Source organism: Amphibalanus amphitrite, unplaced genomic scaffold (genome assembly GCF_019059575.1).
Source record: "Amphibalanus amphitrite isolate SeventyFive unplaced genomic scaffold, NRLGWU_Aamphi_draft 000254F_arrow, whole genome shotgun sequence".
Lineage (NCBI taxonomy): Eukaryota > Metazoa > Arthropoda > Thecostraca > Balanomorpha > Balanidae > Amphibalanus > Amphibalanus amphitrite.
Window position 1 is genome coordinate 417,680 of NW_024881749.1, and position 71,499 is coordinate 489,178.

Genomic DNA, 71,499 nt, shown 5'->3' on the forward strand with positions numbered 1-71,499 from the left:
ATTGGGGAAAATATTTAGCAGCAATGCATTGCAAGCCAAAATCATAACATTTACTAGTGAATCAAACTGATCGAGTACCATTCAGGTATCTGTAGGTAACACCGCTCACACCGGCAAACCAGACTGTATAGGTCTCTACAGGATGCTCACATAAAGCTCCTCTTCGCTGCTACTCCTCCCAGTTAGAGTTCTGCACGGCTGCAATTTTCCACAGCCTAGCCGCCCCGCAGCCGTGGCTTCACAGCCACAGCCGCCCACAGCCGTGGCAAACTGTGGGCAGCCAGCCGTCAGCCGGCCGTGGATACTTTCAATGAAATGCAACCAAATAGTATATAATAAGTTGTTTTTAGTTGAAACATATAGCCAAAAGCACATTGCAATGGGCTATAGATTCTCAAGCTCATGAAGCATCATAGGTTAAGTGGTTGTGTATCTGGCTTTAGGCCGAAGGCCTGAAGCCTGATGCGCAACGCATGCCTACACAAGCCCTTGCAAGGGGTTAAGAAAGATGGGTAGGTAGGTACCTACATCAACAGAAAACATAAACAACAAACCAGAATAGAAGCACTAGCAGTGTAGACACCTAATGTCAAATCCTGAAGCATGGTTGTGGGACATAACAACAGACCCTGATTGTGATGCTTTTCATTATCAATGTTAGGTATGGAAAATGAAACTGAAGCTGATGGACTGTCAAACAGTGATTGTCTAGTCAAAACTCTTGCTTCTTTCTTACCTTGCATATTTTCTGGGGTGTGATATGCCAGGCTTGAAGCAGCCTTCTGAGCAAGTCTCAAACTAATTTGATATGCAAGGCATCAAAACACTAGTGAGCATCCAAGAAAGAAAAACATTCATCTATTTTGATTTTTCCAAATAATGATCTTCGCTCAAATCCCCAAGGACGTGCGAGCCACAATTGCCTCTTTCAATTAAAAATTTTACTTGAGTTTTTAATGACGTCAATAGCAAAGAAGTGGCGATATATTGTTTTGTGTCACTATTAGGAGCCATGAAAACTATAATTAATACATAATAATGCTATACAGTTAAAAAATTGCTCTCAGACAAAGATAAAGTATCAAATTTTTACATTTTTAGAAGAAGACGTCATTTTATTAGTAAAGTCAACAGCTCGCGTAAGAAATATTGTGTTCAGGGTTTTCACCGTCTTGTGAATTACGTGTTCAGGGTTTTCACCATCATGTGAATTAACCGTAAGTAAGGTTCATGCTCACTTATAATCTAATTCCATTGGCTTCGTTGATCAGCATTTTATGTTAGCGGTCACTCGCACACCAGCTAGAACATAAAGCGCCAGTTTTATATTATGTAATTGGACTTGCCGAAAATCCAGAAATACATCTAAGAGTTATTTTAGATGATATTTTATGAAGCCTTTACCTGCCTTTACCTAGGCGTGATTTCCTTTTCTATTACCTGAAAGAATTATTGAACGCTCGTCTTCAATAGCTGTAAGGTGCTCTCCTAATGACCAGGTGAGATTGATTTGAGAGGGATGTGACAATGCAACATGTTGCATTTTCTGAAGCTGTCAAGCTCTTGATGATGAAGGAACAATTGGTACCTAGGTATAATTAGTATTCTGTACCAGAGTGCAAACTCCCCTACAGCAAATGGTAAAACCATTACAGGTTTTCAAAGGCTTCACCACTTTCAATGTTGCTGGGCATCCTTTGCATGATTTTTACAGGCCAGACTGCTTATCAGAATGTAAGATTAAGGATTTAAGATTTTATATTTGAGTACTTAAGATTGAGCTTGAAATCTCACAGCCGTAGCCACAGCCGTAGCCGTGTTCTTGGAGATATTTGCAGCCGCCCCGGCCCACAGCCGTGGGGCTGCAGCCAGCCGCGGCTGCAGCCGGCCGGTGCAGACCTCTACTCCCAGTAATGGGCTCCTCTCCGGGAGCTTCTCTCGGCCGCCGCACCCGCTCCTCTCCGCGAGCTCCCCTCGGCCGTGGGCTCCTCTCGACGGGCAGCCCGCGCGGCCGGAGCGCTGCAGGCAGTATCAGAGCGTCCATCTGAAGCCGGTGATTTGGCACCGGCCGAGGTACTGGGGAGGTCCTGCGGCGCGGCGCGGCGCTGCCCCCCGGCCCGCGCTCTGTCCGACCGTCGCCGGCGGCCGCCGCCCGAGATACGAGCTCGTATTTCGCGCTGCCGACAGGCCCGCGGGCGGCAACTGGAGCAGCTCGCTGCGGCGGCGGCCGGCCGGATGGCGTGCAGGAGGCGCGGGCGGCGGCCGCAGAGACCGCTCGCCGCGGGAGACCGCTCCGTATCGGACCTATCGGCGCCCATCGCGGCACGACCGACCGGTGGACCCGAGCAGGCGCCGAGGAACCGTGTACGACATCGGTCAGAGTGCTGAGGTGGAGGTACCGAACCGGGAGGGGCAGGAGATGGAGCTTGGGGAGTGCCAGATATGGACCTTGGGGAGGGCCAGAGAGGGAGCCCGAGGAAAGCCAGAGAGGGAGCCCGGGAGGGCCACAAAGGGGAGCACGGGCTTGGTCAGAGGGAGGGAGGGGGAATGCCGAAGCCCGGCCTCGGAGATTAGATAGGGATGTCTTCATTTGAACGAAACGTTCCGCTGTTCAACTTGCCCGTTGAAACGCGCGGCACCATGGCACGGAAAGGGCGACCAAATCATGTGTCCCTATTACAACAATTTCCCTTATTGTCTGTTTTTCAAAGGCCGTGTAGGGTGTGTGTGATCAGTCTATGCTGGCTTGACTTTATGTACAGTTGGACCAAATCTTCATCCTGATGAAGCAATCAGAAAATTTGCATGCGGATTCCCCGTACTCTTCGCTGTTGCTATAACCAATTGCAAAGCGTGCAGTGTGGTGTGAACAGCAAAAGTTAGTCCAATCACTCCATCAATTACCTATAACTAGTGTCACCGACGAAATGAACTGCCCTGTTGTTCTTCTCTTTCGTTTTACATTTGACAGCCACGCGTGATCTATCGCAGTACTGGTCATGCCCCGTGAGCCTGGACCAGCTCTTGTGTTAGTTTCTCGTCTCAAGTTCTAATTGCCTACAATTTGTCACTCGCGCTATCGCTTCACACTTGACGGCTGTTCGTGCTCGCCGCCGCCGTATCGTATAACCGAACGTGCCGCGCGAGCCTGCTCTGGCTCTTCTCACAGGTTTCTCGTTTCATATTCTAATTGCTTTTAGATGTACGACTGATTGTTCTTTGTGCCCGCGGCGGCTCCTCGAGTCGCTGCGGGCAGTCTCCACTTGAACGCCACCGGGTACAGTCCTCGGTGGCGGTGCGCGGCTCCGCCGGCGCCCCGATGTGCGCCGGTGTAGTGAACCCGTGACGGAATCGTGCGCGATTCCGACGGCACCCCCAGCGGGTTGCCAACGTGAACAGTGACGGAGTCGTGCCACCGAGCACGATTCCGAGGGCACCCCCGTTCGTGTGCCCAGTGAACGCCACTGAGCCCAGCTCAGTGGCAGTGCGCGAATTCGCCGGCGCCCCGACGAGCGCCGGCGTATTGCAGTGCAGTGAACGGCTCTGACGGCGCCCCGTCCGCGGCGGCGCCGATGTGTCATCTGAACTCTGAACAGTGAACTTCATCGACAGTGCTCACTGTGTTTTTCTCTGGTCCACCTGTCTACTCTGCGCTCCTCATTTCACCCTCGTCTACCGTTCGTCATCATCTATCGTCCGGATTTCTTCAATACATTCTTCAAAATTCATCGAAGTTTTTCCTCCGCTACAATAAATGTCCCGGCCCCCATCAGAGGCACGACAAGGTCGGCGACATTTAATGGTCCTCCGGGCCGGATTCTGGCCAGAAGAAAACAGAAGCGGAGGAAACTTCATCGAAAATGGAAAAACAAGAACAGAAAAAGAAAACGTAGAGTGAAGGCGCTATCGGCGTAGGTCAGAAAATGAAAGAAACAGAAGAAATCATGGAGACTTCGACGCTGCAGCGGCCGCGCCCTGACTCGCGGTGGAGTCACGGCTCAGCCCGCCGCGCGGCGTCTCAGGTGAGCTGCAGTGAGTCTGTCTCCCGCGCCGCTGCTGAAGCTCGCCTCACAGCGCGCAAGAAAGCTCTGTATGTGAAACAGTTGGAGAGACGACTGGAGATGAAGCGCCGACATGATGAGTTGAAGAGGCAGACGCTACAAGGGTTATGGCGTCTGGAGAGGGAGCTGAGAAGACTGGATGATGAAATAAGAATACAGCGCGGACTACAGCAAATCACAGAGGTGAGCTGCAGTTCGTCTGTCTCCCGCGCCGCTGCTGAGGCTCGGCTCACAGCGCATATGAAAGCTATGACTGTGAAGCAGTTGGAGAAACGACTGGAGATAGAGAATCAAGAAGCGGAGTTGAAGCGTCAAGAAGATGAAATGAGAAGACAAATTGAACTACAAATCGCCAAAGACGAAGCGGAACAAGTTGCGCTGGAGGCACAATGGCGACAGCAGATGAATGATCGTCGAAACGCCGGCAGAAGGGACGACTTCATGAAAGCTGAACGGGAGGGACAGCGAACGGTAGTGACGAGACTCCCGCAACCTCTGCTATCACCCCACCGCCCTCTCCAAGCTAGCCCCGTCCCAGCTAGCCCTCAGATAAGCAGACCATCTTGGATCGACGAGTTACCCAAAGATAAGATACCGGCGTCAGAAAGTGTCCAGAAGTTGAAAGTTACGGACAGCCAGAAAGTGACAACCAGATGGATCTCCATCGCTACTGCCCAGGTACTTGGCATCTCATTCGACAACCAGCTACCCGCTGGGCCAGACCTGCTGAACTCGGAAAAAGAACTCGCTAGCAACAAGAACCTGAAAGAGGTGACTCAAGAATCCTGCTCGAAAGAAGGACGCCTCCGAAAACTGAACCCAGGTGAAACAGCTGAGGCAGCAAATTCCCTGCAGCATCCCTCAGCCAGAAAACCGAGTGAAGACCCTGAAATCCAGGTGATCTCCGACGCTGCTGCTCAGGTGCTTGGCACCTCGTGCAACAATCGACCACTCGCTGAGTCAGACATGCGGAAAGGTCAAACTGACGTCCCGCAACGATTCCGTGAAAGGGCTGTGGCCTCCGTAGCGGATATCCAGGAGACGGGTGATCAGAAACAGTTCATCCGACAAGAAAGAACGGCTCAAAACTGCCTCCCGCCGGACCTGAACGCCGGACAAGAATCAGACCAGAACGAGAAGGAAGAAACCGTCTTCAAAACCGAATCGTGGCTGGCGTCCGCTGACCATGTGCCGCAGAAAACAGTCACCGATCATGATGCAGATGCAGAAGTCAAACTGAAGACAGAGACCACGAAAGCGCGACACAGCAGTGTCTGTATGGACGACGTCCATCAACCAGAACGAACCGTGTCAGAGGCCGCCAGAGCAGTAAGAAGAGATTGTCCCGATCTGCTCACAAAGGAAGACTTCCGGCACGAAAACCAGATGAACAACACGAGTGAAGTGCAAAGCAGCACACCATATGTGAGACAAGCACACCCCGATGCGGACTACGATGACACCTATCTCCCTGCCGAAGGAGCTCTGGGTGCTGTCTGGGACGAAGAGCGAGACTCGCCGAGTGCCCAGTTCCGAGACAGTAAGAAGCAGACGACCAGACGAGGAGCGCTCAGGAGAACTGCGGTTATCTTCGACCCCGTGAGGATCGCCGCTCCGTATCGGATCACGGTGCAGATCCTCAAGGAGAAACTCTGGATGCTACGACACATCCGGAGCCGATGGAAGAAAGAAAAAAATCCCAAAACCTGGCACATCGAAAGGACTCTGGTCCCTGGTTCGAGAACAGAGCTCCTGCCAGGACCGGACAGACGAGTGCGCGCTGTACGACTCGTCACTGCGAATGGAGCGACCCACACACGGCCGGTCACGTGGTCGCTGTCCTAGAAGAAGCAGCTCAGCTGTAGTGAACGGGTTTGTCGCCACATCATTCCCACATCCTGACAGCTGTACTTCGACCGTACTCCCACTGACCCACTGAGCCTGGCCTATAGACCATTTCTGAAACTTCATCTCGCCCTCCGTCCCGTGGAGCAGACACCAAACTCGCCGAGATTTATGTCTTTTCCCGTGTCCCCCTCTAGCCCGGCTCGCCACATGGACCGCTTTCCCCTCCCCCGTCCGCGCAGCCGGCCATTAGGCACGAGTGACATCTGGAGGTGGGGGAGCTCAGCTGAGTGGCGCGTGCCGCGCTGCCGGTTGACACTGACCTTGAGTACCGAGGGAAACTGAGGCGACGAAGGACCCTGCTGACCTACTGAGAGCAGCGACCGATCAGCTGACTGCTGGAAGGACAGCACATCAGCTATTCTGGAGAACGACAACCGAAACCGGCAACAGCCGTGTGAACACTCGCGTTGCGTTTCTGGTGTAGCCGAACACTGCGCACCGGAGACTGGCGTCAGAAGTGACAAAGTGACGCGACCAGTGGACTAATGTGCAGATGACCAGGGACGAGGTCTAGCGCAATGAACGATTGTGAAGGTGCCGAAAGTGTTTGCATTCGTTATGATTTAGTACTAAGTGATATAGGTAGTGTACCATAAATCTGTATAGGTGCTTGTGTAGTTTAGGAAGAACTCGCGAGAACCTGCGTAGCGAAGTCGTGAATCTCGTGGATGTACAGAATGTTCCGTCGGTGTTCAGTGGTTGTGTGATCTCCCGTCTTAAGTCGATCACAGGGGAGGAGTGTGTCACCGACGAAATGAACTGCCCTGTTGTTCTTCTCTTTCGTTTTACATTTGACAGCCACGCGTGATCTATCGCAGTACTGGTCATGCCCCGTGAGCCTGGACCAGCTCTTGTGTTAGTTTCTCGTCTCAAGTTCTAATTGCCTACAATTTGTCACTCGCGCTATCGCTTCACACTTGACGGCTGTTCGTGCTCGCCGCCGCCGTATCGTATAACCGAACGTGCCGCGCGAGCCTGCTCTGGCTCTTCTCACAGGTTTCTCGTTTCATATTCTAATTGCTTTTAGATGTACGACTGATTGTTCTTTGTGCCCGCGGCGGCTCCTCGAGTCGCTGCGGGCAGTCTCCACTTGAACGCCACCGGGTACAGTCCTCGGTGGCGGTGCGCGGCTCCGCCGGCGCCCCGATGTGCGCCGGTGTAGTGAACCCGTGACGGAATCGTGCGCGATTCCGACGGCACCCCCAGCGGGTTGCCAACGTGAACAGTGACGGAGTCGTGCCACCGAGCACGATTCCGAGGGCACCCCCGTTCGTGTGCCCAGTGAACGCCACTGAGCCCAGCTCAGTGGCAGTGCGCGAATTCGCCGGCGCCCCGACGAGCGCCGGCGTATTGCAGTGCAGTGAACGGCTCTGACGGCGCCCCGTCCGCGGCGGCGCCGATGTGTCATCTGAACTCTGAACAGTGAACTTCATCGACAGTGCTCACTGTGTTTTTCTCTGGTCCACCTGTCTACTCTGCGCTCCTCATTTCACCCTCGTCTACCGTTCGTCATCATCTATCGTCCGGATTTCTTCAATACATTCTTCAAAATTCATCGAAGTTTTTCCTCCGCTACAATAAATGTCCCGGCCCCCATCAGAGGCACGACAAGGTCGGCGACAACTAGCATAACTAAAATTCCACTTACCTATATGTAGGTAATTGAAGCGTCAAAGAAGCCAAAACGCCTCAATTATCAGCCCGGTTATTACACAAATCACGCGGAGCTCATTCTGTGCCCAGCGTCCGGTCGTGCACACTACCATCTCCAGCGGGAAATGGGCTTTCCCAGGGGGTGGCGACCCTGAGAGACCCGGCTGTAAGCCGAGCTGAGGGCGGGACGGCGCGTTATGAATGAATTCATGGTTTCTCACCCGCGCCCAGTCTCTCCCATTTCCTTCATCGCTCTCTGCCAACCCCAGGCCAAAGCGGCCCGGCTCAAATTTCTCCCCACCACTCCCGTAGCTGTCATATGCATGCCAACACCCGCTTACCGGCTATTGAAATTTCATTTCTGGCGCCGACACTTCCATTGGCTGTTGTATGAACCGGGGCGTCTCTGGTGACGCGTTTTTGCCCCCGTTACATCGTGGGTGCCGCGGCCGACATTTCATTAGAACCAGAGCAAAAAAGACGAGAAATTGCGCCGCGGCGCAGGAAGCGTCCCATTACGGTCCAAATTGCGCGGCTACCGTCGGCGCGCGGGCGAGATACGCGCCAGGTGGTCCCGGGATGAGCTGAGAGCGCCACTTGAGACCGTCATCGCGGGCGCTGCTGCTGTCGTCATCTTCTGCTGAGTCTTCATTGCGCCGACAGGTGGCGATTGAAGGGCTGGAGACGGGGATTGGGAAGGAGTGCCGATTTAAACTTGATGAGCTCAATAAGCACAACCGGAATAACTTCGGGGGAGATCCAACTTGATTACATCGTTGACTTCGAGTAGTGGTTGCTGATTACGAGTCATTCACCAAAATCACACAAAGGGCAAGCAGTGAGTCTTTGATGACTCGTCCATGGACGGGTGTAAAAAATGGCAAAAAGCCATCACATTTCTTGAAAAAAAAATACCATTCACTTTCGCGGTTACCAGCCATCACACCCGTCGTCCACACGGCAACTGACCGTACCGCGCCAGCATTTGGCACTGCCTCATGTCGCGGTCGGACGGGTGGACACATGTCTCACGACCGTGGTCAGCCCTCCATCACCGATCATTGCCTGTCCACAGCCTCCGTGCCGTGGCAGCACAATGGTCTGCAGTGGGTGTCGGACCGATGGGCCTCGAACAGACACGGTGACGCGTGTGAGGGGACACCCTGCCTGACTGCACGTCCCCTCCCCCTGTCAGCTCCGCGCCGGTGACCGCTCCTCTGTCACCTTATCGGCAATGCAGGCTGGTGTGGTGAGGAAGGCCTTCGAATAACGACGAGGTGGTCACTGGTAGCTAGCTATCAGTGCGCCGACCGCGCGAAGGTCGAGGAAAACGGACAAAGGCACTGTAGTAGAACAAATTCAAGAAACAAAGAGGCTTGATTGAAGAATCACAAGCAAGCTTTGTTCGAAATATATCGAGTCTCTGTTGGTGAAACGCCACGCTCCACAGTCCACTATAGTAATGTTGCTGACGGTATGCCAGATTTTTTCCAACTTCTACTGAATGCAATATTTGTACTTCGCTTGAATAAGTTCCGACGTTGTTTTTGCTATAACAGTATGGCAGACACTGGAATCCGCAGCATATACCCACCAGCATTTATGTCTTGTGAGCATGTCACGCACCGTGTATACTTTATTTCCTGTGCTTAGGTAAGTTAGAGCTTTCGTAATGCCAAAATATCTAGGAATGCTATCGCCTAAATGCACAATGCACATTCATGTCGACCAGGTGCGAACTCCTGGATACAGGAAAAAAAGGGAGAGAGGCGTGGATGCATCGTAAATACGACACGACATGAACTAGTGATAAATCGTCTGGCCATTTCCGCATACTTGGCATTGTTCTGGCTTCAGCGCAACTGCAAATGCGGATATGCGCACGTGACTATGGTCAAAGTTAACTACGATGCAATAGCCGTTTTCACGACGGCCATTTGGTACACATTTGGTGCACATTTGGTGCAGATTAGGTGCAGATTTGGTCAAATTAGGTTCAGTGTATCTCTTAGAAGCTATCAGCTAGGGCTGCACTAATTGCTTATATGCCTCCTTTGTCATATTATCAGAGAGTATCATCGATTAAAAAATAAATTCATAAAATGAAGATATTTGCTGTAAAAGAGAGTAGGTGCAGATTTGGTCAAATTAAGTGCATTCGCCGGATAGCCCGTCGTAAAAACGGCTAATGTCACGTAAACAGGGGATGAGACAAAAAGCTACGTTTATGGCAAATTTACTGATGTGGACCAGATTAGTTTTCTTTGCATTCTTGATTCTGCATACCTGCAAGATAATTTCGTTAAAATGGTCGACGCAAAGGAAGCGCAAGAACGCGTTTCAGCCACGATTACAAATGTGATTCTGATTTAGGAGGCACTTAGCATACATACATAACTGTTCAGCGCCAGTGCCATTAGCGCACCTCCACTCATCCAATCACACCCGAGATGCTCTGCAGCCGACTTATAGAGCGCCGCCGCCGGCGGTTCTGCCGGCAACCATTCGTCCAGTCATGCCGAACTCGTTACTCTAGCTAACGACGTCACACGCAATCAGCTGATGACACCGCTCGAGCGGCAGCGGTGTGAGTTTAGCGTGAGTTGGGTGTGAGTCGTCTCGGAGAGCTGTCGGCTGCAGTTGCCCCATCCCCCGGCAAACGAATGGCTTCCTCTGCCGCTGCTCCAGAGTCGGCGAGCTCCATTTCTCAATGGAGGATGTTACGACATGTCGCCAAATTAGTCCGTTATGAAACGTGCGATCTTGTTTTAATATTTCGCAGTCTGGTGACGTGATTTATCATCGGAGGGTGGCGCGGTTCAGCTTTCACTGTTTTCGCCAAGACCGGAAAATACGGACATGGAAGTGGCCGCGAGCGTCGCGAACAATGCCGACGACCTTGTGTTAGTGTCATAGGGCGCCATTATTGTCACGAGAGCGCCATTATTGTCGTGGTTTGTCAGCTCTAAACACGGCAATTGAGCCAGAAGAAGCAGAAACGAATTGTTTACGGCTGTTCAGACGATTCGGCGGTGGTCGGGCAGGGCAGTGGGAAGGAGATCTCGACGACGATTTGGGCAATCGTCGTACAGTGTGTGACCTCGGAGACTTGGAGAAATGGAGAGCGGAGAGAAATTGGTCAGGTCACCTCGTGGGAAAACAGCCGCATAAAAACAGAGCTAGGACAATGACTGAGAGGCCGCAGCCGCCGCTGCTCCGGTTGACAGATACACGGCTGAGTGATATTAATAGCCCGGGCATAAGTTACGTGTACAAATTTCATGCTGCGGCATGGCCGAATTAGGCTGGAACATTCGTCATAAAGCACGTCTCCCGACAAAATTTGTGCAGTGAACTAGAGCATAGAGATTTTAATATTTGTTTATTATCGTGAACGGCACACATAGCATGAGAGCTGCAAAATAAGTTATAACACTATGTGATGCATTTGTCAGATTCATTTCATTCAGGTGTTCCAACTTCGTCTGACCTCACGGATCCCTCTGACAGTCTTGATCCCCTAAGATCTGCTAAACGATACGGTCTGTCTTTAATATCTCTCAGCGATGACCGTCCCTTAGTAACTGTCGTCCGCACCCGGTCTCAGTTGTAGTTTGTTGGCGCCCCAGCGCTAGCTCGGCACACGGTCCCAGAGCTGGTTTGGTGCCGGACCATCCATGGTTATACGTTGTCCTCACTCGGGCCTCGGTCACAGAAAATGTGGAACAGGTTCCAATGGGTGATCGGTATCCCGTCTCAGGCTGTTTTCCGACTGCGCCGTTGTTGACCAACCGTGCCCATTCATCCGCCAGGTCACCCGAGACCCGGCTGAGGTGACCGTCTATTTATCACCTGCCACCAAGCCCAGAGTCTGTGTCTAACTGCCTCCCGTCACCAGCGGTCGTTCTCTGTGGGTTCACTTTGTCAGGACCGTCACCAATGCTCCCTGACACCCAAAAACTGTCCGCCGTCTAAACACCATCCCTTCGCCCGAGCGTCGTTTGGACGTTCTCTCCGCGGTCAAAGGACTCGCGGGAGAGATTCCCTTTCGTCCGGCCGCTGTTCCCCGGCCACTATCCTCCGATTACGGCCGCTGTCCGGCGTGCAACAGCGGCTGTGAGAGCCATTGATGTCGCTGTGTCCGGCGGCGGATGCAGCTGCTCTGCATTCCTGGACCACCCGTGACCCGGCGGCGGGCAGGACGGAGCTTTCACATTGGCAGCCGGAGCGGCAAGGAGCGCGCCATGGAGGCGCAGAATGAGCGCGTTTCGATATCTCCGGTGCGCCAACACATGACGACCAGTGTATGCAGTTGTGCTGCTTGTCTATCTGTCTGTCTGTCTGTCTGTCTGTCTGTCTGTCTGTCTGTCTGTCTGCGCCCGTCTGACTGTATTTCTGTTGGGTGTCTGTCTGTCTGTCTGTCTGTCTGTCTGTCTGTCTGTCTGTCTGTCTGTCTGTCTGTCTGATATCGTCTACTTACATACCTGCCTGGTCTACGCATATTGTCAACCACCCCGTCCCCGCTTACGATATTATTAATTGTCCCACCTCCTGCAGTCCCACTCAAACCGCAATCTCTGCGGCGCATTCCACCTGCAGGTTTATTAGTTTCCACATGTTTCGTTACGTGTGTCCGTTCTTTGTATCACTGAGCTGAGCGGAGGGGTGCACTCCGGGCTCCCGCGCCGAGTCCGGGAGGATCGCTAATCCCTCCCTTCCCCACGGAACCAGCGGCGTTATGTCCACCTCACTGCTAATCACAGACAATAGGCCGCTGTTTGTTCCGCCGGTTAATCCGCGGCCCTATCGAGTGTGAGCTGAAAGGCAGGAGGAGAGGGGATGGCTCCATGTGGGTCATCAGACCCGGCCCGGGTCGCATCTGATCACAGGTCAGGTCACCGATTGCGCCGGCTGGATTGCAGAGCTGATGGAAGGTCTTCGAGCTCATATGATTCAGAATTAAGCACAGTAGGTTAAAAGCTACTGGAATGGCTCACTTAAGCCGGGTTACTATTCGGCTGTTACCCGTGATAGTAGCTATACTCTGACTGTGCCACTGATTCAACTCTCACGAAACGTTGGCTCATTAAGGTTATGCCACCGAGCAATGCCAATTGGCCGCATCAAACGCCCGAGAAATTAGAGACATCCTGCAGATAAATGTGACAGCGTTGGTAGGCAAGCTAATAAAGCTGGAATCGAAATAGATAAACAAATAAGCTTTAATTGCACCTCGTGTCGCCATCCTTGTTCTGGTTCCCTCCTTGAAAGCCCATATTTCCGGTAAGCACACGCAGTTTCGCAGAATGACTCCAAAGAAAGTGCTCCAGCTGCACAACATTACTGCAGCTGCATCCTGAGCCGCCTTTCTAATGGCGGGCAGCGGCGGCGACACTGTCCAGGTCACACCGTGACGCCGGCGGGGTCACGGGCCGCGCCCCGTGACGGCAGCAGCGTCACAACGTCACACGGGGGCGCCTGTCGTGACCCACGCGAGCCGGCGGCGGGCGGCGCTAACACCGGGTCGCGGTGACCTTACGACGGACTGGGCGGGCGCACGCAATCTGGGACAAGTGGTCTATTTGCTGCATGCGCCGTCATTTGACATGGCAGGCCAGCCGGTGGTGCAATCTCTCGCATGTTGTCTGCACGGACGGGGTTGTGCTTTCGCGCTCTGAGGCGCCGGGAGCACCGCCAGAGACAAGGTAGGGTCAGCACGAGGCACCCCACGAGGCAGGGTCAGCATGAGAGGGTGAGGTGGGGTCAGGATGGGAGTGGGTGAGCTGGGGTCGGGGTGGGACTGGGTGAGGTGGGGTCAGGATGGGAGTGGGTGAGCTGGGGTCGGGATGGGACTGGTTGAGGTGGGGTCAGGATGGGTCTGGGTGAGGTGGGGTCAGGATGGGTCTGGGTGAGGTGGGGTCAAGATGGGTCTGGGTGAGGTGGGGTCAAGATGGGTCTGGGTGAGGTGGGGTCAAGATGGGTCTGGGTGAGGTGGGGTCAAGATGGGACTGGGTGAGGTGGGGTCAAGATGGGACTGAGTGAGATGGGGTCTAAGTGGGAATTGGTGGGTTGGGGCCGGGATGACTGATCAGGATGGGAGGAAATTATTTATTATTTAATCGCTGAGCGCATAGATCACTATATATCGTGGTGTATGCTAAACGTTATTTGTTATCAACATGATGAAATTTCACTGTCCTCTCGACATCAAATGTTGCTTTGATCGAATGTCGCTGCATTGATCAGCGTCAGCGTGCATTGGTGCACGCATGAAGACATGAAAACATTCAGCCTTTGCAAATCATTTCTACACAGCTATAGAGACGCTGTTCGAAACTAGCAATTATCATCTATGTTATGAGGTGTGATGGAAAGTTATACGTCTCAAGCATGCATGCATACCTTGAATGGCAGAAGCCAGAAGATCTTCAGCCGCTTACGCCGTGACTCATTCATAGCTCCTCGCCTGTGTTCGAATCTGCATCTGATTCTGTATGCCGAACACGAGTCTTGATGAGCCGATCAGTTGCGTCACCGTATGATTACGGAGCGAGCGAAGCGAGCGTAGTCTTTCCTTAGATTAACGGAAATTTCTGAGTATGAGCGGCCGGCCGGCCGGCCTGCCGGCCGTGGTCACGCTTTTGCGAGGCTTATATCTCAGCAACCACTTGACCGATTTACACGCGGTAATTTTTGTAGGGTAGCTTTATTCCTTCTACCAAGTATTGGACTATTCCTGATGCATGTGGGTGACCCCTTATGCACGTGCCACGTGCAAAACGAAGAGATGTCCGTTTTGTAATTGTTGCAATATCTCGGTAACTACTTGGCCGATTGCGCTGAAAGTTGGCATGTAGGTAGGCACCCACTAGGCACTGAATATCCATGTGCCAGAATTGGGGCGCCGCTGCACGTGCGCACGTGCAGGGGTCGTTTCCAGATCTCGAGAACGGCTCGACCGATTGCGCTCAAATTTGGTACACAGTTAGGGACCGGTTAGTAGGGTGCCGCGCACAAGTCAGTTGGGACCCACTCTGCACGTGCGCACGTGCAGGGTGCCGCTTCCAGATCTCGAGAACGGCTGGGCCGATTGTGCCCAAATTTGGCACATCGCTAGAGACCGGTTAGTAGGGTGCCGTGCACAAGTCAGTTGGAGGTAACCCTCGCAATTTCGCACGTGCAAGGCCCACCCTGTCGCTCGCTCCGTTAGTCGCCCCAAAAGGCGTTATACTGGTTTAATACAGACTCGGTTGATTTACTCGTGATCGCTCTCAGAAACGAAATTGTAGCCTTCGCTGGCTGCGGAACACCAATTCATTCCGGCAGGCGATCCAATAGACGGCGCTCTGCCGCACACAATAACCACATACAGAATGTGTCAATTCACTCGTGAAACTGTACATCCAATAAAGTCGCCTGTCACCACTGCTCTGGTCGCCACAGAGCCGGTGTTCAGCGCCGCCCTGGGAGTCTGATCGCCCGACCATCTGGCGCTGCCGGCGCCGATTCGTTCCGCGTCCGTCGAGCGCCGACACGGGCAGCAAAGACAGCGCCGGACGCCGCGGATTCCGCGCATTATGGCGATTTAATTGGCGTGCCGTCCGCCTCTCTCTTAAAGCGGCGATTTATGGCGAGCGGCGGCCGAGATAGAAGCTTCATTAGTCCGCTGATACCATCAATAACATTGGCCTGACAGCCGGCGGGATTCTCTGAGCCGACTGGGATCGGTGGCTGCGGAGCGGAGTTCTCCCTCCGACTGCTGCGTACGAGGACCTCCTCTGACCTGAGAGTCCATAACCGGGAGGGTCCATGGACAGTTCTGTCATGGTGTCCACCGGAGTCATGGAACGGGACATACGCCTCATTGGGCTGCAACAGCTGAGATGACACAAGGAACTGACTTGGCACCATAGGCGGCGGAACGGGGAGGGCACCGGGGCACCGTGCCCCCCTTTGATTTTTGCATTTTAACATTAGCCCTATGGGCGTTGCATGGAAAGAATGGGACCAAAAGTCGGCAGTGCCCCCCCCCCCCTCCCTTAATTGAAGGTGTTCCGCCGCTACTGCTTTGCACAACATTTTGAGTTGAGGACTGTATCGGAGCTCATAATACAGCGTCCAGCGGCCTCCACAATCCAATGTCAAGCTGCCTCATTTCTGGGACTGCGCCTGGGGTTGGGGCTCGAAAATGCGGAGGCTTAGAGGAGATCAGAATCACGTCAGATATCCCCATCTCGAGAGGATGGTGACGAAATCCACTCGATGGTGGTCACCACTCGGCGGCGGTGCTCTGCCAACCGCCCCCGCCCCCGCCCCCGCACAGTGATCGGCGGCGGGCGGCCGGCGGGCGGCGGGGGCGGGCGGCGCACCCCTCCCTCCCTGACAAATGGGCCCAGTCCGCCGGGGGAGGGGCAGGCCGCCGGGGGAGGCAGAAAGGGAGAGCGATCACTACCAAAGTCAGCAGATCGCCACTGCGGGGGCGGAATCGGGGCCGGACGCTATGGAAATGTCAGATTCGCCAACCGATGCCCCGATTCCGGACAAAGCCACTTAGGTCTGCTCTGGCTGATCGGATCAGAGCGAGACGCAAACACCACTGGACTGGGAATTCAGCGAGATGGGGCGAGGCGCTCGGACAATCAATTGCGTTGATACCGCATCTGTGGAAAGGGAGTGTAAGTGGAATGCTAACAGCAGCCGAGTGCAGTTGTTTAGTCTGCCCACTCCGTCCAGTGTCCATATCAGCTCTCTCCGCTTCATCTTTATTCTTCATCGTGTCGCGAGTTTCACCATGATTTTATAGAGATTATTACGGAGCGAGCGAAGCGAGCGTAGTCTTTCCTTAGATTAACGGAAATTTCTGAGTATGAGCGGCCGGCCGGCCGGCCGGCCGGCCGGCCGTGGTCACGCTTCTGCGAGGCTTATATCTCAGCAACCACTTGACCGATTTACATGCGGTAAATTTTGTAGGGTAGCTTCATTCCTTCTACCAAGTATTGGACTATTCCCGATGCATGTGGGTGACCCCTTATGCACGTGCCACGTGCAAAACGAAGAGGTGTCCGTTTTGTAATTGTTGCAATATCTCGGTAACTACTTGGCCGATTGCGCTGAAAGTTGGCATGTAGGTAGGCACCCACTAGGCACTGCATATCCATGTGCCAGAGTTGGGGTGCTGCTGCACGTGCGCACGTGCAGGGGTCGTTTCCAGATCTCGAGAACGGCTCGACCGATTGCGCTCAAATTTGGTACACAGTTAGGGACCAGTTAGTAGGGTGCCGTGCACAAGTCATTTGGGACCCATTTTGCACGTGCGCACGTGCAGGGTGCCGCTTCCAGATCTCGAGAACGGCTGGGCCAATTGTGCCCAAATTTGGCACATCGCTAGAGCGGTTAGTAGGGTGCCGTGCACAAGTCAGTTGGAGGTACGGGACCCGCATTGCTTCTGTACACACTAGTATTTCAGCGTATTCTTTGCCTGTGGCACCGTTGGAGGCGAATTGGGAAATGATTGTATCAGCAGGGCAGGTTAACTGAAACCGAAATCGAAGCACATGGCGCTGTCCCTTCCGTCCCACTAGCACATAGGCGCTCGAGTAAGGAGTCATGACTTTTTTTCCAATGAAGCTCCCACATCACCACGGCAGTCCTGGGTTATATGTAGAAGTATTTCTATTATCGTAGTGGTGCTTTTTTCAAAACCAACTTCTAATTTTTCCCACGAAGCAGAATCGCCCAATCCAGCACAAAATCCCAATGCACTGAATTGATCCATCCCAATCAAATCGGGTCTTATTTCATTCATAATAGGCATCTGCCTCTCCCTCTTGTGACATGATCTCCTTGGCCGTTATCACCCGTGAGTCGTGCATCATCCGAGTTCGGTCCGTATAAATCACGGTACGGCCCACGGGACGTGGTAGCACCGGTTCTGTGCTGGTACGGGGTGTGAGAGAGGGTGAGGGTGTGATGCATCGTCTGGGAATTCATCCCTGTGGGGCTTGGTCCTTAGAAAGAGGTGGGGGAGAGCGAGTGAGAGAGAGGGAGGGAGAGAGAGAGAGAGAGAGAGAGAGGGAGGGAGAGAGAGAGAGAGGAGAGAGAGAGAGAGAGAGAGAGAGAGAGAGAGAGAGAGAGAGAGAGAGAGAGAGAGAGAGAGAGAGAGAGAGAGAGAGAGAGAGAGAGAGAGAGAGAGAGAGATTGGCAGGAGAGGAAGTGGACTGGTACGCAAGTCGGCGCGAGAGGAACTCGCTCAAACAGCAGACTTATGTGACTAAACTCAGGTATTTACACCAGTGGGATCCTGTTTGAAGACACTTTTGTTGTCCCTCGCATCCCATGTAGGTATGGAGTTTCAATGAAAACTTTTTGAACGATCTAAGCCACCGCGTTTGAAAATGACTTGAGAATATAAGGAGACTGTATTGTGTATATTTATATGACTTATAAAAAACGTAGGTACTTCAGATGTCTTTAACCCGCGCCCCGTTGGGCTCTGCCGAGCAACGCGCCCCGTTGGGGGGGGGGGGCATTTTGCCCCCCCCCCCTAAGATCTCAAGAACCACGCAACGTAGCGACAAGCGGCAAACGGTGTTGGATAGCCCTATCAGGGAACTACCTTGTGACCCAATTTTATTGACCTAGGTCAAACCGATGACGTCACAGGTCAGGTCAAAGGTCCAATTTTCACCGTTTACAGGCATTTCAAGAAATGCGTTGTAAAATCGAGTAAAATGCATTTCATTGAAAATCATCGATGGGGAAATGTTCTTCAAACACATATTTTGCTAGTTGAGGTCACTGATACCAGGTCAGGTCACTGAGGTCAGGTCACTGGGGGGTCACAATATGAAAGTGTCGTGTGATACATGTTTTATGGTCCATTTTACATGACAAATGCGATTATGTGGGTCAGGCAGCCTTTGGGGCCAGCTTAGGTCACGTTTTGGTCAAGGTCAGGTCAAGGTCAGGTCAAGGTCAGGTCAAAAAAGGTCAAATTTCAAAGTTGATATTTTTGCATGAAATGGGTATCGAATCGATGCAGCTCGTCACGGGGAGTTCAATGGTGGTCTTTGTTTTGCCGTACGAGGTCTAGAATCGCTAAAAAAATGAGTTCAAAAATTTGACGTCATCATTTTTGAACAGTTTTTTTTCGCTATAACTTGGCCAAAAAACGAGATATCGATCTGAAATTTTGTATGTATATAGAAGAGCGCAGGGGCTATCACATATACTCCGTTTTTTTCGAAATTCGGAAAAAGTTTGGATTTTTTAAGTTTTTCTAAAAAATCAATTTTTTGAAATTTTTTGGGTCAAAAACCCAAAATTTTGAAAATCCGAGATAGCAGTTTTGTAGCGCCGCTTTTTGTCTATTAGACCATATAAAGAACTTTGAAATTGCTTGATAACTGTAGATTTGGTGAGCGTTTCAAGATTGCATGTTTTTTGCTCATTTTTGCTCGAACATGACCTCAGGTTGACCTCAATAACTCCTGACCTAAGCTGACCTAAGACTTGAAATTTGGTGTGAAGGTGTCAAATTGATGCCCGGAAAGGTACTGAAAATTTGGCGGCGCTGCGCGCCGCCGTTTTCTTGCTATTCAGGAAAAACCACAGAGGGGGGGCCAAAATGCCCCCCCCCAACGGGGCGAGGGTTAAACAACGCTTTGTGCACAGTCCAAAGTCGACACGATCGAGCGCCATCGGCCGAGCCATGGCTCGAAGTGGCCGCCGCGCCGTGGAGAGTCGCGCCTTCTCTCCCCGGCCAAAATAAAGGCGAACTAGCCACTGACTAGACACAGTGAAAGCCGCAGACAAATGCGGCCTCCAGCTGACGGAGGCGCCGCGAACGAGCCGTAGCGCTACCGACCGAGTCCGAAATGAGCCGCCTGATGAGGCCTCTCCGGCGCGGTTATAACTCGCCTCATTTGAAACCAGTCTGGTTACCAAACCAGGTCATTGACCAATGACCAATGGCCATTTACAAATGCCACATGCAATAGCCTTTTGTAAAATTAATCGATTGATCAGTGTTGCTTTATTTTGAAACATGGAGGCTCCTGCTGGCTAACAGACTAATAACCACAAATCGACTTATCGAGCGCGACCAACCTAATGCACCACATTTGACCATAGGTCATTAGGTCATTAATTCGGCCAATTTTATGTCGGTTCCCCGAGTCACGTTATCGATCAATAAACCACCGTCTCCGGAGCTCTCCCGTCGTCGTCTCCGGCGGCAGGCAGAGCTCCATTCTGGCACTCATCTAACATGAGTGAGCCGACCTAGCCACTCGGCACTCGGCACCGGCACTCGGCCGCGCTCGGAGTGCTCTAATTACCCTGCCGGAGGCGCCACCTGGCGTCCGGCACCGACTGCTCCGGCGCCGGCGGCGGGCGTTCGAGCGCTGCCCGCTCATCTGCATGCTCCGGCCGCTCGGGCGCACGTGAGACGGGCTGCGTGGCCCGCCGGCGGTCCGTGCATACGCCACCGGGCCGGGCCGCGGCGGTGCAGAGTGGTTCGGCGCGGACAGACACGTGTAGCACCAGTGTCGGCCGGCGGGACGAGCGCCGATGATGCGTCTATCAGAGATTGACACCGCGATTAGAGCTGTGATGTGGCGGGGGACAACGAACGGGGAATGCAAATGCGGCTGAGGAGATGCTGCGCGAAATGGTGCAGAAATGGGAGGTTTGTGTCGAACATCGTGTACAGAAAGCTACATCTGTGTTGTTTTTGGCAGGGTGGCATAGAAGATCCAGGACATTGAATAATGTAGGTGCTTGCAAACACAACACGGTTGATGGCGGAGCCTCCCATAACTCATTTTACTCGTCAAAGAAAAAGTTGTAGGTATATCGATTGCTACTTGGAAATCCCTTCCCGACGTGAGTATAATTTACTGAATAATATTTAGAGCCAGTGAATAGGCATAGGTAAGTTAGTGGTCAGAATGCAGGCCAATGCTTCTCGGCATTAGACATATTCCCGAAAGCTTGATACCGTACGAATACATACATTGCGGCTTGCATTCTAACCACTAATCCGTCTTCACTCTTCGATCTTTTGAAATGGATTACTTTTACTAATAACTGACAACCGTATCCATACCAACGTTCTTTCTTTCGGGATGGCTGTCCAGTTATGGGTCATAAGGTAGCCGGCATCCGACCATGGTAGGGGAAGTTGGGGCAATGCCGGAGTTGGGGCAAAGCCGAAATTCGAGATATTTCGAAAACCGTAAGACATGGATGTCACCTGTCAGTGATGCTCTGAAGCTTAAGTGACTACAATTATCGCATGTTTGTTACGAGTCGTCATCCGGAATACTTCGACTGTGAGGGCGCCAAGAGCGTTTTCAAGGTACGTTTCCCTTGTACTACATGCGCCTTTGAAGCTGCATTTTTTACTCATTATGCTACCGTTTGTCTGGCCAATTCGGTCAAGTAATCTTTAGCATGTCTTTGCATAAGTGTGCTGCCTATTTGAAATTTATACAGCACGTTGAAAAGTTATGGGCCTGCAAATGAAAGTATGGCTGGCTGGGGTAATGCCGAAAACGTGCGATTACGCACGTGTTAAAAGCACGCTACGTGGACTTTACTGCTGTAGAATAGCAACGCGTATTTTTAGTCACACAAATTACACTTTCAACCGACACAACGGCCTGTTACCTATAAGGAATGATTTACCTGGCATTTTCTTATTATATCACACAATTATAACTTCCAGTGTGCACCGCGTCCTCAAGCTCTTGAAACGTGTGTCAGATTTGATGAATTCTGGATAAAGTTTGAGATAAAATGGCAAAACATCAATGTCGGCATTCCCCGTAGATCATTTCTCCCATTTTCGGCTTTCCCCGCAGTCCGGGGCAACGCCGAAAAAGTCACTTCTTTGATATTTTTAGTTTGTGCGCTTAACGGTATGCGAATTCATCAAATGCGCCTGGTATGTTTGAAAGGCAAAAGACTGGCCTCTCGAATGACGCCAACAAGAATAGCGTATGTTGTCTACCTTGCGTGCTACGGGCGTCACAAAAAAAGTCTTCGGCGTTCCCCCAACTTCCCCTATATCCACCGTTCTATGTAATATGTCCGTTATCCTTCAGAAACGGGAGAACGCCACCTAATGCTCTACCACCACCGACTTCCACTGCATCATCCTATTAGTCGCTCCAGTGGGTGTCGCAGCCTTGCCCATATGATGGGCCCCACGTGACCTGGGACAGCTTCCCTAATGCACCAGGTGAATCTCTGGGCCAGTCGATTCCCATTCCCAGGCAACCCCCAATCGGGCCGTCTGGTCTCACGAGACACACGAGCTCGCGGTGGACCGACCAATCACTTCCATGTCTAGCCGACCTCACTGTCCCATTGGGGTCGCCAGCCGACCTCCTTTCCATGACACTCCGACCTCTGCGCCATTGCAATGCAATGCAATCAATGTCCCAATGCATTGGGACGTCAGCTGACTTCACAGTCCCATTGCCAGTTCACCTCCCGTCCCATGGCATCCCGACTTGCCTGTCCCATGCGACCCGACCTGCCCGTCCCATGACCCGTCCCCGCTCAGCGGGACACCAGTCGGCGTCACTGACAGTAATTGAGACGCCGCCTATAGCAGACAGAAGCGCCGCTCTGAGACCCAGCGAGGAATGCGGCTCCCAGCGGCGCGACGCTTCTGTGCGTTTTCAGGAGCCACGTGAAAGAAGACGGAATATTGTGACAGTCACTGTAATTTTTCATCAGGTGGTTGATGCATTTTCCGTGCTCCCGTTAGCTTCACTAAGGGCTAGATTTCACGGGACAATTTCTACCAGTCATTTGGCTACGTAGGTTGTGCCTCAAACTGCGTCGCACTATTTAGATTTACACACATCATAAGCACTTCTGAACGGATGAAAACATGCATGTTGGCCGTTGGGCCATGGCCCAACATGAGACGATTAAACCATTGTCTATCGACCAGGAACTGGTAGTTCGGTGACTCATCCAACCCACTCATCCATTGATTGGCGGCTCAAGGCGGCTTAGCGGCGATAAATCGCCCATCAGCGTCTAGCCACTCTATCCAGCCCGTCAGTGAGCGGCAGCATGCCGCCGGCGCACGGACTGGTCCGCCGGCGCACCAGTGACCGGCGTGGTCACCGGCAGCCGCTCGGAAGCCGCAGTCGGAGCCACCAGCTCCCCATGGGGTCCCCGAGCGCCCGACCGAAACGCACCCCGCCCGGGCGGAGCGCGCACCTGAGCGGCGACGGTGCTGCCGCCTGCCGGGCCGGCGCCACACCAGGTGCGTGCCGCGCAGAGTGCGACCGGTCGTGCCCCCGAGAGGACCTGCTGGCCGGTGCTCCGTACACCTGTGAGTTCGCAGCCCGATAGGACCGTGAATTCGGCTCCAGTGCCATAGACTGAGAGGAGCTCGCAGTTCCCCGGACAGAGGCCCGTGACACACGGACAGTCTCACGGCGACCTGCGACGGACATAGTCGGTCCTGACGATCGCCAGCGTCGCAGTCGACGATCGACTGGGCTGGAAGCGGTTAGCGGGTCGATAGGCCACCTGGCGCACCTGGCGGAGGCGCCCCGTCCCCCTCGTCACGAGCGCCACCCACTCGGCATATCGCCTGACTGCGGTAAACAGCCATCCCGCTCCATCGAGATCGACGCGACCTGACGACCGGCATCGCTGCGTTGTCATGGTTACCGTCTGAGCGGGGACGTCAACAAGCTCTGATCATTAGCTGCATCAACGGTGGTGTGTAGGAGACTCTGAGATGGAGCTGCGACGGATGGCGGCCGCGGTGGCGCTGCTGGGCCTGATCATAGGGACGGCAGGATCGAGGGTCACACTGGTGGACAACGGCTACTCCGGCGTCGTCATCGGCATCGACGAGCGCGTGGACGTGCTGCAGTGCGAGGAGCTGCTGCTGAACCTGCAGGTGAGGCCGGGGAAGATCCAGGGACAGTCCGGGGGACGCAGGAGTTATCGACACCGGTCCGGTTCGGGCCGACCGCGGGATCAGGGACGGCTCGGTTACCGGAGGTCACCGGCGAGGTCACAGCTCAGTTCCTGAGGTCGGCAGTCCGCCCCGAACACCGTGCATGCCTGCGGTCAATAGCGTGTGTCCGTCTGCACCAGTTACCCTCCGCGCTAACCTGACCGCCGTGTCGGTATGCGGCTGACCCTGCCCGCTGACCGGGTCACAGGTCATCCGTCCAAATCGACACCCTCGGTGGCTGCAGCTCCCAGAATTGGCCGCCGCGGTCGGCCGGCCTGCGTGCGGTCACCGGGGCCAGGGCGGCTCACACGCCGCCCGGCGCTGTCGCGGCGGCGCGCGCGGCTATTAGCGTGTTGGACGCGGCGGCCGGGCGCGGGCCGGCACCGCTGGGTCACTGGATAGCCGTGGGCCGCGGCTGCCGGTGGGTGTCTGACCGGCCGCTACCGGCTCATTACAGCCGACCCCTGACCCAGCCGGCCACCGCTGCAGCCCGGCGCGCCGTACTTCCCAGCTGGCAGCCGCAGCGGCCGGCGTAATGTGTGCCCCGCGCTGTTCCCGTCCCGACCCGAGCCAGGTCCGGCACCGTTCCCATCCGGCTACCTTGGCTACACCGTGAGACGACGACCTTACCGACTCAGCGAGTAATCCCTTACATGTTGGCGTTCCCCAATCCAGCGTTTGAAGCAACTACCGTCCAAAGAGCTAGTCAGAATTCCAAATATTATACCGAACGCTGCAGATCCCTCGTTAACACTTTCGATCAATAGAGGAGCGTCACACGCTAATTAAGCACCCCGTAAGCTGGCGATAACGCGCCCACTCCAGCCAGTTGGAAATGCGTGTCGTCAGGTCGCGACACGTGCCGCCCCGGATCAATTGTTCCACCACCGAGGGATCAATATCGCGGCCGTGGCCGGGGGCGGCTCATGGACGACCAGTCGGTGGACGGACACGTGACCCTCGTCATGACTCGGGCGTCCACCGCCATGCCGGTCCGTGAGTCGATACAGGTGACTGAATGTATAGGTATAGAGAGAGACCATCAGTGTTTATTGCTGCCGGTCCGTGCACCGATGCACTGCATGAGAAAAGGCCACACGGGCAGACCGATCCGAAGTCGTTATAATGACTTTTTTTTTTGCCATGATCCGCCGAAAGGGTTGCTTGTATGAAAACTTAATAAAATAATGATGGCAGATCCAGAGGCTTACTTGTTAGTAGCAATTAAAACTGCCCTCTGATTTCCTGGTAGCTGAGTCGCATTTTGCCCCCGTTACATTTAGCCATATTCTCTATCGGCTACGTCTTTGCTGGCTGCTGCCGCGCTCCCGCACGCCAGGCCGGTGCTAATGAGACCTGTGGCGTGTTCTGCGGCGCCGCATTCCGCAGATGAGGTGTCGGCCACGGCGCGCTCGTGACTTGTAGCGCAGCCTCGGCCCGAGATGATTAGCCGGCCGATACATCGACTGATAATCGGCCGATACATCAGCTGATATGATGCCGTGCTGCGCGCGTGCCGCCGATAAATGATGTGCAGATATCGGGAGTCGGAGCGGCGCTGCTCCCAGGCGATAGTACTCGGGCGGGACGGGGAATGCCGCCTGGGGAAGTCGCTGGCCCGCAGAGCCGAGTGGGGGCTGGGAGATGGGGTGTGATGACCGGTCATCTGATGGGTCCTACGGCTGTATGTAAATATCAGCACCGGGCAGAGGCGCTCTTCTGTGACGGCGCTGGATCACTGCACCGAGACGACTCGGCTCGACGCAGGCGGGCACGTGATGGATTTTCCATGTTTTTAATTGTCAGAATATTTGATATGCCTGCATATCGTAGATATTTCTATTAGATCACGCACCAATCTCTAAAAATTGATAACATTGTTTTTCTAAGTCACGATCTATTCGATTTTCGATACATGCGCAGTGCTGAGTGCTAGCGTGGATCATCATACATTATTTTCTATTCCAATTCCTAGAAAGAAGCAGCAAGAAGCAGAACAGCGTGGGGAAGCCACACAACTGATGTTCCTGGCTGCTTCCTTCCACAGGTACAAAGTGTGTCACCGTTAAATGATTCCACCCACACAGAGCTGGAAACCTCTACACCGGATCCATTTGGGATATGTGCGAGCGTCGTCTTCCAGTGCTCGTCCCGCTGTCAGTTTGGGGGCGGCGGCGGCGGCCGACCCGCCGACCTCCCGCCGCCGCAGCCCGAATCCAATTACGGCCCGTCGCGGTCCGGAAGCGGCCGCCGGATTCCGTTTGTGACAGGGGCGCCGCGGTTCCGGTGGCACGGCGCGGCACCTGCCCGACGCTCTCTCTATACAAACAGCCCCGGCGCCGGTCGGCTGGGTGAGGGCCGGCCGACAGCCGAGGGGAACCGGGTCACGGCGCGCCGACCCGGCCCACGCCCACCGCCAAATACGGTGCAGGACAGCGTTCAAACTGCTGCAATCATTTCTCAGCAACCCCCAGTCTAATTCGATCGTCTCACATGCCTATTCCTACGAGCCCCCGGGTCCCTCCGTTCGAGGGACGGCAGAAAAAGTCGTCTGCCGGACGCTGCCCCTGCAGCCCTGTCCGGAAATGAATCAGGGCGCAGCGGGCGCCCGGTGAGCGCCCGCTGCTGCGGTTCAGAGCGGGCGGATGATCGCGATCGCGGCGGGCGGCCCGGCGCAGTCGGCACTCCCACCGCGGGATCTGACCGTCTATCCAGCGGGATCTGACCGCTCCTACAGCGGGATCTGACCGTTTATCCAGCGCAGGATCTGACCGCTCGTCCAGCGGGATCTGACCGACCATCCAGCGGGATCTGACCATTCTGACCTCTATCCGACGGAATCTGACCTTCTATCCAGCGGGATCCTAGCATCCGTCCACTATGATATCCTGACCGTCTGTTCAGGGAGATCTGACACAGGCTACGACCGTCCATCCAATGTGAGAGTTCCACTGTCCTCCGCATAGACCGCAACCCATGACGCCGTTCCGTCGGCCGCTCTTTCGCCTGCCACCTCCCTGACAGCCATCGGCATCAGCGGGTCCGTCACGCGTCACTGTGTTACACGCCTGGTCGGTCAGACGCGCCGGTGGGTGACGGCAGTCCTCCCGGCCGACCCCCGCGGCCCCAGCGGAGCCAGTTACCGCGGTGGGTGACCGCAGCCCGCCCCTCCGACCCCCGCGGCCCCAGTCCGCCCTACCGACCCCCGCGGCCCCAGGGGAGCCAGTTACCGGTGGATGACCGCAGATCGCTCTGCTCAGGGGATCCGGCGGCCAGTTACCGATGCCAGCGGGGGACGGCGTTCCACCCTCCCCGGGCGCACCGGTCAGATGGGAGCCGATACGGCGGCGCGGCGCCGCCCCCAGAGCAGTGGCAGCATTCCTGTGACGTCACAGAGTGACAGCTGAGCACACTCTATCCTCTGACGTCATCAGGGTCGCAGTTGAACGTACTGCGACAGAGCGCGGCGAGATAGGTCCTCCGCGCGCGCCCTAAACAGTGAGTAAACCAGATAAGACGGCTGGCAATCAGCCTGAAGTACCCTCATATGTTGCGGGCTTGTTTTGCAAGCGATGCTCCTCGTCATGCAGTCCAGATGGTGTTGTTTGCCATCTTTTCGAAATGGCATTCAGTGTTGCAGATTTGGGCGCCCAGTGCATTAGTCACAGCACTCTGAGTAGGTAGAGCACTGAGAAATAAGACGCGCACGCGACTAACGCGGGCTACATTTTGCCAGCCATCAGCATAAGTACGAAATTCCCGATCTAAACATCTTCCTAGCAGTCTTTCTGAGCCCCCTGTCCCCTGCTTCCATGTCTGTCCCGATTTCACGGAGCTGCTGTGTCCCATACCGAGCCGGACCGGGGCCGGGGCCGGGTCAGCGTGCCCGCCGGGCCGTGGCGACTTCCGGCGGGCTCGGGCGGGGCCGGGCGGGGCCGGGGGACACGCCCTGTGGCTCGGCCGGCCGGACGTCCGACCTGCACGGCCGGCCGGGCGGCGCGGCGAGGGAGCGGGACTGGGAGCACGGCTCGCTGGCTGTGCACAGAGGGCCTGCGTCTGCCCCGCGTCATCACCGGAACGGAGAGAGGGCAGCATGACAGCGGTGAGCGGAAACCAGCACTGTGAGCGGGTACCAACTCCAAACAGTCCCAGTATCTCCACCGCCAGCAGGGTTTACCGTGGAGCTCCTGGTGGCTAAGCGGTGCGCTCTGAGCCGCCGACCGTCAGATGGCTGCGATGACGGCTGTGCCCGCGGGCGGCCGCGGCTGTCGGCGGGGAGGCTCTCCGCTGTCGTCACTCAGACGGCCCTCCACTCACCGCTGCAGCCTATCTGGGCACGCATCGCACCATTAGGCGGCCAATTAAACTGCGGGCGGCCGGCGCGGCGGCGGCCGTGCACCGCCCGTGGGCCGTGATGCCCGCGCAGTGGCCACTCACGGCCCCGTACCAAGGCCCTGACTGGCCCCCAGTCCGCCCCGGGGCAGCCCTCAGTCTGGCCAGGTGCCGCGCCGGCCCCAGACGGTCGGCACGGAGCAGCACGGACCACGTGGCACGCGCCACGTGCCGCCGGCGTACACACGGACCGGCTGTGGCCCCGTCGCACCTGTGATTACAGAGGGGGACGGCCGGCAGGACGGGCAGACGAGCACTAACTACACACGGCACCGGCTGACGCCGACGCCAGATCAATAGCCAATGCTAGGTATAAGTGGCCTTTAACTGCGCATTTTTTTTCTTCAATTTTAGGGGTTATTGCTGATCAATGTTTGATTGGTGTTTTGGCTTGATAGACGGTATAGATAGGTACGCAGTACAAGATCCCACTGTCTCAGTGGATCGCAACGAAACGACACCGTTTAAAGGTAGTGTGCCACCTTTGAAAGATTTCCCATTTTATTTTTCCTAGGATAAGAAGCTTCTGTTTTTACCTAATATCGCAAAAAAATCAAAAATGGGCCTGGAATAGTGCCTTTTTCGCCTAAAAGTTTTTCGGTTTTTAGATATGTATAACAACTGTAGTGGGCTCACCTGCAAACAGGCGTCGGGCAACAATCGCGAATGCGGCGCACTTGTGACAATAAGCAAAGGTCATTATAGTGTTACGACCATACGACGTACGGGAATGAGTTATCAGCTGTCTAATCGTAGACAACACAATGTCGAGCCTTAAACTGTAAGCCCGTATTGTATTGTTTCTTTTATTTGGCTGTCGAACATTATTTATGGTTTGAAATATGATTTTATGTAAAATAATTGATATGAAAAAGCCGTCTTATAAGTTATGACCCCATCTCACCACACGCAAGTGGCAGAAATGACAATGATCAGCTGACGCATTTTTCTTGGCCGAAGTCAGAGCGCGCGGCCCGACGCACCACGCGTATTTGGAAATTCCGACCTCGACGAGCATCAGAAGCCACCTAACAGGCGTGTTCGAAACCGCAGGAGATGATGATGAACGGGTTTATCGAAACTTGATTGGATGAGCATATCGGTAATAGCGATTTCAGTGTGTGCATTTATTGTTCATAGTGGTGTGAAATGTGGTTGGGGTACGACCGACAACCCGTCGGGGCGAATTTCGCACTGGGGTACGCAAAATTTGAAGAATTTAAGACGTTTCCATGAGTTTTGAAGGTATGGATAAGTTCTAAAAATCCGGTTCTCCTTATCTGGGCCATTAACTCCATACGGTCCAAGAAAGCTGGCACACTACCTTTAAAAGATGGTATATGTAGATAGGCATTACCCGGCATTACCCACTGAAATAATTATTACAAAAAAAATTGTGCTGTGTCTACCATCTGCATTAACGTTTCAGTTAGATACAATGCCCAAATAACGTAAAACTCACGCAATGCAGACCCTGCCGTGACTGAAGGGGCTGTCGTATCGCACTCTATCCGTGACGGCAGACGGGGCTGTCGTATTACCCTTTCCGTGACGGATTGCACGCGGTACGGCGAAGAACCGCAAGCGCCGCGGACGTTACCGCTAAACGGACGGAATCGGCTTCAGGAGAAGTCTGAGCCCGCACTAAGCGCCCCGCAGGTATCATATAAGACAAAGCACACAGCGGTTCATTCTCGGCCCCCGGCTAAGCGGACGGGTGCACGCCACGGCGGCCGGCGCGGCAGAGCGCTCCCCCGGTCACGACAAGAGCCGCTCGCTAAATCCCGCCACAGATCACACTCAAGGCTACCCCGGAACCGCGCGGCGCCGGATCACGACCGGAGCTGTTCTGAGTGCTCCGTACTCTAGTTGAGAGTGGGGCCGACCCCGCCCGAGCCGCCGCGCCGCCGCCGCCGCTGCCCACATCCTGGTTTGGCCGCGAGCGTACTCCGAACCGCTGAGCGCGCGCAAATCGTGCAAACCACGCCGACCTTGCCGCTCTGATACCAATTGCGATCGCATCGTAAATTAGTGTGATGTATTGTGCTCATTACGGCGACTGCCCGCCGCGATTGAGATGCTATCGCGCGGCGCCGGCCCGGTTTTTGCGTCCGTTGCAGCCGGGCGCCATGCGGCGGAGACGCCGGATCGCTGATGAATGGCCAGAGCCGAGAGACGGCCGGGATGGGCCGGGTCGGCGGGGACGGACGCGTGGGCTCGCAGCGGAGTCCAACAGGGGCTCAGTGCGCCTCCTATACGTCCGAGTCCAGTGTCGGGGCCGGGTCGGTAGTCGCAGGACAAAGAGGCTCGTGAGCGCGAGATCCGCTGCTGCAGGTGCGCGAAGCAGGTCGGTCGGAGCTCAGTCATGCAGTGGTCAGGTGCCGTGGTGGGGATGCCGTGACTTTCTTTCATGCATTCGTAATGCCGTCTACCAGTGGCCATCGCGTGTCGCAACTGGAGCATGAGCGTGCTATTTTTGTGGTGCCGTTTTATCTGCTTCGCTGACACTAACCATCAAAACATTCCTAGACAACGTCGCTTAGCTATGAGCGGTGACTCAAGCGGTCGGTCTTATAGGTAGTTGCTCGAGATGGGGGTGTTCAGACTCATTCGCCGGCAGCTTAGTTAACTTCTCTTTGTTGTTGCACCCCAAAGGTCAAACGTCGTCCCGCTCGGTGCCATTACGGACCGTTTTCCCGTGTAAGTGGTCGGCATGGCCGGCTCCTGGGGCGCGGCTGGCGGCGATGTGGGACCATCTCGCCCGAACCCCACCGTCCGCGGGCGCCGCCCGGAGGCGCCGGATGGGCGCCGCGGCAGCCGGGCACCGACAATCACCGTCCCTCCCCGCCGGCGGACCGGGGTGAGCAGCAGCTGCCAGTCAGTAGCCCCGGAGTTTGGACCTGCACACTGCAGCGGGATCCTCCCCCGGCGCTCAGACAGTCCCAGGCTGCCGTGTCCTCCTCCCCACCGCCACAGCGCCGTTCATCATCTGCCGGTCGGCGGGGGCGGCCGACGATTAACTGCCCTCCTCCACTCGCCGTCATTACCAATCCTAGCAACAGCGGTGGCGGCGGCGCAGGCGGGCATGATGAACGCTGACCATTTCAGTCGAGATGTCTGGGTCGGCGACCTGTGAGACACGAATCTCCCATCGGTGCTGCTGCAGTTTGTCTCCGCTCCGTGAACACGCGTTACAGTGATCCGATCACTGACAGCACCCTCCGCCCACAATCGTTATCCTCTCCACACACGCGGGTCCTCGATCACGTGGTCCCTGCCGCTCTCACCGCCGACTCGCGTGTACGCACCCTTTCTCCAATCGCTTTCCCCACCGATTATCCCGTCCATGACTCTCTTCTTCCGGCGGTGCGCAGCCACCGTGCCCTTCCGGGACTACCGGCCCGTGGTCCGTGGTCCGTGGTCCGTGGTCCTTCCCGCGCCGGATGGAGTCCCTAACGCGGCGTCCCGTTCAGTGATTTACCCCTACAGTCAGCCGCGGGCAGCGATGGAGCAAGGGCCGGAATCTACGGAGAGGAAGTGGTTCACGCCCTTCCGGACCGGTTCCGGGGAGGGTCCCGACTCCGGAGTGAAGCGTCCGCTCGTGATGGACACGGTGACCGAGCGCGACACGGTCTGAATCCCGGGCGTGTGTCCGCCGAGCCCCCGACGTGTGTCCGCCGAGCCCTCGGCTTGTGTCTCCCCCGTGTCCGGGCTTTGTCCGCTGAATGTCTGCCGCATGTCCGCTGGATGCCCGATGGAGTGTCCGCTGAATGTCCGCTGGATGTACACTGGATATCCGGCGTGTGTCTACTCTGGCGATGTGGCGATGTTCTGTGCGTCGGACTCTGTGTCCGGTGCACAGACCGCCGCGCCGTCCGCAGTTCGCAAGAAGCCGTGCTCCACAGCTGTCTCCCAATAGGATTCAATGAAAGCCGAGTGGCGTGTGCAGTGTGCACCGAATGCAACAATCAGAGGACAGACCTTGGACAGTCATCTGCGGCGCCAGAGCCGGCCAGCGGACAGCCGCGCCAGTTCTGCGGACAGTCAGCGAGTCACTGAGGTCGCGGACCACACCGCCCCGGCGTGACATGTCATCCCTGAGCAGAGCAGAACCGGGCGGCACCGGGGACCGTCTGTGGGCAGCGGACGGGTGGGAGGGCCGGTCCCCGCTCAGGCCTCCGGCGCACAATCGGCCTCTGATGACCGCTGCCTAATGAGCTCACCGCCCCGGGCATTAGCATCACAATGCGCCGCCCGGCCGCCACCTAAAGACCGGCGCGCTGACTCTCAGACTCCGGCCGGCTGATAAACGAGCGCGCAAGTGGCGCAAAAGCCGGCAGAATGAGAGCGGCTAATAACAGTTCCAGCGCTGACAAATAGGATTTGTCGGGAGACACGGCCGCGCCGAACAATGACCGTATCTATCAGTGTTCCTCGCCTTGGCCCGGCGTCCGTCTCCGTGGGCCCGAGCACCTCCCCCCGGCGCCGCTGCCGCCCGGCTAATGAACGCCCAAATTATGGATTTAATTGCTGCTATTTTAGTGCGCGATGTGTGGAATATGCGTGGCGCCGCTCCCACACTCTGACAGTGCCCTCCCGTGACGGGACATTCCTGGAGGAGAGGAGTTCGTACCGCCGCGGGCAGCGCTGGGCAGCAGGATCCAGAAAACGGAGACCGCGACTGGTGCCACGTGACTCAGCAGAGTGGCACGGCTTCGGTGTGAACAACCACCTGTTCTTAATTCTTATATCCCAGATAGGCGGCCTGCACGGTGCACAATCTATCAGTGGACGTATTTCAGTGCGTTCTAGCCACTCAATGTTTCACAGGTTTGTTCAAGATAAGCACAAAGTGTAGGTCGAGTGCGTGTCTGTTTGAAGTGCATTTGGCGCCCCACATGTGAAGGAGCTGCAATTAGACAGCGTTATAAGTCCTCTGTTACTGGGTGGCTCCATCTCCCAGCACCAGGCACCGCACAGGCCGCCGCGGGGGCCCAACGCCCCCGTGGGTCTGACCGATCGCCAGGCCCCGGGCGCACAGCGGTGGGTGGAAATGGATCTGGCAATCCACACCTCTGCGTAGCCGGGAGACCAAGTCCCTCGGGGCTCGGTATCAAACCTGCAACCTCAGCGCCGTGGCGTGCTAGCGGGAGACATGATAGCACCTTCGCTGTCGGTCCCAGTCGCGCGATAGCACGAGTCGTCAGCTCCACCTAGGCCGACTCACTGGCGGATCCAGGGGGGGGCCACGGGGGCCATGGCCCCCCCCCAAAGGCCTAAAGTGGCCTGTTTGGCCCCCCCCAAAACGTAAGAAAAATTGCTAAGAAAATATACCTTGGTGGAGGTTTTTAGCCACTTGATGAAGTAAAGCTTTCCACAGCAGTATATGGAAGCAATATGGTAGCAGTGAGGGTCAGTCAAAAGTTGCGCGAGTGGAGTCGACCTTCAAAAAAGACTTGTTGGCACGTGTTTAAGGCGTGGTAGCTGGGAGTTGGCGGTGTTTCGCGTGGTGTGGCATCACTGGCGGATCCAGGGGGGGGGGGGGGCACGGGAGCCTGAGGTGCCCCTGACAGACCCGTGGTGCCCTTGGTAGGTCTGTGGTGCCCCTGGACCCTGGCAGGCCTGTGGTGCCTCTGGCGGGCCTAGGGTGCCCCTGCTAGGCTGCTGGTGCCCCTGGGACCTGGCAGGACTGTGGTTCCCCTGACAAGCCTAAAGTGCCCCCAACAGGCCCGTGATGCCCCCGACAGGCCCAAGGTGCCCCTGCGTGATGCCGTGATGCCTGCGAGGCCGGTGGTACCCCTGCGAGGTCGGTGGGGCCCCTGACAGGCCCATGGTGCCCCTGCGAGGCCGGTGGTGCCCCTGCTAGACCGGTGGTGCCCCTGGCAGGCCTGTGGTGCCCCTGCTAGGCCGCTGGTGCCCCTGGGCCCTGACAGGACTGTGGTGCCCCTGACAGGCCCATGGTGCCCCTGCGAGGCCGGCGGCGCCCCTGGCAGGTCTCTGGTGTCCCTGACAGACCTGGAGTGCCCCTGACAAGCCTGTGGGGCCCCTCACAGGCCCGTGGTGCCCTTGTTAGGCCTGTGGTGCCCCTGGCAGGCTGGTGGTGCCCCTGCTAGGCCGGTGGTGCCCCTGACAGGCCTGTGGTGCCCCCGGGCACCAAGGGGGGTCATGACCCATGTGGCCCCCCTTGGATCTGCCACTGGTACATATTATATTGATTTGTAATGGCGTTATGGCTTATGCAATATGCAATTGCAGGCACTTGGTATCCCTCACTTATCCCTCATTGGGGGCTCTGGCGGGCTTCTGAGGGCCCACGTCTATCTCCGGGAGCCCTAGACAGGCTCCTTTGGGTCCTTTCAGTCCACTATAGCATAAGAGGTCTCCATGCGAGTCCTATACATCTGAGGACGTACCCTGACGTCTGAGGTACTCAACTGCAGCTCCAATGGTCTCTTACACTGGCGGATCCAGGGAGGGGGCATTTAGGGCCATGCCCCCTTCCCAGAGGCCTAAAGTGGCCCGTTTGCCCCCTCCCCCAAGCGATAATGAAGCACAGTTCAATCAGTGCCTGGCCCAGGAGCCGAGTTAGACCACCTCCCGTTTTACCACCTCCCGGCCCGCAAAGGGCCCCAAGCACTGACTCGAAGCGGGTTAACTGGTCGACAAAAGCAATGGTAAGTGTTTACAAAGTAATATAAAGGCATGGGTCGGGTGGGCTACCATTTATATATTTTTATTTTTAGTTTAAAAAAAATATTCATAGTGTCAGGGCTGTGACGAAAAATAAGTGGCCTAAATCCGATGAGAAAACAGGATTTGGGGGTACCCTAGGTTTGGCTCCTGCATGAGTTGGCCCCCCCCAAAACGCAAGTCTGGATCCGCCAGTGGGCCGACTCGACTTCTACGGAGCTGATCAGATCCGCCGCCGCGCGCTGACCGATGGCCGGTCGGAGGTCGCCCGGCGGTGGCGGTAGCTTCACAGTCCACCGAGCAGAGGTCAGCTCGCCGTGACCGGCTGTGATGGAGCCTCCGTGTCCGATACGGTAGCGCAGACGGACGAATAACGGAAACAACGGGAAAACGATTTCACGCTCATCACATGAAGCCGGGCGGCGGGCACCTCGAATCGCTGTAACAGGATATAATTAAGGACGTCTGTGCAGGGGCGCGGGAACTACTTTCCGACTGGGGGGGGGGGGTCCACCCCATAATAGAGATTAACCTAGGGTACCCCCAAATCTAGTTTTCTCACCGGTTTTAGGCCACTTATTTTTTACCCCTGGGCTTTTTCAACAAAAAAAGAAAACATTTGCAAAAAAGTGTGGTATTCCGTCTCAAAGCTGTGGGGGCACCGCCCCCACGGCCCCAGAGTTGGGGGGGGGGGAAAGCTGCCCCCACTGCCCCCCTGGCTCCCGCGCCTATGCGTCTGTGATACCTGAGCCTCGTATCACGTCACCTACGCCGAAACGCAAACGGTGATATCGCTCCCGAATCTACTGTGCATCAATTGATCTAATCGGCATTAGAATTGCTTTATCCTTACCATAAGTCATTTAAATTCTGATACGACACTCACAGACTATCTACAACCCTGCACCCCGCACATCACAGCGCAAAGGCGGGACAAGTAGCTGCCGACCGCAACTGCGATAGCCGAAGGCCGCTTCACAACTAACCGACGTAATGCGGCTCGCAGCTGACACTATCGTCCGTATCAACAGCACACACATGCAGCCGTCCCAGTTTAAACGGCCGGCAGTCGCCGCTGACAGGGCAGGCGGTATCGTACCCCACCCACACCTCGTCACCGCCAAGGTCCCAGCCGGACCCCGAGTCAATGGTGGCCGATAGTCGAGGTCACGGTCCGGCCCGGGTGTGCCGCGCCGCGCCGGGCCGCTGCTCCGTATCTGCCTCTGTCGGCCGATAGGGGCTGGGTCGGCCGTCCGTCTGGCCGATAGTTAGCCGGCCCCAATGGCCGCCACTAACAGCCCTGTCGGTCTGCGGCCGCTGTATCTCTCCCGCCTATCTACCCGAGAAGACAGCGCCGCAGACTCGCCCGGGGAGTCGGTGAGCAATGGTCAGCCGCGTGACAGACCAGTCGTTAGTCTTACGGACGGCCTGTCTCAAATAACGCCACAAATATTTGGCACCAGGGCCGGACTGACGGACCGCCGGACTTCACAGACTTCACAGCAGGAACTCATCATGCATCGCCGGTGACCTCCCATCGCTGCATTCGTGCACTCGTTCTAAACGGTCATAAACCGTGAGCAATTTCCCACTGCCGGATTTTCCCAACGGAGGCGTTTAGGAGGGGGAGTAAAGACCGCCCTCCGCGGCGCCCAGAGGAAGGAGGAGGAGCCGGTAACCGCACTGGCCCCTCCCCGGAGGAACCGGTAACCGCCGGCCCCTCCCCGTGTCGGGCGGCAGGGCAGGGTGAATGATGACCCGCCCGATGGCAGGGGGTTCGATTTAGGCCTCCTAACCGTCAGCTGCGGAGGGGGTAGCCCGGCGTCCGGGACTCCAGCTCACATTCCGTGCTCGGCTTATTACTGGTAGCGGCCCGGCCGGCCCGGTACGGCTCTCATCCACATCCGCGCCTTCGTGGCAGATAAGACGGCACTTCGACAGCTAGCACCGCAAAATGTGTAGCTGCTGCGAGCTTCAAATTAGGTCTCTCTGCACACGGAGCAATCGGCCCATGCCGATTCCAGTCCGTTCCAGGTTTGTCCCGGGTCGGTCCCAGGTCGAGCTCAGTCCCGTTTGATCGGTCACGGTCTCCAAGCGGTCCAATCGGTCAGAGTCCGGGTCTCTCGAGCCCGCCTCGTTCAGAGGGCGCTCCCGATTCAGACGGTAACTGTGCCGGGTTCAGACGCGATCGATGCACGCTCACAAAGGTGCCACTCCGTCAAAACCAGAGCGCGCGCACAATGTCTCAATTTAGTGCGCTTGTCTGCGAGTTCGCTGCATTCCTGCGCGACCCAGACTCGGTCGGAGACCCCGGAGTCCGGACTCGAGTCACGAGTGTGACACAGACTCGAGTCGAAACTCCAAAAAACGGTTTCCAAATGTTCCACGACAAAGCACGCGTCGTGTAAGTGCCTACTCTCCCCCAACTAGAGCCTGACAAGTGAAACTTGATAAGTTATTTTCGTCGCTTTTTGTCGCGGTGACAGCGTGCATTTTAGCGGTCGAAGTGGCCGGTTTTTACGCGACCGGTCACGGTGGCGTATGATCACCGACGGCTTGCCACGGCCCAACAACAACAGCCTCGTGTCTTGACAAGGTGCAATTATGTAATTTGTACCCGAGCGATATCGACATGAGCGTCAGACAGCGCGCGCGCGCAGGCTCGCGGCTAGAAAGAGTTTTTGTTTCAGTCTCTGTCTCCCGTCTCCCAGCGCGTCTGTTCTCTGCTTCTTGAGCACCGACAACTGACAAGTCTAACCCCATACCGCAGTCCCCTTTCGACACTTCTCATTGTCCCTTCCGCTGTCCTAGCTATGGTCTCGCCGTGCGATTCTAGGGTCCCCATTGGCCAGACGTCACCTCTGGTCCCTGCTCGGCCGCCGCGGCCGCCACCGCTGTCCGCCCCATTACTATCCGGACCGGCGAGTTCCGACGATATTTTATCTCGGCAATTACCGACAATTACGCGGCGCGGTCGCCGCTCCGTTTCATTAGCGTCGGGAAAAGCTACCCGGCCCGCGTTGGCCGCCGGTGATTCTTCACGCTCGTCGGTGACCCGAGGTCATTGGTGGCCCGACTTTCGCGCCGCGGGCCAGCAGAGGCGCCGAGCGACGGACGGCAGCAGAACTTTCTTCCGCTGTTGTGCTGATGAGACGGGTTGAGACGAGCGGTTGCCGCGGCCGGGGAACGGTTACTGCCGCCGCGCCCGCGGCGAGGAGAGCAGAGGCGGCCGACGTTACAGCGTGACACGACCGTGACACCGGGCGTCACGATCCGCAGCCGCGTCACGTCACGGAGCGGCGGCGTCACGGTGCCGGCGGCGGCCGTGGTGGTAGTAGCGCCGTGAAACGACCCGGGCGAGTCGGCTGTGACAAATGGTCGACCACAAGAGGGGAGCCATTCAGAGCAGTCAATGCGATGACAGAAGTCTGGGAGGTCAGTTGGCATGGACAGGCACACGAAAGGTCATGGTCTTCAGCGCACTGAATAAATTCACTGGACCTGCCGGTTAACCCTCGCACGACCAGGCCATTTCTCATAACACGAACGACCAGGGGGGGGTTGTTACGACCCCCCCCTGGCGTTTCGAAACGGAAGGTCGTAGAGCTTAGCGGAAAAAACCAACGGATTGCTCTCAACGAGATCTCGCGATTGGTGGTATATTTTTTGGTCCTAGGTCAACATTTGACCTACTTTTGACCGGTCAAAGGTCAAATTTTCGGAAAAATAGACTTTTTTCAACTTTCGGCGGCGATTGCGGCAAAACGGTGGGAGATGTCGACTTGAAACCTGCACTATCGTGTTCCTTGATCAATTCTCTATCGTTTGGTATGTATTTCGTTTCCCTAGCTCTAAAAATGGCGCGTTGGGAGCGCCGGAAGTCGGCAAGGTCACAGTCGGCGGCAGAAATTCGAAAAATCAAAATTTAAATTTTTGAAATCTGATTGTATTTTTGGATTTGGGAGGTCCATTTGCTCCCTATAGAAGCTAATATTGCTGCATATTCCCATTGAGGTGACAAGAATTAGCAAAATAGTGGTTCGGGCGCTTTTCAAAAATAGTACCGGACGCTGTTCCTCTTGTGACGTCATAGCTCCGTGACCTGACCTGACCCGGTCAAATTTCTTATACCATATGATAGCCAATACTTGCCCCAACATGCATGGGAAGTTTCATCACGATCCATCAACCGATGTCCGTACCACCGGCAGGAAACCTCGGGCGTTGGCACTCAGTTTGTGAAAATCCGGCCGGAGGCTGTACCTCTTATGACGTCATAACTCCGTGACCTGACATGACCCGATCAATTTTTTTCGGCAAAAGATGCGCAAAGGTTGCCCCAGAGGGTGTTGAAAATTTCAGCCCGCTACGACAAGCCGTTTAGCGTGCACTTCGAAAAAACCTCAGGGGGGGGGGGTTGATACAACCCCCCCCCCCCTCTAGGCGTTCTAGGGTTAAGTTCCAAGATGAACGTCAGTGCTCATAAGTCATATCTCTTCAGGACTCGCTGACTCGTGGGCTCTATTAGCCAGTCCAGTGCCACTCCGCCACCCTGTCGTCAGCAGTGTCCCCCGCGGCCAGCTCCGATAGATCAGCGGCAGCGGCCGGCGCACCCACCGCAGCTGGGACGCCGACTTATGGGCGTTGTCCGGCCCCGCCGTCACTGCATGCTGCAGGATGATGTAACCGGCCGGCGAGCGGAGGTAAATATCGGCCGAACGCACCGCCCGCTGTCACCGGTGCAGGGCCGTCGAGTCGGCCCGGCCGCTCAGTCTGCGGCCGCTCGGCACACACATATAGCCGGCCTTTCGCTGCCGTGTCTCAGCTCAGGACTCTGACCGGTAGAAGGTTCACGGTAGGTGGGTCGGTTAGACCGCCTATGCGCTGAGATCTGCGTGGTCAGGGTGTTTCTGATAAAGTGCCGCAATCCATTGTCAACTGACTGATGACAGCTCACGACGCAATGTCCATTGCTGAGGAAACGCCCCTTTGGAATGCTGCCGCGGTTGTCTCTGTCAAGCTGTGCCTTGGAGGTTCCACCCGCGGTAGAGGCTGCTGGTGACAGCTACGCTGGTCGCTGGTAGCCGTCACCGACTGCTCCTGGGCAAGCTATGTCGGTTCTGGAGGTTTTGGAGAATTGCAGCAAACATTCGTCTAATGCGGTGTCGCTGAAGACCTCTGGAAGTTGGTGTAGGACGCTGTCCGCCACTGGGAGCTGCCGGGGGCCGCAGCTGGTCGGTCCGTCCGGGGCGGCGGACTGACCGATCGCACCCCGCCGGCAGCGTGTGTGCAGCCGCGCACAGCAGTCACCGGGTCCGGGGACAGCCATCAGCAACATGTCGCGCCGCCGCGCCGACGGCCATTGTGCGCCTCGCCGCCCTTTGTCTCCGCCGCGCACCGATCGTCGCCGTCTGTCGACGCCGCCGCCCCCGCGCCGCTCTGAACTCGCCGCGCCGGCCTGGCAGACGGACGGCGCTGTCTGTTCAGCAGCGTGCACCGCTACTGCCGCTGTCCCAGCCACCGGTCCCACTGTCACCGGGACCAGTGTCCGCCACCGTCCGCGGCTGAACGGCGACCGTCTGCCGCGCGGCGCATCTCCCGAGTACCTGTGGACGCGCCCTGACGGCCGCAGCGGAGTCAGTCTGAGTCAGCGCGCCGCCCGGTGACTAAACTCGGGGCTCCGGCTGGATCCGTGTCTCGCCTGCACCTGTGACGCCAGGCGCTGGTTCGGGTTTCTTGACTGGCCCAAATTAGCGGTAATCATATGCCTTGCCACGGTGGGCTCGTCAGGGCCGGCGTATTATGACCGGCGCATTCCGGTGAGGTGAACTGCCGCTACCGAGGATTATCCGGACCCACCCATGTGTTCCAAACGGGATTGGCATCTTCAAAGGACCCGGCCAATGAAAACATCTGGTCTTAGGCGTGTTTACACGGATCAAAATCGGTAATCATATCCCGTGTCCGCCCGGCACCGGCAGAATAACACTGAGCTGCTGAGACTGCCGACCGAGTTCATCGGAGCAGTGCGAGCCCGCTGGCACGTGAAGCATCCCGCCTGCCACGCATACAAATCGATTTGGTTAAATGCCATATGGCACACGCGTCGCCCAGTCGAACCGCGCTCGGGAGCGCCGTCCCTCTCTATAATCTTCGCCATTATGGGGTGCCAATTTTGTACGAAAGGGCTAATTTGTCCGAGCGGCGCGGCGTTTCAGGGTCGGATCACGCCCCAGTTTGGCCGCTGGGACGGCGTAATAGCCCGTGTGCCCGGTAAATAACACCGTTTGACCCCGAACAGCGTCACGCTTCAAACGTTTGGGGAGCGACGCTGTCCGCCCGGAGTCCCGGGCAGTCCGGACCGCCGCGTGGCCGATATCCACAGCGCAGCCCCGACCGCCCCGCCGGCCCCTCCCCACGCCCGGCCGGCGGTTGACAGGCCCCGTTTAGTTGGCCGTTGCATGTTCCCAGGAGAGTAGTTCCATTTAAATTTTAATCACCGACCGACGTGGGCATTACGGGCTCTGTTGGGAGCCCGACAGGTGGCGAGAGGCGACGACAGACGGCCAGAGGCGGCGGCGGGCGCCGAGTCGGCTCCAAATGCCCCAGTGTGTGTGTCTGTGTGGGTGATTTGAGCTGGCGCTGACCTGGCGCCGCCGGCAGCGTCCCGCAAAGCACCGTCCAGGCTCCGCGAACTGCCCTGGCTCCGATGCCGCCCTGTGTGGATTTCCTGCCAGCCTGACTGAGTGGGGCTGTCATGACCGAAGCTCCTCGCTCCCGCGCGGGCCATCGACGAGCGCCGGGGCCGACGGCAGCGATGGTGCAGCGCCCGGCGCCGCATCGACAAAGCGCCGACCGACGGCGGCAATTAGCTGTCACGTGACCGGCAGCTGGCGATACAGAGCCGATCACGTGACTGGACGTGCCAGCCGCCGACAGGCTCCGGGGCACGATAGACTGGTATGGACGGCAGTCATTACTCATATGGGATTGCTATTAATTTGAAAAAGCTGATTGTGTTTGAGTGTTTTAGTGTAAAGTTGACACTAATCATTGAAGTAGCAGAATCAAGACGATATAGACGGAAAAATGTCCGTATGATACCAACTCCTTTTAACCAATGTCTCAGTAGAGCAGCATACCAATAGCTTCACGAATATTTTCTTGAGACGCATTGGCACTGTCCCGTGACCGTGGGCACTGGCGGCACGGACCAATTGGCGGAATTCGAGCTGCGTCTGCTCCTTTTGACATTCCTGGGCGAGATGGCGCGATACAGGCCGAGTATCGATGGTACTGGCCGATGGTCGCGCTTTACCACGGGCCCCCAATCTCCGCCCGACGGCGGCCGTATCGCGTCTAATAACCGCCGCCGCCGCCGACAGCCATTATCGACTGGTTTATGACCCGGGTAGGCCGCGATAGGCCGCGGTTCTGCGGTCGCCGCGCGGTCCCACCAATACGGAGATACTATGGGTGATCCGCCGCCGGGTCCTACCAATACGGAGATACAGGCGTCCAGCCGCGATCCCGTGACTCCGCGTCACCAAACACCGCTCCCGGCCGCCGCAGTGTGACGTCACCAATCACCCTGGTATCGAACCAATCACAGACGACCATCTCGTCAGTACACGAGAACAAATCACATCGAAACCTGACCCCGGCCCGCCGCCGTGCGCTGATGAAGACGTCAGCTTATGTGCGCTCCGGTGATCAGCTGCGCGCGGTGGCTCACGAACACGCCGTCATCACAGGGCGAGGGACCGTGTCGGCGTCGGTCCGACAGGCCGTCCATCGGACTCCCTGAGGTGACTGTCGGCCCGGAGTGACCGGGACAGAGAGGATGTCCTCAGCAGGCAGCCATGGGTCAGAGCTACCGCCGTGACGGGCTGGGAGCGACCGAAACAGAAAGGGTGTCCTCACTCTCAGTTGGCAACTCAGATTTTAGCGGGAATGGTCTACATGTTTTTAAGCGTATTTAACCTCTGTGTGTGTGGCTGCCAACGCTCGAATCTCGCACAATGAGAAGATCCGCGTTGGGTCCAGCTCTGGCAAACGGATGCCTAGTTGACCTCTAAGTCTATCTTCATCTGCTGCCTTCAATCCCTCCACGGCTGAGACGGTCGCGCTGCACCCACAATTGCCGTCCAATTGTGGCTGCTCTCCATCCATTGCACCCTTATTATGTCTCATCGCTGCGCCCTCTGCGGCTCCTTCTGGCGACCTTGGCTGTGCCCTGAGGCGACCGTCCCACCGCACTCTGCTCTCGGCCGCTGACAGCTGTTTGTTTATGAACAGGAATGCGTTGATGCTGCGATTACCGTCTCCTTACGCCACGGCGGAGCGCACCTGAGGACTTACGACAGGTTAAAACGCCCGAGGACAGCGCCGTAAATAAACTGCCGTCGCGCCGCGGTGACTGCTGTGGGCCCGACTGCCGGCGGCGGGCGGCGGCGCCCGGTCGGCCCCCCACCAGAGACGCCCTAAGTATGTGTGTACAGGCCCCGGGGCTGTTTAGTTGCTCGGCGTCTGTCGTAAGTACCGTGCGTACAAACAGGCGGAGAGAAGGGCAGGGCCGGTCCGGCCGGCGCGGTGGTCTGACGGACGGGGCCGGGTCACTGCAGCGAGGTCATCTCCGGCGGCGGAGAGGGCGGCCATCACGAGTGGCCACGCCCCGCAGCCGCTGCAGCGCTGGGGCACGCTGTGAGCGGCGGGGCGGGGCGGGGTGGGGACCGAACCCGCGGCGCCGGGAAGGTCAGACTGGGACAGCTGCGGGGCTCCCCGGCCGCGGTCCATACCAGTGCAGTGCGATACTAGGAGGCCGCCGCAGTCCCGGTGTGGGTGGGCTGCCGTCTCGGCGCTCCCCGCCCCTGCCACTCCGCGGTCACAAAGGCTCCGTGGGCAGCAGACCCAGATGCATATCACTGCACTGTCTGTTTGTTTTCTGACCTGCTCCCCGCTCGCAGAGACCTCTCGCTGAATAGTCCGCATTTCTTTGGCGGTCACGTGGTGGCTAGTAAATGCAAATTCGGCCGGCTCAACGGCGCATGAATCACTGGGATACGGGACGTTTTCAAACTCAGTGCTATGCAATTACTCTGGATATCTTTTTATGGTGATTACTTTATTCTGACCAGCGCTCTATTATGGCGATGTGTGGTCGGCATTGACCTCGGAAACTGTGTCAATTTGCCGCCATGTTTCGCGCAGGACCCTAAATTAGCCGTGCAATGCCCGAAAGGACGGTTTCGACACAACTAACCACCGGCACTACTGTTAGAGTCGACTACCTGTGCAAGAGCCGTGCCGGTCGGACGAGAGAGAGAGAGAGAGAGAGAGAGAGAGAGAGAGAGAGAGAGAGAGAGAGAGAGAGAGAGAGAGAGAGAGAGAGAGAGAGAGAGAGAGAGAGAGACACGCTCCAGAAACAGGTCTGTTTGCGGGCCGGCCTACCCTGGGGCGATTCTGGAGGTCGGCCTCTGCGCCCAGTCCTGCCTCCGGCGGCGCTGCACGCTCTCAACAAACACCAAATCGGCCGCAATTGCCGCCCTGGCCGCCCTAATGATACGGCCCGGCGGCGCTAAGCGCTCCGACAAAAAGCCACCATGCTTGCATCCATTACCATGACGGCGGCATCAGTGTGGCGTGTTTTTACCGTCCGTTTTTCGGGAGCGCTGGGCGTCGGCGCCACCCTTCTGTCCGTCTCTCCCCGAGTCGGTCAGGTCACGGGGCGTCGGAGCGCACACCTCCGGAGTTAAGACTGTATCGGTCAGTTCGCGGTCACATCCCGGCCGCGGTGGCCTCCAGGTGCACCACGTCCACAAAGGCCGAGTATCTCCCGGCCGTCGACTGGTGCAGGGTCTCCCAGCTCCCGCGCCGCTGCGCCGCCATTCGGACCGGTATTGCGGCCAGGTCAGGTCAGCTGGAGAGCAGGGACACGCCCTCGGAGGCTGGGCGGGGCCGCCCTCTCACCCGCCCGCCGGCCGACCCGACACATCTCGCACAAGGACACCGACTTCAGTATGCAAGATGGCCCAGATGCCGGCTCGTGACCTCCGCGCGGCTGTCCCTGCTGCTGCCACAGCCGCCCACGGGTCCATGTGATATCAATCGGTGCTCTCTGGGACAAAACACAGTGATAGTGAGGGGAGCGTAACATGGGGGACGAGCGCTGGCTCACATTTCATGGTGCGCTCACGGTGACGGCACAAACAACGGGCCGCACGATATCAGGGTTGCCGAGATGGGCGCTGTGCCTCCAAACACGGGCTATAACCCCGCCTCTGGCCGCGCGGCCGGTCAGCCGACACACTATCCCGGCCCGGAGAGCCGACCGGCGCGCTCCGGAGCGGCATTAGGAAGTCGTAAAGCGGCCTAATGTCTTCCACCAGAGCCGCGGCGGGGCGCTATCTGGCTCAAGTGGTCGGTTCTGAGCCGACCGAGCACCTGAGATCCCAGAGCACCGCGGTGACGCCACGTCCGGCTCCGACGGTCTCAGAACTGGGCTGGGCCTGAGGCGCCTCAGACGCATACCTCTCAGAGGCCTTCGTGGTTAGAGTGTCCTGAAGTCGATACCCGTAAAGCTCGACTCTATACACGGCCGTATCATGCTCCAAGTAAAATGGAGCACTGAGCCTTTGACTTTCTCGTCCTCCTCGGGCGACAGCCTCCGACGGGTAGCCAGGTCACATCTCAGTGGGCTGCGACCCGCTCCCTGCCCGGCTCATCAGACACATCCCTCCTTACGCGGAGACCAGCGCCGATTTTACACCACTCCACTCCGGCCGCCCCATCGCAACTGACGGATCTAGCACCACCTGAGGTGCCATCGATTCATCCAGATAATCTGATACCATATTGTTAATTCGTATCCCCAAGAAATCGGATTTAGGATTTACAAATCCATCGGCCTATATATCCCGGTGCGGAGCTAAATCGAGGTTCCGGGTCGTTCAGGGGCACACGTCAGCCAATGTGTAGCACGGTACACACGATACGCGAGCTGTTCGTTCGCCGAAAGGCCCGTGTGAGCTGGAGATTACACGGGTAAGTCGGCGACCGGGTCGGGTCGGAGCCCGGGCAAACACCGGCGGGGCCCGGATTTCCTCCGGCAGTGCGTGAGCTGTTCAGGGATACACTGCCAAGGCCGGTTTCCGGTATCGGCCCATTAATGACTGCAATCAACCGCGACGTGACACGAAGGGACCGTGATTCAAACATCGAACATGTGGCGTGATTCGTGAGCGTTTTGCTCACGTCGTAAACACGTACCTTGGAGTTGTCTAGAGCAAGTTTGCACTTTGGTTGGTCTTGGTTTGCTCCAGCTCGGCATCTGTTATTACGTCCCATGGGTCTTCTGTAGAACAAGTGAAATTTATTTGAACCTGTTCAGTGTTCAGCTATGTCTACGAAACAAAAGAAATCCATTTTCCTGGCCTGGTGAACAGTGAAATACGGACATGGCGCCGCCAGCCCCTGAACCCCTCCCGTCACATATTTCAGCTGGCCGGAGTCGGCTGGGGAACAACGTTTGCCCACACTGTCCCGTGTCGCCCGGGTTTCGGTGGCATACCTCCGCGACACGCGGGCGCTCGGACAGCCCGGGTGACCGCTGGAGTGGCCGGCGGTGGGTCCTGTCTCATTAGCCAGCAGCGGGGGCCGCGCCAGGCGACACGGAGTCCTGCCGCGACGGCCGTCCGTCCGACGCGGCCGGCCCGCATCGGACCGCCGCGCGCCGATCCTGTTATGATAGCCGGCCGGTGACGAAAATACGGCCCTCCGCAGCGGCGGGGTGTCGGACGCCGCGGTATCTCGGCCGCACGGTGCGCTGCGATCTGTCCAATCCCTCCGCCCCCGCGCGGTCCACCCCTGCTCCTCGGCGCGGGTCTCGAAGTGGGCCAGGTATGGAGACGGCTGCCGTCTCCGGGTACGGCCGATGGGTGCACACCTGCAGATTAGCAGCGGCAGCGCGAAAACACAGCCGCTGCGACCCAGGACAATAGCAGATTAAATCGCGGCTTCTGTGAGAATTTGCGCAGCTGTCTCGGCTCTATTTCCACCTGGATAATAAGCAAAAAAACAGAAAGCAAAACTGCAGCGTTAACTATTGGTGACCGACTGTGTTGTTTAATGATGCAAGCCTCCACCAAATACCTACTTTTATCACTCATTTTCAGTTAAATTCCTCTCCAAGTTCTTAGTTTCATTCCCTGTCCATTCCATCCCCCCCTTTCTTCCCATTTCCACATTGTCTCTCCCCGTCGCCCTGTCCCATGTCACCCAGTCCGTGTCCCCTGTCCCCCACCGGCGCGGCGGTCCGGTCGCAGCTGGGGTGGCTATTTTTTAGCTGCGCTCGGCGGGGCGCCTTCACGGGAGAATTCTCCACGATCCGGCCCGGACCGGTCACAAAGGTGATGTCCGCTGTGTTGACCCACCCTGTCGGTTGATGGATGGGGCATACGGGCGGCGCTGCGCTGTTGACGCGCTACGCCCCCGCCCCCGCCTCCGTCCGTATGTGGCAGCCTGCCGCCGGTAGATATCTTTGGTCAATATTGGAGGCGGTTTCTCACGGAACACGGAGTTTACACGAGCGATAACGGGTTGACGCACCGATTGTGTGCTTATTTGAACGCGGTGATATTGCTCATGTGTGCCCGTCATCAGTCCGTTTACCAGTTTTTGTCTACCGGGTACATACTACATACGGCAGTGTTGCCTATAGACGGGAAAGAAATGTTTTTCCTCTATATCCGAGAAAGTTTGGTATCAGCGACATTGTGTGCCCTGCAGCCCATGCACAGTTGACGGCCAGCGTCTCACAGCGACCTATATGTATTACACAACTTTTTTTGCGTGCTTTACGCACACATGATGTTAAGAAATACTTTCAAAATGTGGAGGAAAAATTTAATCCAGGTCATGTTTGATTTGAAAGCTAGAGTAAGAATATTTAGAAAACCGACAAGAATAGGAAACAAGGCCTCCGGCGTCTCTGTTCGTAGCGGTGCCATTTTCCTCCCATGTGCCATGTGCGGGACTGGGCCGGGCCGTGTCGATGGCGGCCGAGGGGGCGGGGCCCGCGTCCTGCTCAGTGCGCTGCGCTCTGCACTCTGGGAGCTGACCGGCCAGGTCGCCAGCTGGTGTCACCGGTCAACAATGCAGCCGAGTACACCTGCGCACCGCCGCTGCAATGTTGCACTGCAGCCCGTGCAGTATCGGCCCGCGCAACATCATCCGTACACCCGGCCGCTGAAACGGGACTCGGTCGGGGGGCGGTGCCGGTCCCCAGCGCCAGCCCTTCCGGTCACCGTGTCACAGTGCACGACTTCACGGGAGTAATGTGCTTCAGTGATCGGTACCACACGCGACTGCACCACCCCATCACCCACACGCCACCGCCCGTTACTCGCCAGTGTCCGCTACCGCCCGCCACCGCCCGGCGGTGAACTGACCGGCGTCCCCCCTCCCGTCGTCCGTCCGCCACCGCCCGGCGGTGAACTGACCGGCGTCCCCTCTCCCGTCGTCCGCCCGTCACCGCCCTTTGTTCCCATCCATTGATTGTGTCATGCGTGCATTATTTATGGCTGCCAACGGCCACGCGCTGCTGCTTGTAGTGGCCGTAATTGGGTGGGGCAACAGGGGATCAGGGACGGGGAACGGAGATCTGGGGTAAACCCCATCGGTCCAGCAAATCCCTGCTTTTATCGCTTTGACTTTTGAGCTTTGGTATACACTCAAAAATGGGATTCACTTCACACGGATATTCGCTGTGGGTATTGGATGGGCGCTTGGCATGGGGTCGGACGAATTATATCTTCCTGCACAGTGCGCATTTAGTTTTCCTTCCTGCTAGTCGAAGAACGCCGGGCGGGGCCCCATCGCCACGCACATGTTCGGTTTCCCGAACATCGGGAAAACATTCTTCTTCCATCCGCAGGAGGCATGTTTCAGCAACAGCTTCTCCGAATGACACTCTCATTCTTACCCGGAAAACGCAGGCGACAAACACAGCCGTCCGCTGTTACCCGGCCGCCGCAGCCCACGCCGGTGCAATAGCGCACGGCTCGTGGTCGGCGCCGCCCCCATCCCCCCTCCCCGCTCCCGCGATACACGCAACCCAGCCCGACCCGTGACCCGACAAGGTCACCACTCGCTTGCCGTCGCATGAAAACAGGGTAGTTAGCGCTCGGCCGATGGGGTGCGCACACTCGAACGGATCGGTTGCCGGCGCACGGGACGTTTAATTGCCGGGTTCGGCTCGTTGGCAACCACTTGACGGACGCGAAACGAACGCGGGATGGTGGGGTCAATGGGCGATTTGATCGCAAACAAGGTCAGATTTGCAGGTGTAATCGGTGGGCGAGGGGCGCCGCTGGTACCGAGCCGGACCGATGGCATCGTGAGAAGCGACGGCCGTTTCAAGGCGGATGAAACAAATAACCTGTGAATTTATGGACCGACGATTCCATGTAGACGAATATCTGATTCTTTGATGTGACTGGATCAGAAGATTAATAATCTATGCACGGTCTTGAGTAAACATCTTACGGTAGACATTGTTCGAGAGAAAATTCATTTCCAGGTACACTGCTTTCATTTGTAAGTTTCTTTAATGGTAGCTGTCTTTCAACACCTCAAATAAATAATCCACTTTTCGTTTCAGCAACTGGTTGGGAACGCCTCTTCCTACCTATACACCGCGACCAGTCGGCGGGCCTTCTTCCGCGACGTGACGGTGGTGGTGCCGAGCTCGTGGCCCCGCAGCTGCACGGGCGGCGCCACGCCCGGCCAGGCCACCACCCAGAGCTACCTGACGTCGGACGTGAGGGTCAGCTCTGCCCACCCGGTGTACGGCGCGGCGCCGTGGACGCATCAGGCCGGCCTCTGCGGACAGCCGGCCGCCTTCGTCCAGTTCGCCGCCGACTTCGTCGCCTCTGGCGACACGGAGACTTATGGCGATCAAGGTGAGATGGGCTCCGGCGTGCCGGCCGGCTCGCCCATCTGCAGCCGGTGCGGTATTAGTTATGGGTCCATTCGGTGCTTGGCAGTGGTGATTTCGCTCAGTTTTGAGTGTCCATTCAACCAAGTTTGCTGCCAATTTTGTGCAGTTGATAGGTAAGTGACCTTATAGCGGTGAACGCCGAGGGCCATCTCAGACCAGGTAGCGAGTCAGCAGCTTGTGGAGAACATCAGCCGTCTTCCCCAGCTCTTACCCCGCCCACTGACCGCTAACGGCCGCCCATCTCCGGCAGCGCGCGTGCTGGTGCACGAGTGGGCCAAGTACCGCTGGGGCGTATTCGAGGAGGCCGGCTACGCCGAGGACCCGCTGTATCCGTCCTTCTACCAGCTGTCGGCCGGCCAGTGGGCCCCCACCGGCTGCGCCGACGCGCCCGTCGCCGGCACCGTCGAGCCGTGAGTATACTATGCGGTGTGGAGTGGAGACACCGTATGACCCAGAGTGGACACCGAGGGACTGACGGCCGAGCAGCGTATAGTCTGCCGGGCCCGTCCGGACAGAACCGGCCGGGACGAGCGTATTGAAGAGAGATACGGAACGACCAATATGTGCAATCAGATTCGCTGTCGACACACTTTATAGAGGAATATTGACCAGGAGCACATGGGATCAGGCTATAACGCATTGAACACTAAAAACATTTTTCTCAAACTTCACTTCTGTGATGCACTATTGGTTTCGACTTTCGACTATAATTTTTGCCGCATAAGGTAGTTGAACAACGCCCCTCGTACCATTCGTTCGCGGCTCTAATCGACCTGTTATTTGCGGTCAGGTCAGTCAAGGACAGCTTCAAATTACGGCCAGATCATTTAGCGTGATTGGCATGCAGCCCCACTGTGTGACCCGTACGCCAGCCCACCGGTGTCAGATTGTCAGACCGGGCCTGCACTGGTGTGGAAATATGCCGAACCGCCGCAACCATGGCATGGGCGGATCCAGGCCCAATCTCACCAATGCCGTAAATGGGATTTGGCAGCACTGGCCGGAGTTTACGGCACTGATATCAAAAATATCCTTTTTATTTACATAATATAGGTAATCTCGTCCAATGATTTTGATATCGTGAATGATAATGAATGTTGCCTGAATGAATGAATAGGTAAGTGAATGTGGAATAGTTCTGAATGTTACCAAATGCCGTCAATGCGCATTCACGGCATTTGGTAAGATTGGGCCCAGGAAGGCCGTCTTGCATGCTGCGGGAGTGGTCCTCCTCCCCAAAAAGCTGCAACTTCCAAAAACTCTTCGGATTTCCATTCCTTATCTCATTGCTCTCCAGTTGATCGAAAACAAATCTTCCCATGAAAGTTGTTTAGGTAGTTGTTTTTAAACGGCACATTTCAACAATTTCAGGCGCTGTCGCATCGCCCGTCCTCAGACGCACCGCTGTGCCGATCCTGCAGCTTCTGCAGCCCGCGTGGGTCCCTGTACAGTGTACAGTGTACACCACGCACTGACGTCGTTTGGCAATGGCGTTCTACGGTGGGAGACGCTCCGGCTCATACTGTGCTGCAAGCTGACTGCTGCCGGAGCTGCTCCAGCACTATTCTCTGCCATCGGAGCTGCCCCGCCTCTATGTATATTGTATATGCTCTGCCATCGGAGCTGCCCCGGCTCTAGATGCTGCGCTATCGGAGCTGCCTCGGCTCTATTCTCTTATATGCTTGTCGCGTGCGTCAACGCAGCGCTGACACATTGCCACACATACCGCGGAACCCAGCACAACATGCGCGGAAAATTCAGCATAGCTTCGCTGTTAGCCAAGCCACGGGCGTGTGGCTGTAGCCTCTCACACAGCCATCACTACAATTCGCGCCTTCTATTAAGTACCACATCAGTTATCCAAATATCGCAGTGCCAGACGCCAAACTCTGTCACACTTCCATGTACCTATACCTAAAGGTTATTGTCATAACCGCCAACATCGTCCCGTCGCAGTCATAGCACCACCGGATCATCAGGCCGATGACAACAAAACCACCGCCACCACCACACACCGCCACCACCACTACCACTGCTCCTGCTTCAAACTCCACAACTTCCACACAGTCTCCTGCACAGTCTCTACCATCGCCTACCACTGCTTCCTTCACCTGTCCCATCGGGCGCCACACCGGGCAATCGAACCAGACGAGGGCCTCTGGGCCGGGAGCAGGCGCCTTCCGGTGCCTGAGACAGGTGCTAACGTTCGATCGGTGGAGTCGTAATACACATTCCCTCCACTCTGGTGCCGGATATCTGTACCTATTGTATTCCTTCCAGTGATGGTAGCCCCCAGAGGCCCAAGCGCTGTATCCTTCCGACATCCCAGATTTTTCCATACAAGTTAACCCTATTCCTGGCGGGGGGGGGGCCTCAGGAGCCCCCCTGAGGTTTTTTGGTTATTTCTCCCAAACGCGTTGAGCTAGGAAGCTCAAATTTTCTGACTTTTCCTATAAGGCTTCTACGCAACATGTCTGAAAATTTTGAGTTGATCTGACCTCAGGTCAGGTCACCAGAGGCGGTTTGGTGACCCTACCTCAGAAAAGTTTGCAATCACGCCAGAGCTAGAGTTTTTGACCGATCAATTTCTTCTCTTCAGGCTTTAGTTAGGGTACCAGTATGTGCAATTTGTATGTCTCGGAATTTTGATATCGGTGACCTAAGGTCAGGTCAGTTTCGCGACCTCCCCATTATAAGTCAATGGGGGAAAAATCAACTCCCTGTTTTTACCACTAAAACGGGTCGGAATGGCCCCATATACCATACATGACTTCATATACGATCAACCTTCACTACCTTGAGGTCTGTTTTGCTGTTGGGCAGCTGTGAGGTCATGTGACGTCATCAAAGGTCACCAAAGGTTTTTGGCCAATAACTCCGTACAGGAACAAGATACAGACGCGTGGATGGTCTCATTGTGTTCAGCTCGTCAAGACGCATCGAATGATATACATGATGACCTCGAGGTCACGTGACCTGAGGTCAACCTTTGACCTTGACCTTTCGAGGTCAACATATATATCATTCGATGCGGATTGACGAGAGGATCACGATGATGCCCTTAGTTTGTTCTTATCTTGACTAATTCGAAAGTTATTCGAGAAAAACTCTCTCCATATCTAGCGCCGCCATTTTGACTTTTTCGACCCCTGTGACGTCATCTTTGACCTGACCTGAAAATGACCTTAGTAAAAATTGTAGACCTTTTCCATGCGTATCCGATGCCGTTTACCGCTTGTCGCTATCTTGCTTCGTTCTCGAGATCTCAGGGGGGCCGAATCGGCCCCCCCCCCCCCGCCAGTTTCTTGTCCCGGCGGAGCCCGCCAGGAATAGGGTTAAGGTTTTGATAACGCAGAGCCAGACGAAGCTCGCTTCTACCAAATATGTGGAAGGATCGCAAATGCCTGGGCCAGTCTGCGAAACTGTCTTTGTTCACACTCCACTGTTTCATGCAGCTTGGATGGCGATTGTTCTGTTAATCTTGTTCCGGGCTGCGTACAGCGTAGTGCGTCACATTCCTGAACTAATGTGGTGTTCTTTGTCTCCTGCAGGTCTGGCTGCGAGGAGAGCTCCAACACTTGCACCTTCGTCCCGTTCTTGAACGAGACTAACGACGCCGTCGCCTCGTCCGTCATGTACCTGCAGGCTCTCAGACAGGTGGGTCACGCGGTCGATGTTGAGAGTGTGAGCGCCAAAGCCAGGCAGAGTAGTGGCAACAAGCAATCTCGGACAACTGACATCAATCAAGTTGAGCCATTGGAGTCTTAACCTAGCACTTCATTTTTACGTTTGTTTAGTCCGTTCTCATAGCAAGAACGCCCGAGGAAACTTCATTTGTCAAATTCAGCTTTTATATTTGCAAGTTGTAGCACAAATGCTTACAATATAGTTGCAGTGCCATTAGTTTCAAACATGATCCTAGCGTACCTACCTATGCATCTATGTATAGACACGTTGTCTTTCGTATGCCTTGAAAAACTTCGTCCTTAGTAGGTATTATAGGACAATGCGTACCGTTTGCGCGTCACCAACGACCGAACGTTGCCACTTGCCAATCGTCAGAATGAACTCATTCATCTTAGCTCGAGCCATCTAGGCCAACGCCTTGGTCAAAGGGATAAGTTCTGCTACAGAATCGAGCGGCCTGCCCCAGCAGGTGGCGCCACTGTTGGTCCCAGCCTGCGTAGAGTGTCGTTTCTGCGGTAAAGACCGTTTTCCATCAGCTCAGGCCACCACACCTAAGTCACATTTCCGATTGTTTCCGACAGGTGAAGAACTTCTGTGATGATAGCAACCATGTGAGCTCTGCTCCGACCAAGCACAACCTGCTGTGCGGAGAGAAGTCTGTCTGGGAGGTGATGGAGGCTCACGAGGACTTCCATAACGGCAACAACCCACCGAACGCCAACGCAACGCCACCGGAGGTCAACTTCAGGGTCGTCAAGGCAACCACCGACCGCTTCTTCTTCCTTCTCGAGAGCACAGTAACGATGCGCCAGCAGGAGCGCTGGGACTATGTCAGTAACTCCATCCGCAAGTTCATCAACTGGGACGCCCCGACGGGCATCCAGGTGGGCATCGGCCACTTCGGCTCGGCCTATCGGACTGACCGCAACCTGACCACGGTGCCGGCGTCGCTGATGGGTCGCGGCGAGCTGGCCAACCTGCCGCCGATCGCCGACAATGTCATGGAGAGCGACAAGAGCTGGCGGTTCGCCCTGGACGGCGCGCTGCTGGCGCTGGGGCAGCAGGCTGCCGGCTCCACCATCATCTGGGTGACCGGCAACGGCGCCGGCAGCGAGGTCCAGCCGCAGGAGGACGACATCCAGTACATGATCGGCCGTCTGCAGGACAAAGAGGTCAGTGCCGTACGACGGAGGCGTCGCGCTCAGACTGGTGGACGAGTCCAACGGGAGACCGATAGTCACCACACTTCTCTGAGCCAGTCGCGTGGAGTGCATATCGCGAGCGCTCATTATTGTGTTGTTGGTATTCAATAGCTACGCTAAAGAGACGCGTATTAACTCAACTTATCATTAACTGATATCACTCGCATGTCGCACTAACACAATTGTTCTTCCCTTTTCGCAGGCTCGTCTGGCTGTCGTGTTCTACCCGTTCGTGACGCCGGGCCTAGCACGTGTCGCTATGGCGACCGGCGGTGACGTGATCTCGGTGCCAGACGTAAGTGTGGGCACCCACACGTCCATCAGCGTGTTCCACGCGCTGGCCGACGCCTACGTGTACACCTTGGACAAGTACATCTCCAACAGGCGGCTGGTGCGCGTCCAGGTCGAGGACACCCAGTTCGAGGGGAACGGCGCCACCGCGCGAGGCTCGTTCCTCATCGACAACACGCTCGGCGTCAACACTACCTTTACGGTGCTGTTCGGCTCGCGCTCCGACATCGGCTACGTGCGCCTGCGCGCGCCGGGCGGCACCATGCAGCAGGTGTACACGTACCCGGACAGCACCAACCACCTGATGTACACACCCGTGCAGCCCACGGTGAGTTGAGCCTCTCCCGAGAGGACTATGGGGTCTCTCCGCCGGCTGTCCCCGGCAGGGTGTCGGCCAGCACAGTGCCGTAGTTTTGGCTGATATGCATGCTTTGCCCCGTCAGACCAGTTAAATATTGATTAGCCTGTAAAGTAGTAAAGTGCCGCCCTTGGACTGTGTACAATTCAACTGGGATCAAATTCTGTGCGATCATTCTTGAACGTTGATGTGCTCCTCGAACGCTTCAGCCAGTCTCAAAATCAGATCTTTATCGCCTCAGCTTTCATCACCTGCACATGTGGCACGCTATCTCCCAAGCGTTCCAAGACACGCAGGGGCCCTGGCACGAGTCTGACCCCACCTCTCTTCGCTCGCCACCTGCAGCAAGGCCAGTGGGAGTACGAGGTGGACAACCTGGCGCCATCGTACGGCAGCATCTTCGTGCAGGTGACCTCGTCGCCGTCCTCCTCTGAAGACACGGTGCGCACCGAGGTGTGGACTAGCGCCGACGGCACGGGCACCCTGAACGCCACCGGTGCGCCACTCATCGTCTACGCCTCGGTGAGTGGTCGACACTCCTCATGGGGACTGGTTTCTATGGACCTCCAGTGATGGGAATCAGGTAGCATTTGTTTACTTTCGTAGCAAAGGGCAGAATTTCGAATGTTCTGAAACCCAGCGTTGGTCCTAAAGTATGCGAGGCGATGTCTGTTACATGGATATGTGAAAGACTTGTAGATCAGCAGCTTTAAGGTATTCCACCCATGTCGGATCGTTAGTTTTGCCACGCATTTCTTTGGTAAGGTTCCTTCCCACACATCATGCTATGGAACAATTAAATGATCCAAACCTGTCTATAACATCTTATCACTCGCCGTTCTCTGGAACAAAGCGGCCCTAACTGCTCACATCCAGCCCCGAGATGTTAGCAGATACACCGCTACTCGTTCCTGTCTGGAACTAAGTGATCGTTCTGTACACCCCCAGCCCCGGGTGGGTTCCTCTGCTCACGGTGACCTGTGCTGCTCCCCAGGTGATGCGAGGAAATGCCCCAGTGCTGGACGCTGAGGTGTACGGCGTCATCACCGGCCCGGGCAACGAGACCACGCGCATCCCGCTACTGGACAACGGCCTCGGAGGTACTGAGCGTCAACCACACACATGCGTCCGATATAGGCTAGATGCAGATGAGGCTTCAGAGGAATGACCCTAGCATCAGCTCACCCATCCGTGGTGCATTAATCTGTTGGCGGCATAGTAGCTGATCCCTATATTGACACCAACGACATCTATGTTACGAACTAGCATTGTAACCAATGTGTCTGCACTGTTGCCTTCGTCCACGTACTTGAGCCCCTGACTGAGTGTTTCGTGTTCGGCAGTTCCGGACGTCCTGTACGGCGACGGCATCTACTCGCGCTACTTCACCGAGTTTGGCGCGCTGTCGGACGCCGGTCAGCTCTTCACTGTGCGGGTGGAGGTGGGCGGCGCGCGCGCGCGGGTCGTCACCGGCCGTGCCCTGGTCGCTCCGCGGGCGGTGCCCGTCGACGGCACGGTGCCCTGCTGCGGCTCCACGGTGGGCAACGTCACCACGGTGCCTGTGTTCGACCTGAGTCGGACCGCCTCGGGTGGCGGGGTGCTGGTCACCGGCGCCGCCGACCCGACGGTCGATCTGTACCCGCCCAGCCGGGTCACCGACCTGATGGCCGAGCCGAACGCCGAGGAGCAGACGATCGCCTTCAGCTGGTCGGCGCCCGGCGACGACTTTGGCAAGCCCGATTCAACAGGTATGGGGTAGCTGTCGAGCGTCGCTGCCAAGGCGCAACGGGTTTCGCAGTGGATGATGCAAACGATAATGGAACGCATTGATTGAACTTTTCCGAGTGCATTGTTCGTTACATCTAACAGCGTTAAGACCAAATTTATGAAGGCATCAGAACTGCTGTGTTCACTGCTCATCCCGGCTTTAGGGCGGCAGTACTGATGTTTATTTGGATTTCAGGAGTTCAGTTTTTGTTGAGTTAGGATTCAGCTGTTGAAGTTGGGGTTGATCTGAAGTTGAGGTTGTGTGGTTCAGTCCAGCCATTCCTTTACATTATCACCATTTTAGGCAGCAGTCAACAATATATCCATGATTTTCCTGGTTTGCCATGTTTCATTTGACGACTACAACGTCGCCTTTCTCCCGCTTTCAGTGGCGTTGTACGATGTGCGTTTCTCGGAGAGCCGAAACCAGCTGCGGGACCACTTTTCCGAGTGCCAGGCCGTCTCCGAGTGGAGCCAGCCTGAGCCGACCGGCACGCCCAGCCTCGCCGTCATCGACTTCCACACCGTCGACACCATGTTCTTCTTCGCCATCCGCGGGGTCGACGAGGCCGGAAACGCGGCTGAGCTCTCCAACATAGTGTCTGTGGTGATGCCGCCGCCGCCGCCGACGCCGTCGCCCGTGCCGCCGACCGGGACCTCGGCGCCGCCGCAGCCGACCTCGCCCACCTACGACAACACGCTGCTGCTCATCGTGCTGCTGTGCGCGGCAGGCGTGATGCTGGTGGTCGTGCTGCTGGCTCTCTACTACTTCCTCTGCCACCGGCGCAGGAAGCCCGACCCGGGCACCGGCAGCGTGAGCTCGACGCGACACATCACCACCGTCACCGTGCCGCCTGTGGAGAGCCGCGAGCCCACGCCCGTCAAGATCGCCTACGACATGGATAAGGAGACGGGTGTAAAAATCGTCTCTGATGGCCAGACGCCGAGCATGTGGACCGCCTCGGACATCCTAGACACGGGCCGCGAGCACCGGCGACACAGTCCCGACGACAGCTACGGAAACTACAGCAACGGCCTGACACTGAGCGCCGCGCACCTGCAGAGCGGCGCCGCCGGCCGGGCGCGCTACAACAGCTACCAGACGCCCTACGTCGAGGACATGACCTACGACGGCCGCTCGCTGGTCAGCACCCAGCCGTCCGACTCGTTCCTCTCGCTCGCGTCCGACCCGCGGCAGCGCAACAACAACACGCTCTCGGAGGGCGGCGAGCCGGCCGGCTGGCCCAGCGACAAGGACTCGCTGGTGGCGGCGCAGCGCGGCCGGCCGGGAGGCCGCGCGCCGCCGCCCACCCTGCCCAAGCCGCGCCTCAGCCCGGTGGACGGCGGACCGCCGAGTGTGCGCGGCTCTGTGGCCGGAGACCGGCGGCTGCGCAGCGTGACGCAGGTGTAGCGCCGCGCCGCCGTGGACTCCCAGTGTGACACAGGGAGAGAGGGTGACGGCGCGACCTCAGCGTGCCTCGGACTCCCACTGTGAGACAGGCGCGAGCTAGGCCGTGCCGGACGCTTGTCGCTCACGTTCAACCCAAAGAGGTGGCCGGTGGGCTCACCGCGAGAAGGCCAGGCGCGCCCGGCTGCGCACAGAGGCCACATCTCGGCTGTGAAACGGGCTCTGCGTCCGACCAGCGAGTGTTTGTACCGTGTGGCACCGCCTGGGGAGATGGACGTTTGTATGGTGCGCATCCCTCCGTGAGATTGACCGTTGTACCGTGCGCATCCCCTCGTGGGCTAGATGTTTGTACCGTGCGGCACTGCACCCAACCGGAGGCAGCTGAGCAGCACCTTGACAAAACAGGGCTCGTTTCACCACTATTTTATACCTACATAGCATTAGACGATATCAATGTATGCGTCATCTAGTCACAATGTACTGCCCAATAAATGTTACATGCAAAGTTTTTTTTTTTTTTAAAGAAGAACAGTTTTAAAATTAAATGCATTTCCTTTTTGGCTAGACTGCAGGATGGTAGGTCGGCACTCGACATCCCTGAGCCGAACCCTGCCCCCATCCCCCGGCCCGCGCTGGGAAGGGGAGCAGAATCGGCCACTTCCCGTTTTCTGCCAAGAGCTTCTAAACGTGATTCGCCATGGCGATATGAAACTTCAGCACGTTAGCATACATCAGTTCGACAGGTTCCCGTCCCCCGAAAACATGAATGAAATGCGTCATTTTTTTTAAAAGAAAATGACTATTGAAATAAAGCGTGTATTCAGCATCTGAAAAATTAGGGATAATTATCCGGGATCATAGGCGGCGGAACGGGGAGGGCACCGGGGCACCGTGCCCCCTTTTATTTTGGCATTTTAACATTAGCCCTATGGGCTTTGCATGGAAAGAATGGGACCAAAAGTCGTCAGTGCCCCCCCCCCCCCCCCCCCCTGCCAAAGATATAGCCATTTGAGTGGCTGAAAAAGTAGCGACTGTTCGTATGATGTCACAATATTTTCAGTAGGTATTTGTGCTTGAAATCAGTCAGCAGTAATATTAATCCGCGCCCCGTAGGGCTATCGGCGGACCCTACCACCCGTAGGTCGGGGGGGGGGGGGGGGGGGCAGGCGTTTCGGCCCCCCTAAGATCTCGGAAATTAACCGGCCGATTTTCAAAATTCAAACGGCGTTCGGTAGCCCTACCGGAGAACTACCTAGTGACCAAATTTCATTGACCTAGGTCAAACCGATGACGTCACAGGTCAGGTCAAAGTTCGGATTTTCACCGTTCACAGGCATTACAAGAAATGTGTTGTGAAATCGAGTAAATTGGTAAGTTATTGAAAACCATCGATGGTACATTGTTCGTCAAACACATACTTTGCTATCTGAAGTCACTGATACCAGGTCAGGTCACAGCGAGGTCAGGTCACCGGGGGTCACAATATGAAAATATCATGTGATACATGTTTTATGGTTCATTTTACATGACAAATGCGATTATGTGGGTTAGGCAGCCTTTGGGGCCAGCCTAGGTCATGTTTTGGTGAAGGGCAGGTCAAGGTCAGGTCAAATTTCAAAGTTGATATTTTTGCATAAAATGGGTATCGATTCCATGCAGCTCGTCACGGGGAGTCTAATGGTGGTCTTTGTTTTACTCTACGAGGTCTAGAATTGCCAAAAATTGAGTTTGAATATTTTACGTCATCATTTTTGAACAGTTTTTTCGCTATAACTTGGCCAAAAATCGAGGTATCGATCTGAAATTTGGTATGTAGATAGAAGACGGTAGGGCTAATATGTCCATAAAGTTAGCGTCGTATTCGTATTCGGATTCAAATTCGAGTAATGATTTCGCTCAAAATTGGCATACAGATAGCCCATGGCACGCTGAGTTCGAAAATGGTGACCTTTTTTTCCTAGGTCAAACCGTTTGACCTTGAGAGGTCAAAATACTGCGTACCCTGTAGAATCTTTGTTTATGGTCCGATTTGAAAATTTTGTCCACCAGTGTGTTCGTCTCATCGAGAAACAGTAGCACATTCAAAAAAATCCGAGGTCAAGGTCATAGGTCAAGGTCAAGGTCACTTTAAAAATCGCCGTACCCTATAAAATCTTCATTTTTGGAGCTATCGGAAAATTGCGGCCACCACTGTGTTCGTCTCATCGAGAAGCAGTAGCACATTTAAAAAAATCCGAGGTCAAGGTCATAGGTCAAGGTCAAGGTCACTTTAAACGTTAATTTTAGTCCCCGTACCCTGTAGAATCTTTGTTTATAATCCGATTTGAAAATTTCGGCCACCACTGTGTTCGTCTCATCGAGAAGCAGTAGCACATTCAAAAAAATCCGAGGTCAAGGTCATAGGTCAAGGTCAAGGTCACTTTAAACGTTAATTCTAGTCCCCGTACCCTGTAGAATCTTTTTTTATGGTCCGATCTGAAAATTTCGGCCACCACTGTGTTCGTCTCATCGAGAAGCAGTAGCACATCAAAAAAAATCCGAGGTCAAGGTCATAGGTCAAGGTCAAGGTCACTTTAAACGCTAATTTTAGTCCCCGTACCCTGTAGAATCTTTGTTTATGGTCCGATTTGAAAATTTTGTGCACCACTGTGTTCGTCTCATCAAGAAGCAGAAGCACATTTAAAAAAATCCGAGGTCAAGGTCATAGGTCAAGGTCAAGGTCACTTTAAAAATCGCCGTACCCTATAAAATTTTCATTTTTGGAGGTATCGGAAAATTTCGGCCACCACTGTGTTCGTCTCATCGAGAAGCAGTAGCACATTTGAAAAAATCCGAGGTCAAGGTCATAGGTCAAGGTCAAGGTCACTTTAAACGTTATTTTTAGACCCCGTACCCTGTAGAATCTTTGTTTATAGACCGATTTGAAAAATTCGGCCACCACTGTGTTCGTCTCATCGAGAAGCAGTAGCACATTCAAAAAAATCCGAGGTCAAGGTCATAGGTCAAGGTCAAGGTCACTTTAAACGTTAATTTTAGTCCCCGTACCCTGTAGAATCTTTGTTTATGGTCCGATTTGAAAATTTTGTGCACCACTGTGTTCGTCTCATCAAGAAGCAGTAGCACATTTAAAAAAATCCGAGGTCAAGGTCATAGGTCAAGGTCAAGGTCACTTTAAAAATCGCCGTACCCTATAAAATTTTCATTTTTGGAGGTATCGGAAAATTTCGGCCACCACTGTGTTCGTCTCATCGAGAAGCAGTAGCACATTTGAAAAAAATCCGAGGTCAAGGTCATAGGTCAAGGTCAAGGTCACTTTAAACGCTAATTTTAGTCCCCGTACCCTGTAGAATCTTTGTTTATGGTCCAATTTGAAAATTTCGGCCACCACTGTGTTTGTCTCATCAGGAAGCAGTAGCACATTTGAAAAAATCCGAGGTCAAGGTCATAGGTCAAGGTCAAGGTCACTTTAAACGTTAATTTCAGTCCCCGTACCCTGTAGAATCTTTGTTTATGGTCCGATTTGAAAATTTCGGCCACCACTGTGTTCCTCTCAGCGATAAGCAGTAGCACATTTGAAAAAATCCGAGGTCAAGGTCATAGGTCAAGGTCAAGGTCACTTTAAAGGTTAAAATTTGGATTCAAATTCGAGTAATGATTTCGCTCAAAATTGGCATACAGATAGCCCATGGCACGCTGAGTTCGAAAATGGTGACCTTTTTTCCTAGGTCAAACCGTTTGACCTTGAGAGGTCAAAATACTGCGAACCATGTAGAATCTTTGTTTATGGTCCGATTTGAAAAATTCGACCACCAGTGTGTTCGTCTCATCGAGAAGCAGTAGCAAATAAAAAAAAAAATCCGAGGTCAAGGTCATAGGTCAAGGTCAAGGTCACTTTAAAAATCGCCGTACCCTATAAAATCTTCATTTTTGGAGCTATCGGAAAATTTCGGCCACCACTGTGTTCGTCTCATCGAGAAGCAGTAGCACATTCAAAAACATCCGAAGTCAAGGTCATAGGTCAAGGTCAAGGTCACTTTAAACGTTAATTTTAGTCCCCGTACCCTGTAGAATCTTTGTTTATGGTCCGATTTGAAAATTTCGGCCACCACTGTGTTAGTCACATCGAGAAGCAGTAGCACATTCAAAAAAATCCGAGGTCAAGGTCATAGGTCAAGGTCAAGGTCACTTTAAACGTTAATTTTAGTCCCCGTACCCTGTAGAATCTTTGTTTATGGTCCGATTTGAAAATTTCGGCCACCACTGTGTTCGTCTCATCGAGAAGCAGTAGCACATTCAAAAAAAATCCGAGGTCAAGGTCATAGGTCAAGGTCAAGGTCACTTTAAACGTTAATTTTAGTCCCCGTACCCTGTAGAATCTTTGTTTAAGGTCCGATTTGAACATTTCGGCCACCACTGTGTTCGTCTCATCGAGAAGCAGTAGCACATTCAAAAAAATCCGAGGTCAAGGTCATAGGTCAAGGTGAAGGTCACTTTAAACGTTAATTTTAGTCCCCGTACCCTGTAGAATCTTTGTTTATGGTCCGATTTGAAAATTTCGGCCACCACTGTGTTCGTCTCATCGAGAAGCAGTAGCACATTTAAAAAATCCGAGGTCAAGGTCATAGGTCAAGGTCAAGGTCACTTTAAACGTTACTAAAATTAACGTTTAAAGTGACATTGACCTTGACCTATGACCTTGACCTCAGATTTTTTTAAATGTGTTACTGCTTCTCGATGAGACGAACACAATGGTGGCCGAAATTTTCAAATCGGACCATAAACAAAGATTCTACAGGATACGGGGACTAAAATTAACGTTTAGTGACCTTGACCTTGACCTATGACCTTGACCTCTGATTTTTTTGACTGTGCTACTGCTTCGCGATGAGACGAACACAGTGGTGGCCGAAATTTTCAAATCGGACCATAAACAAAGATTCTACAGGGTACGGGGACTAAAATTAACGTTTAAAGTGACCTTGACCTCAGATTTTTTTCGAATGTGCTACTGCTTCTCGATGAGACAAACACAGTGGTGGCCGAAATTTTCCGATAGCTCCAAAAATGAAGATTTTATAGGGTACGGGGACTAAAATTAACGTTTAAAGTGACCTTGACCTTGACCTATGACCTTGACCTCGGATTTTTTCGATTGTGGTACTGCTTCTCGATGAGACGAACACAGTGGTGGCCGAAATTTTCAAATCGGACCATAAACAAAGATTCTACAGGGTACGGGGACTGAAATTAACGTTTAAAGTGACCTTGACCTTGACCTATGACCTTGACCTCGGATTTTTTTTGAATGTGCTACTGCTTCTCGATGAGACGAACACAGTGGTGGCCGAAATTTTCAAATCGGACCATAAACAAAGATTCTACAGGGTACGGGGACTGAAATTAACGTTTAAAGTGACCTTGACCTTGACCTATGTCCTTGACCTCGGTGTTTTTCAAATGTGCTACTGCGTCTCGATGAGACGAACACAGTGGTTGCCGAAATTTTCAAATCGGACCATAAAAAAAAATTCTGCAGGGTACGGGGACTAAAATTAACGTTTAAAGTGACCTTGACCTTGACCTATGACCTTGACCTCGGATTTTTTTCGAATGTGCTACTGTTTCTCGATGAGACCAACACAGTGGTGGCCGAAATTTTCAAATCGGACCATAAACAAAGATTCTAGAGCGTACGAGGACTAAAATTAACGTTTAAAGTGACCTTGACCTTCACCTATGACATTGACCTCAGATTTTTTTAAATGTGCTACTGCTTCTCGATGAGACGAACACAGTGATGGCCGAAATTTTCAAATCGGACCATAAACAAAGATTCTACAGGGTACGAGGACTAAAATTAACGTTTAAAGTGACCTTGACCTTGACCTATGACCTTGACCTCGGATTTTTTTGAATGTGCTGCTGCTTCTCGATGAGACAAACACAGTGGTGGCCGAAATTTTCCAATAGCTCCAAAAATGAAGATTTTATAGGGTACGGGGACTAAAATTAACGTTTAAAGTGACCTTGACCTTGACCTATGGCCTTGACCTCGAATTTTTTTCGAATGTGCTACTGCTTCTTGATGAGACGAACACAGTGGTGGCCGAAATTTTCAAATCAGACCATAAACAAAGATTCTACAGGGTACGGGGACTAAAATTAACGTGTAAAGTGACCTTGACCTTGACCTATGACCTTGACCTCGGATTTTTTTGAATGTGCTACTGCTTCTCGATGAGACGAACACAGTGGTGGACGAAATTTTCAAATCGGACCATAAACAAAGATTCTACAGGGTACGGGGACTAAAATTAACGTTTAAAGTGACCTTGACCTTGACCTATGTCCTTGACCTCGGATTTTTTTGAATATGCTACTGCTTCTCGATGAGACGAACACAGTGGTGGCCGAAATTGTCAAATCGGACCATAAACAAAGATTCTACAGGGTACGGGGACTAAAATTAACGTTTAAAGTGACCTTGACCTTGACCTATGACCTTGACCTCGGATTTTTTGAATGTGCTACTGCTTCGCGATATGACGAACACAGTGGTGGCCGAAATTTTCAAATCGGACCATAAACAAAGATTCTACAGGGTACGGGGACTAAAATTAACGTTTAAAGTGACCTTGACCTTGACGTATGACCTTGACCTCGGGTTTTTTCAAATGTGCTACTGCTTCTCGATGAGACGAACACAGTGGTGAACGAAATTTTCAAATCGGACCATAAACAAAGATTCTACAGGGTACGGGGACTAAAATTAATGTTGAAAGTGACCTTGACCTCATATTTTTTCAAATGTGCTACTGCTTCTCGATGAGACGAACACAGTGGTGGCCGAAATTTTCCGATAGCTCCAAAAATGAAGATTTTATAGGGTACGGGGCCTAAATTAACGTTTAAAGTGACCTTGACCTTGACCTATGACCTTGACCTCGGATTTTTTCAAATGTGCTACTGCTTCTTGATGAAACGAACACAGTGGTGGCCGAAATTTTCAAATCGGACCATAAACAAAGATTCTACAGGGTACGGGGACTAAAATTAACGTTTTAAGTGACCTTGACCTTGACCTATGACCTTGACCTCGGATTTTTTTAATGTGCTACTGCTTCTCGATTAGACGAACACAGTGGTGGCCGAAATTTTCCGATAGCTCCAAAAATGAAGATTTTATAGGGTACGGCGATTTTTAAAGTGACCTTGACCTTGACCTATGACCTTGACTTCGGATTGTTTCGAATATGCTACTGCTTCTCGATGAGACAAACACACTGGTGGTCGAATTTTTCAAATCGGACCATAAACAAAGATTCTACAGGATACGCAGTATTTTGACCTCTCAAGGTCAAACGGTTTGACCTAGGAAAAAAGGTCACCATTTTCGAACTCAGCGTGCCATGGGCTATCTGTATGCCAATTTTGAGCGAAATCATTACTCGAATTTGAATCCGAATACGAATACGACGCTAACTTTATGGACATTAGGCCTGACAGGTCTTCTCGCGAAGGTATTTTTTCGGTCGAAAATGACAGAACATGACGTCATTCTGACATCATTTGTGGCCAACCTATCATAGCCTCTGGAAAAATTTTAGTCACAATGTGTAAAGTTGATGCCCGGAAGGGTCCTGAAAGTTTAGTGGCGATATCTGCAGCCGTTTAGGAGATATCGACGGAAAAGGACAGGGGGGCCGTTTCGCCCCCCCCCCCCCCTACGGGGCGCGGGTTAATGATGTTTTTTAACCTCTTTCTGACTGAATATGATCCTTTTGTGTTTAAAGTCCCTTTTACTTGATATTTGTTTTTCGTTTTAAACCGGTACAACTTGACCTTTTTTACATTCCTTTGACGTCATAGGTCCAAGAAAAATGGTCAAGGAAGTTTCTGTTGGTGCATATATACCTATGGCATACCTATCTGCAGAAAGACTCGAATATTCACAATTTAACATGCCTTTCCTTACGATTCACATAAGTGACTTCTGATTGGTCGAGGTGTTGCCGGCGGCTCGCTGCGTGTGAGAGAACGTGGACTGTATCTTTAACGTCAGCGAAAGGAGGTACAAAATACCCGACGCCGTGTGTCGTGATCTTAGATATACCCCTTAACGGAAAGAATGTATACAAAATAGGTCTGTATTGTCTTTGACCTCGGGCATTCAAACGTGCGGGCAAGAAACATGCGGGCAAAACGAACGAGCAATATAATAAAATGAACGGTAAAATAACAACAGATGCTTAAAAACCCGGAGCGATATCCCAGGTTTTTAAAGGCAGAGGATAGCAGCCTTCATGGTGCAAAATACCAATTCAGCCGTGACCTATCAGGTGGGTAGCGGTCGGGGATCGGCGGGAGGTGGTGTCCGAGTCAGTACTGAATACTAACTGACGCACCGTCCGGCGGGAGGCTCTGACCTATGTGTTCTATATACTCCGGCTCTGACCTCGGATCGGTCGATCACGTGACAGGTCACTCGTTTGACGTATGCGGGCACCCGCACCGAGCCGGCGGCCGCGCGGAGCGGCCGCGCGAGCCGCGCTCAAAGTACCGGTGCACCCGGCCGCCGCGCCGAGCGAAGCCGCAATCGCCGGACGGAGAGCGTTACATAACCGCAACATTCTCCCCACCCGAAAATCGCAGATTTTCTGCGATTTTCGAACTCCCTAAAAATAACATAAAGGCACTTCGCTCAAAGCGGAACACATTCGAACACACCTCGCGCACCATTGCCCGGTACCAGTCGATCACTCGCGACGTTCACTCGACTGCGCCTGATAAGGTCTCAGAATGACCAAACGAAAGCAGTCGCGCAGCACCAGCACCGGCTGGTGATCGTGTCACCACTCAGCCTCGAACTGCACCGATGGAGGCGTCTAGTAGACGACGGATGGCCGGCGAGCGGTGCAGATGGCGGCCGAACCACTTAGATCGGGCCTCACCATCTCAGCAGCCCGGCACCGGAGCCAGTGAGCGACCTTCTCATGCTCCGACCGGGAAAGGAAATGAGGCACCTCTGTCGACAAAATGTGACGTAATGTGAGCGATAAACCAACGCATAAACTGGTTGCTAAATGGCAATGAAAGGGGACACAGAAACAGTGTACTGGCTCACGGGTGGTTGAAAAACAATCATTAGCGTTAAGGTTGCTAAGTGAGTTCGGGCGGAGCTATACGTTCGGTGTTTTGGCATTGGCTGGCCTCGACCCCTGGCCCCTTCCTGGGCTCTTCTGAAAGACGCCCTAGAAAGAACAGAGGGAGACAAAAAAAAAAATGCTACGCGCACTCCGTCGCTCGGCGTCCTAACGGAAAAGGCCGCTTGGGCAGCGTTGCCTAGAGTCCAAACATAAGTCGTATGTCGGACATACTTACGTGCAGTTGTGGTAGCCGTTGTGGTTCCAGTGCCTACGCCCACGCTGTGAGTTGCTAAAATACATGCATGGTAGAAATCAACGCTGTTACAATATATCACCCACGATCTAAAATCTATTTATCTGCGCCTATCGTGTGTGCGCGACATCTGGTGGCACTATGCGACCTGTAGTTCTCCCCGGCGCACCTAGGTGGCACGGCCTGTTCCGTGTTGAGGCACGACCTGGCGCTGGCGGAGGTGGGAGGTGACTAGGGCGCAACTTCCCGCTAATATAATTTGCACGGTTCCATCGTGAAATGACCATTAGCGTTAAGGTTGCTAAGTGAGTTCGGGCGGAGCTATACGTTCGGTGTTTTGGCATTGGCTGGCCTCGACCCCTGGCCCCTTCCTGGGCTCTTCTGAAAGACGCCAAAGTTGACCCAATAGGCTGGGGCAAGCCAGCGGACGTGTCACTAGTAGCGACGTAATGACATGGTAGGTGACAGTGAGTGGTATGCTGGGGCAGGCCAGCAGACATGTCATTAGTAGCGACGTAATGACATGGTAGGTGACAGTGAGTGGTATGCTGGGGCAGGCCAGCAGTCATGTCATTAGTAGCGACGTAATGACATGGTAGGTGACAGTGAGTTGTAAGCTGGGGCAGGCCAGCGGACAACCGTGACCGTCCTCCGCACCAGGGGGCGGCCGGGTGACTCATCCGGCGTGGCGTCAGCTCAAGGTCGCGACGGGCCCGTGGCCGGCGGTCGGACGGCCGTTGATCCGGGGTGTCGTCTTGCACCGGTCTGCAGCGGGCCGACTGGGTGTCAGGTCACTGCTGGCATGGGGCCACTCTGTGGAAGCACGAAAGCCGGCTGCTATGCTGCATTGATGATCTAGTGGTGACGTAGCATGACAGCCCAGGTAAATAGGCAGGCCAGTCAGGCATGGCCATGGGTGGAGAAAAGGGGGTTTGAGGGTGCACGAGCACCCCCTCATATCGCAAAGCACCCCCACAAGCAATGCAAAACCAACATAGCAGCTCGGTAACCAAAGTATCAAACAGCAAAGCACCCCCTGGGATTTAGGCAAATCTCCACCCCTGGGTATGGCCGGCTTTGTCGGGCATGCCCTCGGGATGGCGTGCCAGTGTGCGGTAAGGGCATTGTTTAGTGCGAACCGATGACACTGGTGCATGTAACCGAGCAAGATTGTGAAGGTGGCGCTGGCATGGCATGACATGCCAGTGGGCAGGGCATAGTTCAGGGCCAAGCTACAAGCTGGTGTATGTGACCGCCCGGAGGGCCAACTGAGTATCTGAGACGGGCGGCCACATTAGTATGGGGCGAATGGTAGTAACAGAACAAAAGTGCCAACTGCCAGTATTCAAGCAACTTGGCAGACTAATTGGCTGACGAAAATTAGACCGCCGGTTAGAGGGGCGCGCCATGATTGCCTCGTGCGAAGGGCCCGCGCGTAACTAACAGGCCGGATAGCTGGTAACTCACCGGTGTTCCTTCTTGGTCGACCCATGGTGGCGGTAGCCGCCGCTAAAGCTATCACTCTACTCTCCGCGGGTTTCAACCGGTAAACAAAAAAAAAAAAAATGCTACGCGCACTCCGTCGCTCGGCGTCCTAACGGAAAAGGCCGCTTGGGCAGCGTTGCCTAGAGTCCAAACATAAGTCGTATGTCGGACATACTTACGTGCAGTTGTGGTAGCCGTTGTGGTTCCAGTGCCTACGCCCACGCTGTGAGTTGCTAAAATACATGCATGGTAGAAATCAACGCTGTTACAATATATCACCCACGATCTAAAATCTATTTATCTGCGCCTATCGTGTGTGCGCGACATCTGGTGGCACTATGCGACCTGTAGTTCTCCCCGGCGCACCTAGGTGGCACGGCCTGTTCCGTGTTGAGGCACGACCTGGCGCTGGCGGAGATGGGAGGTGACTAGGGCGCAACTTCCCGCTAATATAATTTGCACGGTTCCATCGTGAAATGACCATTACTTTATCGTCTCACTTGGTGATGTGCAAAACAATGTAGGGGAACATCATGGGGTTCAGCATTCGTGGCAGGTGCTATCTGAAGGGCCTGTACAGCAGTAGCAGAATCTCCTTCGTGGGTTCTGCAGACCCTCGAGACTCCACGGCCAGCTTGTCGAGCAGCACGTCACTCTCCTTGGCTGGGATTGAGTTCGTTCCAGAGTCATCGGCGGCGTTGGAGGCTGGGGAGGCTATAGACGGCACTGGCGCTCCGGTGGCCGCACCGCCTCACTGACCGCCATCAGGTTACCGGCAGGCTGCGGCCTGATGACCTCCCCACCATGCAGACGTGATGCCTTGGCCGGTGGCCCGTCGTTTGTGGCTGCTGCTCTGTGGAGAACCTTGCGACGCCGTTTCCACGACCTGGAAGAAGGCTTTTCGGACGGTCGCAGCTCCAGTTTCGGTGGCTGCATCACCGGCTGTGATTGCTGGGCAGGAGCCTCAGCAGGTGGTGGGATCTCGAGTGTGTCGAGATCACACGTCTGTTTCTGTTGGCGATCCTGCTGTGAAGGACGTTGTGGTTCTTCGGCTCGCCCTTGGAACCCGGCACACGCGATTGTGCCGGAGCCGACCACCGAGAGATCCGGTTCCTCGGCCACTGAGTGGCTGGTGTAGGGCGCGTTGGATCCTCCATCCAGCGGCACTCTCAGCGTCCGATCATTCTTTGGACCGTGTTGTTCGACAAGTACTGCCTCCTGTAGATAGCAGGGTTGTCTGGTGCTCTGCAATTGCATGCTGTAGCGATGCTTTGGTTGATGTTGTTGACCGTTCCTGACCTCTGTGTCAGTGAAGCGGTTGCCATCCCCTTGACCTGGATCCTGGCCCAGCTGTCCAGCAAGTGGTGCTGCGACAGGCTGTCCTCCAGTCTGATGATGGGAGGTGCCCGATGTTGGGGTGGGCACTGGAGCCACTGCTGGTGTCTGGTCGCGATGAAGTGATGTGTGATGAGGGCCGTGACACAGTATGCACGTGCCGCTCCTGCAGTCTTGGACGTAATGTCGACCCAGACACTTGAAACATGCTCCTGATTTCTTGACGATCTTCCACCGATCATCGACGGTCATCTTTTGGTATCGCGCACATCTGTCAAGACGATGTTGATACTGCTTGCAGACTGTGCATACCCATGATCTTGACGGTTGCCCCTGCACCCTCTGAGCATGAAGGACACTGGTTGTTGATTTCAGCGCGAGTGGGTCCGTATCCTCACTCGCCTTGGTGCAGGTCAATTGTACTGACTCCTCTAGACATTCCACCTCCGCCTGAAGAAATTGGAGAAATGCGGCGAACTCGCTGCCCTGGTCTCCAGCAAGTTGTTCTCGCCTTTGCCTGGCCCATTGCAGCCTCCAGGGAGCGGGAATCTTTCCCTTCAGCACCGGAAGTAGGACGCTTCCGATGCTCGGCACCCTCATGGTCTCCAATGAGCGAACGCCTGTCGTCACCTCGTCCACCAGGCGCCTCAGAGATTTGAGGTTGTCCGCGCTGGTGACGGCCGGCAGGTTCAGAAGCCTGGTGATGAGGGCGTCCTTGCGGATGTCGTCCCTCCCGAACCGGTCCTTGAGGATCTGTACAGCGACCATGTAGTTGTCGGCTGTCAGCGGTAGTCCCTGGATCGCACGGGCTGCAGGTCCATCGAGATGCTGACGCAGGAAGCAGAGCTTCTGAACAGAGGAGTAACCC

General features: G+C 55.1%; 1 protein-coding gene across 1 annotated transcript; it reads left to right on the forward strand.

The window, feature by feature from the left end:
• Positions 1–22,913: 22,913 nt before the first annotated feature.
• Positions 22,914–58,917, forward strand: LOC122386510 (calcium-activated chloride channel regulator 4A-like). The gene is made up of 10 exons (XM_043375781.1): positions 22,914–23,559; positions 49,361–49,661; positions 49,950–50,109; positions 53,251–53,356; positions 53,968–54,558; positions 54,791–55,207; positions 55,583–55,759; positions 56,232–56,337; positions 56,581–56,985; positions 57,394–58,917. The coding sequence occupies exons 1-10, from the start codon at positions 23,395–23,397 to the stop codon at positions 58,413–58,415; spliced, it is 3,450 nt and encodes a 1,149-aa protein (XP_043231716.1). The 5' UTR covers positions 22,914–23,394; the 3' UTR covers positions 58,416–58,917.
• Positions 58,918–71,499: the final 12,582 nt, after the last annotated feature.

Excerpts from the sequence above, each read along its gene's own strand:
- LOC122386510 (XM_043375781.1), top strand. The coding sequence starts at position 23,395 with ATGGAGCTGCGACGGATGGCGGCCGCGGTGGCGCTGCTGGGCCTGATC. Across the intron at positions 50,110-53,250 it reads GTCGCCGGCACCGTCGAGCC|GTCTGGCTGCGAGGAGAGCT; the intron begins GTGAGTATACTA and ends TGTCTCCTGCAG. Across the intron at positions 53,357-53,967 it reads ACCTGCAGGCTCTCAGACAG|GTGAAGAACTTCTGTGATGA; the intron begins GTGGGTCACGCG and ends TGTTTCCGACAG.